Source organism: Centropristis striata, chromosome 5, assembly GCF_030273125.1.
Source record: "Centropristis striata isolate RG_2023a ecotype Rhode Island chromosome 5, C.striata_1.0, whole genome shotgun sequence".
In the NCBI taxonomy this organism is placed as follows: domain Eukaryota; kingdom Metazoa; phylum Chordata; class Actinopteri; order Perciformes; family Serranidae; genus Centropristis; species Centropristis striata.
The window spans coordinates 25,771,957-25,830,775 of record NC_081521.1 but is presented as its reverse complement, the minus strand read 5'-3'; the positions used below and the strand labels follow the sequence as shown (position 1 = coordinate 25,830,775).

The window sequence follows — 58,819 nt, the reverse complement described above, 5'->3', positions numbered from 1 at the left end:
GTTGCATATCTCCACATTGGTGTGTCTGAATGACATGAAACTCAAGATCCTACTTCCCCATGAGCCCCTGAGGCTCTGTGCAAAATTTGGCCAATGACCACTAGGTGGCGCTCTTTAAATTGAAGTATTTTATCTCCAAATCGGTTGGTCGGATTAACACCAAACTTGGTATACTTATTGTCAATGCCCTCCTGAGGATAACCCGTGAAGGTTTTATTGATCGGCCCCTAGGTGGCGCTCTGGCGGCAGTCTAATTTAATATTTGGCACTGTGCCCAGACCATAAGACTTAAGGCAATTAAATTCATTATCATTATCATGTTTTTTATTTTTTTATCTATGTTATTTACTTCATACTGCAAACAAAATCTACCTCTGGGTACAAATAGAGTCCTCATACACGCACACAAAAGAGGCACATATCACACATCATTCAACTTAAGACAGTGGGAGTTGAGAAATGGCAAGTTAAATAAAAAATTAAATTAAAAATTATTAAAAGTTCTTAGAGGTCCAGACTATATTTAGATATTGATGTGAACTAAATACGAATAGCAAAAAAAAAAGAAGACAGAAAAATAAACAAAATAAAACAGCAAAATAAAATAAAACTTGTTTTGGCTGTAAAAAACGTAGATAAAGGTTAAAATGTATATATAGAAATAGTAAAAGCATACATAAAAGCAACAATAAATAGACACCTGTGCAAAGATTAGCAGGGACAAAACTGTTTTTGTGTCTTTTTGTTCTACACCTAGGGATTGTAAACCTACGCCCAGAGGGGAGGAGCTGAAACTCTGAAACATTGTGTGCAATGGATGGGAACTGTCATTTAAAATTGAACCAGTAATGCGCTGTAATTGTTTTGTGTACAAGGTCTCCACGTTGAGCTGTGGCTCACCAATCAGTCTGCTAGACCACTTTACTATTTGGTTGACTGAGTTTTTATTTTTCAATGAGAGGTTGCCGTCGGGGTGTGTGCGTTACAGGGGCCAGTCTATACCACCCCTATGAATTTCATTGCCTTAAGTGTTATAGTGTGGCCACGGTACCAAATATGAAATTAGACTGCCACCACAGTGCCACCTAGGGGCCGATCAACAAAACCTTAAAGGGTTATCCTCAGGAGGGCATTGACAATAATTGTACAAAGTTTTGTATAATAATGCACAAACTATCCCTTTAATCCTCATAAAAAAGTAACTATGTACAATTACTCAAGTACTGGACTTAAAGTAAAATTTTGAGGTACTTTTATGTACATTTTATGTAACTTTATACTTCTACTCCACTACATTTTGAGACATATATTGTACTTCTTATTCCTCTACATTTAGCTGACAGCTTTAGTTACTTTTCAGGTCAAGATTTAAAATGAAAAACATGATACATTTAAAATGATTACCCATTTTATAAATTAAACCACTTAAAAGTTTATTAGGTAGTTAAAATGAGCTGAGTGGAGTCATTTCAGTGTGGTATTAGTACTTTTACTGAAGTAAAGGATCTGAACACTTCTTCCACCACTGTCTTTTTTACTTCTTTACTTTTTTTTTTTACATTTATTTTTCTTTCTTTCTTTCTTTCTTTCTTTCTTTCTTTCTTTCTTTCTTTCTTTCTTTCTTTCTTTCTTTCTTTCTTTCTTTTCTTTTCTTTTCTTTTCTTTTCTCTTTTAATTATTTTAATTTTTTAATTTTTTATTTTTTATTCTTTATTTATTTTTATTTTTTATTTTTTATTTTTTATTTTTTTTCTATTTATTTTATTAACCCACTATAACACTTAAGGCAACGAAATTCATAGGGGTTGTATAGACTGGCCCCTGTAACGCAGACACCCCGACGGCAGCATGCCCCGACACACGTGTACTGCGAGGGCCCGTTCAGTACTGCTTGCAGTCCTAGTTATTGTTGCATTTGTGCAAGCAGCGTTTTCATTTTGATAGATAGGGCTCATTTTACCTACTTAATATACTGTTAGGAAGTTTAATTTATATAATTTAAAAAAAGCTAATCATTTTAAATGTATCATGTTTTGTTATGTTAAATCTTGATGTGAAAGTAACTAAAGCTGTCATCTAAACGTAGTGGAGTAAAAGTATACATATTCTTAAAATGGAAATACTTAAGTAAAGTACAAGTACCTCAAAATTGTACTTAAGTACAGTACTTGAGTACATTTATTTAGTTACATTTCACCACTAAAAGTAACTAAAGCTAGTAGCTAAATAAAAAAAGTAAAACATTTGCCTCAAAATGTAGTGAAGTAAAAGTATAAAGTTATATTAAATGGATATACTCAAATAAAGTACCTCGAATTTGAACTTCAGTACAGTACTTGAGTAAATATACTTAGTTACATTCCACCACAGTATATGATTCAGTACTTTATTACTAATATAGTACCATCTAAAATTGTCTACAAGTTGATGAACTACAACATTTAAATATATTGGTGATAAAACAGAGTAACACAATATTCTATAAAAACATTCCATCTGGCATAATGACTCTTTTACTTTTGATACTTTCAGTATATTTTGCTAGCAACACTAGCAAAATACAGCAGCATTTAAATTTTCTCAAAACAGGGCTCATTTTAACTACTTAATATACTGTTAAGAGGTTACATTTATAAAAATAAAAGAAAGCTTATCACTTAAATGTATCAATGTTTTATGTTTAATCTTGAGTGAAAAGTAACTAAAGCTGTAAGCTAAATGTAGTGGAGTAAAAAGTACAATATTCGCCTCAAAATGTAGTAGAGTAGAAGTTTAAAGTTACTGAAAATGGAAATACTCAAGTATAGTACAACTACCTCAAACTTGTTCTTAAGTACAGTACTTGAGTAAATGTACTTAGTTACATTTCACCACTGGATCTCATTACTTACAATTTCTAATTTTAGTGTTCTTAGAATACAGAAAATTCATTGGAAATTATTGTATATTTTCAATCTTAAAGGCCACATATTTGATGGCTCCAGCTATGTGAAGATTTGCTGTTCTGTCATATTTGATAGTAGATTGAATATCTTGTGTTTTGGTCGGACATCACCTCGGGCTCTGGAACATTTCCAATTGATTATGATCTTCTGAGATTTTATAAATGACAAAACGACAATAAAAGAATTGAAAACCTTTAATGATTTTGCAAATAATATTCTCATCTGGATAAATAAAACATAGAAATGCAAACATGCTTGTCCATCCGTCCTTGTGTTATTTTTTTCCTATGTAAAAATTGTACATCATGACTTTGAAAAACTAAAATAATTAATTCTTTAAAACTCCAAAATGTTGTAGACTGACTATAATCTAATCTTTTACAAACCACCATCCTCTTCAAGATGCAGTTAATAAGGTGTGACAATAGTTTATTACTATTATTATTTTTTCAACATTATACAATTTGAAAGAAAAATGAGAAGGACGGAGACAGACAGAGCAGGGTGAAACTGTTAGGTTTAACATCTTTCTTTCTAGCCGTGCGTTGTGATCTGTATTGTGATTTCCCATTGTTGCATGCTTCACACAACCTTGACAGAACCTCTCAGTGATGGCGGAAATACAGTATATAAAAAGAGACACATTTGGGATATTTACACCAAATAACAAGAACCACTGGTGAGAACGCCTTTGAGGGAGGGAGTAGTCGCTAAAATGGCGACAGGCGGCGAAGAATAGGAGGAAAAGGGACAAAGCACGTGGCCTGAAACATAAAAGGAGGTTCGGATTCATAGCTTCGTCATCCAGCTCATGCTCAGCTGCGCTCCTATTTTCAACAGCATTAACAAAAAACAGAGAGCAAAGGACTGTTATTTTTGTCAAGAAGGAAAAACAAACAAACATCCAGCCAGTTTAAACGCCACAAACACAGGTAAATATGTGAGTCGGAAGCAGATCTTTGAGGACTACGCCTGCATGGAAATTCTCCAGTGACGTCAGCATCGCCACACTTTTAACACTTATCTGACTCCTTTCTCGCACCCCAGAGCTCATAGTGTTACACCTCACTATGAACTCTGCGGGCGCTGAAATAGCCCTGACCATAAAGTACTAGCATTGTATTGAAGTTGAGGGTAAAAATATTAGGTGACTTTGCCAAAGTACAGTGATAGAGCTTCAATATAAAAGCCCCCCCGACTGTGGAGCACCCAGGGGTCGGTATTTGTGAAGGGGAACGGGAAAACAAAGTCTACAGCATTTTTGCTTTTTCGTCGTGTTACATAAAGTCAACTCTCCTCAGACACACAAAAATATACTCATACACAACACCCTATCAGTCCATTCATTCCCTCTTGCTCCTTCCTCTTCCTTCTCTGATGCAGGTATGATGTGGCTGCGTTTACATGGCTTCCATCGCCCAGCGCTGCAGGTCCTCCATGTCGTCCTCGTCCTCCTCTTTGTTGGCTGGAGGGGTGAAAAGACAAAAGTGGAACTTGTGAGAGATGTGAATGAAAATGTACACTCATCCTGAACCAGGATCAACCTCGACCACAGACCTCTACTTTAACAGCTGAGCTTAAAGGTATCAGGAGGGTAAATCTCTAGTTTCATCACAACACGATATTATTCAGATTCATTGGACAACAATATGATATTTACTTTACTTCAATTCGGTTAGATTAAGCAGCCAGCAGTCAATATGAGATGATATCATATGACCATTTAACATTTATATCAACTCATAAAAAAACAACTAAAATATGATTTTACTATTTTACAAATAATAAAAATAGACCTTCAGTTCACTATAAAGTGCCACATTGCATTTTAGTGCAAATGTTTTTTATGGGTTAACTTAAAGAGCCTGTGATGATATTTTAATAATGAACAAACACCATTCCCAAGATAGTTTCTTTCTCTATTCAAGTTACTTCTAAAAAAAACAAAAACAGGGAGATTGTCAAAATAAAAGCAGCGATATGCATAGATGTTTGGGCATTGCATCGATTCAGTTGGATCTTTCACCAATTAATTGATATATCGATATACAGGTACATCTCAATAAATTAGAATGATGATGGAAAACTCCATTTCCAGTAGTTCAAGTCAAATAGCCCCAACCAAGTATTGAGTGCATATAGATGGACATACTTTTCAGAGGCCAACATTTTAATCCTAAACATACTTTTTAAAATTGGTCTTTTGTAATATTAATTATTTTTGAGACAATGAATTTTGTCTTCATTAAATGTAAGCTATAATCATTATAATTAGAAGAAATTAAATAAATTAAGAAAATAAATGTTTCATTCTGTGTGTAATGGATCTATATAATGTGTTATTTTCCATTTTTTTGAATTACTGACATAAATAAACTTTCTATGATACTCTAAGTTATTGAGATGCACCTGTATGTTGCACCACTATGTCTTTGTTTAATTATCCAAAAATGTATATAATTAATGACGCCAGTGGACTTTAAGTAAACGGCTGTCACCTCTTGTTGCTCACACTCTGCAAGTGCGCAGAGCATTCTTGCCATTGGCCAAAACAGTGACGCAACGTACACCAGACTGAACATTACTGACTGTCATAGTGTTGATAGAATGTTGCACATTAAATTACAATCATATTAATTAATTCATTCATTCATTATCCTTAACCGCTTATCCGCCCAGCTGACATTGGGTGAGAGGCGGAGTACTCCCTGGACAGGTCACCAGACTATCGCAGGGCTGACACATAGAGACAGACAATCACACTCTCATTCACACCTACGGACAATTTAGAGTCTCCAATTAAACCTAAAAGAATGTTTTTGGACTGTGGGATGAAGCCGATGAGAACCCACGCTGACACAGGGAGAACATGCAAACTCCACACAGAAGAGCCACAGGCCGGAGTCAAACCGGCGACCCTTGTGCTGTGAGGCCAGATTGTTGTTAAGTGTATCCATTCAGTTCTCCTGGTCGCAGAACATTTTCTAAGCATACCATTGTTTATTTATTTTATTGCCACAAACTCAGCAAAGTGAACTCTTTGTGTAGTCACATTCACAGCTTAATTTAGCACCCTTTATTAAGGTGTAGGGTATAAATATAGACGGAAGCTTCAGGACAAACTTCCCAGGCAGGGAAAGAGAGAGATTTTTAAAACTATGTACAGTGTAAATGTTTAAAATGAAAGACAGAGGCAGGAATGTGCAAAGATTTACATGAGCCTCATAGAAATAAAAAGTAAATGCAATTTACATAACAAATAGGGAAACTATTATGAAGACTAAATCAAACACCAGTTGTAGGGAAGGGTTGCGTCTAATTAGCTATGTGTCTGAGTGTATGTATCTGCTCAGAGCCCAGAAATAGTCTGGCACATAACCCCCTGAAAAACAGCAAAATCTTCTCATCTAACTCTCTGCCAGAAAGCGAATAACCATAATTCCAAAAAGTGTTGAACTATTTATTTAACTGTAGTCGAGCTAACAGAGTTGCCTTAGAGTTCTTCTTACCAGGTCTGGAAGGTAATGAAGTAGAAGGCACGTTGGGGAGGGGGACGTTCTCTGGTCCACCGATCTCCAGCAGGCTTTTGTCCAGCGCCTCCTGCTCCAGCTCACCCAGCTCCGCCAGCAGCTCATCCTGACAAAAACAGCAAAGGTGAGGATTTTTAATAATGGGTGTGGGGTGCTGTTATCCAGTCCTAAGCTTGTCAACCTGTACACTTGGTGAGTAAAACGGCGAGACTTTAATGAAATGACTTCAAACTTTAAAAAGAGCGTATTCAATCTTTCTGCCATATTGTCCCTGAATAACTGAATACTATCAATTGTGGTAAAGTTGGTCTATGAATAAGGCCATTCAAAAATAAAGCAGACCCAATGCCTGAGTAATTACTCAAGAGACACAACAAACCGTGTTTACCTGGTGGAGTCAAAGCAGCGTAGAGAAAGAGTTTGCTCTGCGCTGGTAAACACTGTGTTATCATTTATAACTGTATGTAAAACACTTAAGACAAACACAAACCTCATCAAACTCCTCTCCAAAGCCGACAGGTTTAGAAATGGCGTCAGAGATTTCCTGGGCCAGCTCTTGCTGCTCTGTAATGTCCTGCATCAGGTCGTCCACCTTGTCAATGTCCCTGAAACAACAACAATGAGACGCTTCATATGTGAAGAAAACAGAATGCACTATTACACCTTAAAAACAACCTAAACATACTGATAGGTTGGCAGACTTAGGGGTATTTTTTAGCCTTTTAGCAGTGACATTTCTCTGAATGCCTATTTAAATACAGCCTCGATTCCAAAAAGGTTGGGACGCTGTATAAAAGAAACGTTTTACACATTTTTGGAATCGTATATATTCTTCAAATTATTTTTTAGCCTGTCACCGATGACATAATGACATCTGGTGCTGATGGGTTTGGATTAGGGAGGTATTACTGCATATGGGTCACATTGTGCAAAGCATGTTCCTCATAATCTTTCTATTGATTCTGAACAAGCTGACTAATTTTTTTTACTTTCCCTGCATTCCCATGAGGCAATTAAAGAAATAGTTTGGATTTTTCCAAGTGGGGTTGTATGTACAGGTGCATATCAATAAATGAGAATATCATGGAAAAGTCAATTTCCAGTAGTTAAAGTCAAACAGCCCCAACAGAGTATTGATTCATATAGATGGACATACTTTTCAGAGGCCAACATTTCCATATTAAACACACTTTTAAAATTGGTCTTTTGTAATATTCAAATTTTTTGAGACACAGAATTATACGTCTTCATTAAATGTCAGCCATAATTATTATAATAAGAATAAATTAAATAAATTAAGACATGAAATGTTTTTGTGTTTCTGTGTGTAATGGATCTATATACTGTGTTATTTCCAATTTCTGATTTGAATTACTGACATAAATAAACTTCTATGATATTCTAATTTATTGAGATGCACCTGTATCTGCATGTTCCAATACCACATAATTACCATATTAAATGTGCCAGACTACGATAGATAGAGAGATATTTGGTATGTCCAGATACATAAGACAAATACACTCTGCCAAAAGCACCAGGATGTCCTACTGCATAAACACAGACTTCTAGTCAGGCGGCTTAGATAAATAAAAGGGACATGCTGGACAAAAGCAGCACATTTTTTCCACATGCTCTCCATCACCATTGGTTTAAATTTTTGGTAGGGGCCACTTCATCAAGATTGTGGATCGGAGATGGCATCCATATAAAATCTATGAGAACCAATTTATCTTCCAAGCCACTCAGAAGGTCAATCTTGGTGTCAAAATCTACATTTTCTGGGTCAGGGAATCAATTAAAGCTATTGAGAATATCACTAGATGATTATTATAATAGGTCATATACAGTGCATGTATTCTGAAAAATGTATAACATGTACTAAAGGTACAAGGTGCTCACGCATGAAGGCACACTGGAATTGCAAAGATATTTGTGGTTGTAAATGTAATAAATGATAAAAGTGAAGCTAATAAAGTTTAATTAAATGCATTCATTTTATCAACTTCTCAGAATACATGCACTGTATATGACCTATATCAATATATGTCAGACCGCTTAGGAACGGAGTTGGAAATTAAGTTAATACATGGCCAAAATTAACATACCTATTTGATCAAATAATCATCTAGTGATATTTTCACTTTAAATGATTCATTGACCCAGAAAATGTATATTTTGACACTAAAATTGACCTTCTGAGTGGAAAAAAAAGATAAGAAATTACACAAAATGTCCAAAAAAGACCCAAAATGACAGGAAAAAAACTAAATTACTTCAAAAAAGAAACAAAATTACCAAAAAAAAAGACACAGAATTACCAAAAAAAGACACAAAATTATTTAAAAAATAAAAATAATAATCAACAAAAAATTGACCTTTTGAGTGGTTTGGAAGATATATTGGTTCTCATAGATTTTATATGGCTGCCATCTCCGATCCACAATCTTAATCTTAAAGTGGCTCCTACCAAAAATTGAAGCCTATGGTGATAGAGAGCATGTGGAAAAAATTTGCTGCTTTTGTCCGGGGTGTCCCCTTTCTTCTAAAATCTGCTCCTAAGCCGCCTGACTATTCACTTTAGTCCAACGTATCAATCAATCGTTTTGTAATGGACCTAATCCTGGACTGGCTCTTACATGTTTTCGTGGGCAGACTTCATGGCTTTGGCAGCGAAGCCCATGTTCTTGAGCACTTCAGTGTTGGTGTTGGCGTTCTCCAGAGCCTCTCTCTGGAACTCGATGGTCGACAGCGTGCCGTCAATCTGGGCGAGCTGCTTCTCATACCGCTTCTTTCTTTTCAAAGCTTGCAGAGCCGCTGAGGAGAGGAAGACAGAAGGGAAGGAGTCGGGATGAAAAGATTGTCACAAAAATAGATCGACTGCAGAGAAATGACGTAGAAGTTCTGGCCCTGAATAGGAATAAAAAAGTGGTTAAACATTTGGAGTGTTAACCAGCATACAGTCTTCGAAAAAAAGATACGACCATTGTTTTCTTCAATTTCTTGTTAATTTTAATGTCATTTTCCTTGGTTTTCTTGATAAGAACCAAAATAATTATCAAGAAAACAACGTAAAATGTCTATATATCAGCTTTAGCTTTATTATTGTTGTTATCATTACATTTGTCCAAACAAATGTACCTTTGGTTGTACCAGGCATTAAAACGAACAAGATATTGAAGAAAACAAGGGTTGTCTAATATCTTTTTCCTTGAAGGTATCTGCTGCTCTGAGTAGATTCATAAATAAAATGCTTACACCCTAATCAATGAGGTCAGTGACTGTTAGGTGAACAAAGAGGACAATTAGATTTAGCTTGTGACTCACACCTGGATGATAAGAAAATGTCCAATGATAATGGAAAATGTGAAAAGTAGAAATGAATCAGCCACAGCAGTCACATGACTAAAACCTGAATCACACCTAGGTTAGGCTGAAGTGAAACTATCAGACAGGGTCAGGGGGTTGACTCATTCTGTCAACCTTTGTGGAGCTGAAGAAGGAAATAATTAGAGTCAGGTAAAGGACAGAAAGTAATCAACCAAGTGCAACTTTATCAGCCTTCTGTGATTCTTGTTCTGTGAGGCAGGGCCGTATCAATTCATATTCTATCCCTGCAATAACTAATGATTTTGTCCCATTTGAGGCAACATTATTCAGTTCATCAGTCTGTCTGTCAATCACTTTTTCTCTTTCTCCAACACTCTAAGAGCAACATATCTCAACCACATCTTTCCAGGTTGTCATGAGGCTTGTTCAGGATATTTGTGCTCCTCAGTGGGAGATTGTCTTTAATTTTGGTGACCCCTTGCCATATTACTTTGCACCACTATCAGGTCAAAGGTTTTACCCTTAAATCAACACTTGTTGTTTTTTCCGGTGTCCCAAAACTAGTGTACAGTTCTTCTTAATGTCATTTACATTTTAACGTTCTTCATCAAACAAGATACATTGCATCAAATGTGATATATCTGACAAGTACGCTGTGGTCTGCTGGAGAGGGGGCAGTACGGACAGAAAGAGACTAAATAAACTGATCAGGAGAGCGAACTTTGTCCTGGACTGTCCCCTGGACTCCATAGAGGAAGTGGATGAGAGGAGGATGTTAGTGAAGCTGACATCCATCATGGACAACACCTCTCACCCCCTACATGCCACTGTGGGGTCCCTGAGTATCTCCTTCAGCAGCAGACTGTTGCACCCACGGTGTAAGAAGGAGAGGATCCACTGGTCTTTTATCCGTTGTTCTGTCTAACTCTACAACACCTGCACCACCTGATCATGTTGTAGTTTGTGTTCAGATTACCAGCACACCTTTGTTAGCACCTATCATTACACTACACACCATAGCTTTTATATATTGATCTGTATTTATATTTTCCATTTTTCATTCAAACTACTACCCCCCTGTAAATTTACATTCACCTTTTGCTTCTGTTGTTGCTGCTGTGACAAGTGAATTTCCCCATAGTGGGATCAATAAAGTATAATCTATTGTAATCTAATCTAAATCTTTATGATATGTACCACACTAAGGACTACGATGCCTTCGATTCGACAATTGTAGATGAAAGCTCGAAAGCTTCGATTTTGACAACCCTAACTATTGATATGCATGCCCCCAGAGTATTTAATCCTACATTTTTGCTGATCTCTGTATTCTAGCAGTGTTACCAGGCCAAACTGGAGGTTTCTGTCGACTTCTGACCGCGGTGCAAACACGCCCACCTCTCTGACAGAGACAGCACGCCCTTTAAACATGTGCAGGTCCAATGCTCAACCCCTGTCCTGACACACTGAGCCAATATCTTTATTGCGAGTCTTTCTGCAGCAAGATATCTATCAGTTAACTGCAGCTATACCACTCGCCACACCTGTTTTTTTCTTCTTCTATTTTTAGATGGCCACTGATCAATCAGACGTAAAATGATCACCTCAGATATGCTGGGAAAATACATGGATAGCGTCACCTCAATGAAAAAGAGTTAGCAGTGATCAAGCATGATTTAATCAAAACTCACACACAATCGACTGGTCGTCAAGTTATCAGTGGTGACAGCCTTGGCCGTGATATCGACGGTAGGTGAGACTGCCAACAGTTCTGACAGCTGGGCAAAGTTAGCCAAGTTGGCTAACGTGCTAACATTTAGCTTGGGATTGTTTTCCATGCAATTTGGTGATAAGGCGTGGAAGCTGTTAGAAAATATACTCTGATGTCTCACCTCTTTTGTTTTTCGTGCCGTTTTTCTTGGCGATTTGCAATTCCTGTTCGATCTTTTTCTCTAGAAATTCCTGTTTCTTCGTTAGCATCTCCTCCGTCTCTCGGAGTTTCTGGATCGCCTCCTGTGGGCTCGGTCCCTTTCCTCCTTTCCCTCCTCCTCCTCCAAATATCTTAGCAAACAACGACATAACTGGGGTGCTACAATTACACTAATTCTAAAAAAATAAAAACAAATATGCGATGCACCCGGGAAAATGAAGCTGCGCTACCTTGATGCTAGGCTACACTGACACTTCGCCCTGAAACCTGGAGGATTGTTGATGTTTTTCTACTTCCTGGAAAAGGCCCGATGACGTCAGGACGTTGGATGACGGGTGGGCGGGGCTTGTATTTTGTTATTATTATTGTCAATCATCTATCAATCTATGAATATGAATTTACATATAAACAATAAAAAATATAATGCATTTGATGGAATACATTTGAAAACTTCATAATCTCAATGTTTTTGTCAAATTAGGCTCCAGCCCCCCGCGACCCGAGTGCGGATAAACGGTTCACGATAATGGATGGATGGATGGAGTTTTAGGTTTTCAGAGATATTTAAATACATATATTTTTTTTTACCCAAATAATTGTCAATATAATATTTAACTTTATTTTAATGTTATACTTACTTTACCATGTCTATTATTTCCTCTGTTCTTGTACTTTTTCACAGTAATTTGAAGAGATGCTGCAGACCGACTGAGCTTTTTTAAAATAATTATTTAGGCCAACTAAACAGATTGCACATGTCACACAATTGCATTTGACAACATAAAACACAGTGCAAAATCCATACATTTAAACACGCCAGGGGGCAAACACAGGTGAGAAAAATATATACATAAAGAAATACCAAATACAAATAAATCAACTACACTGGTATACTACTGGTATACTACAGGGAACACAAGCCCTTACAGGTTTCTATTACCTTTTTATTGTTTTTTATTTACTATTCATAAAGAATATAAACTGCAAAAGGGCCTTTGGCTTGTAAACTTACACATATGTTCATAGAATAAGCCTGGAATAATAGTCAATAGATGTGATATATTTTCCTCAATATTCTGTCATAGGTAAAGAATGCAAACATACTGATAAAAAAACGTTCCTCAGTTGTTGTTGTTGTTTTTTTTATTATTATTGTTGTACAAAATGTAAATAACAAGTTTGGGAGCAAATTACCATATTGTTTGTAATGTCATATCAGAAAACCTGGGATCATGGTTTCAGGTTGAGCTTTGCCAAAGGTAGAATTTATATATTATATAGGGTCATGAGCTGAGGGCACGGACTACCGCATGAAATATAGCTTCTTTCCCAGGGGCATAAGTGAGTTGCTCACAGGCTAAGCTAAGCTGGACTGAACTTTACTGAGTTGATATGCACTTTAATGACACTTTTTTATCTTCCTTTCTTATGCTGCTAAGTGAGTGATTTATGTCATCTTAATTTTGTTGTGTGGTGATAAGCAATGACAAATTCAGTCATGGAAAAAATATTAGACCACCCCTTGTTTTCTTCAATTTCTTGTACATTTTAATGCCTGGTACAACATAAGGTACAGTTGTTTGGACAGATATAACAAAAAGAGCTGAAGAAAACCATGGAAAATGACTAGAAAGCAGCTCTTAAATTAAACTCTTATGAGCTATTTTTGTTGTTATTATATTTGTCCAAACAAATGTACCAGACATTAAAATTAACAAGAAACTGAAGAAAAAAAGGGATAATATTTTTTTCCATGACTGTAATCAAATCAAATCTGCATGTTATCCTTAAATTTCTTGGTGAAAGGCCTTGCAGCAGGTTCACTGTCAAAACTGTGGCCTCAACCAAACCACTGACTGTCACGTCACCTCATAGGCCTTTATCTATAAGGTTTTAAAGGGGAATTCTAAGCACTTCAAATCTGCAAAACCAGCCAAACGTCAGAAGACATTATGTCATGAGTTTTACTCACTTGCATGGCTTATAGAATTCCAACAAGGAAACTGGTATCATCTTTTCTTTGGTCCTTCCCTGCCTGGTATATGGCCACATTGTAACCCCTCACTACCACTTGTAAAGGAGGCCCCTGAATATGATGATCCACTCTCTCTAGATCCCTCAAAGACATGTTTGCTGAAGACTGTTTTCACAGTAAGAGTTAACTGATTTTCATGTGTATGATTGACGGAGTGCTCTTTTAAGCCATTAAGAGAGCAGTTTGAATGATTTTTATGAATTCTTTTTTTTTTTATATAAGTCTCTCTCACACACATACAATCTCTTTTTCAAATTTAAATGATAAAAAAAAGAGTAAACTTTTCACAGAAGCAGACAGTTGGGGGTTTATGCATTTTAATTCATTATGATGCTACATGATCCATGGTGATTGTTTAATTATTTTCTTCCTTTACTACAGTATGTTAATAACTTTGCCAGTTATCTTTTTAAGTCTTTATTTTTATGTACATACAAAAGAGTATCCAATTACTGTGTGATTACATTGTTGTGTGACTGGTTCTTTGCATGTGTGGTCTGAAGCGCTGATGCCTTTTTTTTTTCTCTTTTCTTTAATGTAGTGTGTATTCACAGGTCAGTCCTCCTCCCAGCCACCCACATTCCCACTTCTCTGCTCCCCGAGCTCCCTCCGGCAACAAAAAAATACAGATATTTAATCTTTTTTTCCCTTCAACCACCTGCTTGGATGGTCATGTGACAGCCGAGATAATACAGCTGTGTTGTCTCAGTTATCACACGAACACCAGAGCCCAACACGGAACAAAAGGAAAAGATAATCGAAAAGAAACAAAACACACACAAACTGATAAACCAGACTCAAGATGGTCCCTTTTGAGAAGACAGATTTTTTTTTTTTGCCAATATAACTTCAACACTCAAAAAATAATAATAATCATAATAATAAATTCCAGGTCATTTCATGCAGACTGCAGAGTGGACACTTGAATATAGTGCATTTTTTGAATATTATAAACAACAGAAGCATTGTGACTACATGAGAATATAAGAACAAAAAAAAAAAGCAAACAACTGCTGTAATACACTAGAGGACGCAAATACAATACTCCATGGGCAAAATTAAACAAGGTGGCCAAAGCTATTGTTACATACTGTATGTTATATATTGAAAATGTTCAAGTTGGTTTTTGCATGACAAGTTCATTGCTTTAAGGAGGGGAGATTGTTGTTTTTGTCCAATGGAAGAAAATAATCAAGAAAATAAAATAGTTATCTGGGAAAATCTGATGTTATTTTTAAAAATAGATCACCATGCAGCAGATTTTTTTTTTAATCCTAATCTCAATTTTACCAGGTTATAATTGGACAAAAAAAATCGATTTGTTGGATTTCTACTAATTCCTTGGTCTGGTCAGCAACAAAAATGATCAAGTTCTAATCTGATTTTAAACAAAGACCCCCATTTTTCTGTTGTGCACAGGAAACCTGTTCAGATGACAGTTATGTTGTCAAACCACCCCTCTTCCTTCGCTCTGAAACAGCCTGTGATTTCACCATTTGTGGTCTCCTCACATAAAAACATCCACACACAATCATATCAGCCCTCCTGCAGGAGGCAAAATCAAGAAGACACACACACGCACGCAATCACACTTTAGAAGACAATACATTAAGTTTGAATCTAGAAAAAAGTCTTTCACTGATCAGTTGTGTTCACCTCTCCTTGCAGATTATCAGTAATAAGTGGAAGAGAGATTATCAGAAGAGGAGTGTTAGATCTTTCTTAGAGACAATGTGAGTGAGGAACTTGAAGACTTGATAAAGAATCAATGAAAGACTTTCGACATTCAGCCAGCATGAAGCCACTTCCACACACCACTAACTGTTACCTGTGCAAGTTGCGGAAGATCATTTAGGAAGAAGGGATGGACGGAAAGAACAGATCAGAGGTGGTGATTATTTCACAAACAAAGAAAAAGGCAAGACCTGTGGCAAGAACGCTCTCACACATGGTTTAACTTGGGATCGCCTTCCTTCGTTCTCTCTTTTTTTTTTTTTTTTTTACACGTTAAATTACTTTCCATCAAGATAAGCCATCGAGATATTGCCTTAAATGTTAAAAAAAAGAAAAGAAAAGAAAGAGAAACCAACATAAACCCAGAAGACATCCCCGTTGCCACGTGTCCTCCCGAGCACGCCTCCCGTCCGTCCGCCCGCCCGTCCGTCACTGTGCTCTGTCTGTCTGTGTCTCTACAGGGCCAGCTTGCCAATGATGACTCCAATGACAAAGAAGAGCACGCAGAGCGCCAGGATGCGGGTGCTTAGGCCTTCGTCCCTCATGGCTGAGGTCGCCATGGTGGAGGAGGAAGGAGAGTGAGGAGAGCCCATTGAGGTCACCTTTCTCTTTCGCAGCCCGTCGTCCTCCTGCGCTCGAGAGAGACAAGTCAGAGAAACATAGACAGTTATTGTTAGCAGAAAGATAACTTTTCACAGTACAGTTACATAAAAAGGTTCTACACACAAGAGCAACACTACAGACTTCAGACATCTCTGTGCGTTGGTGTGATGCAATGTAGACAAGCATATATTTAATCAAAAGAAATGACCGGTACAGCACAGCATGCAACTTCTAATCATGCCCGATTGCTTCATCGGTAACTTGACAGTGATGTACAGATAGACACGTTTACACATGACGTCATTTGGTGACACTTCTAACAGCCAATAGCTTCTCTGCCTGCAAAAATATGGCATCACTGTAGATACAGCAGACAGAGAGCAGACTTTGGACTTAAGCTCTGCTAAATGCAAGAAAAGGTTATTCATTTTTAATTTAATCATTTAGAGGCTGTTGGACTTATACCTGGAAGAGAGAACTCAATCCCTGGCAATAGTGCTAAATGTGTTAAGGGGGTATTAATGATATCACTAAAACATAAAAAACAGACTGAAAAGTTACATGTCACCTTATGTGTGCAGCTTTTAACTTCTACAGCTTCATTTGGAAAAAAATACCATTCACTCAACGTCTAAAATTCATTTACCCTGTTTGTTGTAGAAATGACATTCAAGAATGAGACTATTTCTGTGTATGAAAGAGTTACTGCAGCAGAAAATTTCAAGGTTGAAAGAAAGTGCAGACACAATGCTTCTTTGTTTTTGGTGGGTCTTACCCTGATCTGTTTGTTTTCTTCCCGTAGCCTCTGCACCTCCATCTGCAGCCGCTTGCACTCCTCCATGATCTTCTTCACCTCTCCGTCATCCAGCGAGGCGCTGGCTGACTTGGGCAGCGTGGAGTGCTCAGTCTTAACAGAGGAGGCAGAGGAATACACAGTTTGGTTGGTTTCACTCTCATGCTGTGGAGAGAGAGTGAGGGTGGGGGGTGGAGACGATGGGCACGGGAGGCAGGAAGGAGATAAAGAGACATGCAGAGACGTGGCAGGAAGTGAGATGAATGTACAAACATATAAATCAGAAATGAATAAATAAGCATATAATGGGTGATACAGTGATGTGTGGCTGATGGGTAGGAGACTGAGAAAACAAAAAATAAACTAAAAAACATGCAACGTGAATGTTTCTGCATTCATTTAGACATCGAAAGTACATGAAAAAATGTGTGCATCTACATGTGACAACAAATGGCCATTATGCAAAGAGACTTACAGTTTTGTCATTTTCTAGAGGCATCTCAAACGCACATCTCAACTTTGAATCCATCAGCTCTTCAGGCTTTGCCTCCTTCCACTGTGGGCAACAACATCAAGAGGGAAAGAGTGAGACAGAAGAAAAACACAGTGAATGTTCAAACTTGGATCCCTTAGCAAAAGATCAGTTCTGTTTATCTTTAATTAGAAGTCATTAGTTCACAGGAAATGCTCTAGAGGAATTATTTAGAAGAATTACATATTCAGGATTTGTGTTATAAATGTTTCACAACCGTTTCTGCACAACGAGATAGACAGATGTAAACTGTAATATTAAAGAGTTCACCTGGAGGTGACTTCTGAAAGATGTAGGAATGAATAAATATATCAAGAATATAATCTAATTATTGGTACTTACAACTCCTTCCATGTCAGTCATGTCGTATGGAGCCAGCATGGACTGCACCATGAATTTGTGTTTACTCTTTTCATTGGGGTCATAATCAAAGGGCTGAAGCATAACTGTGGACCAAAACAATGACAGAATGGAGAGCCGGAACATTAGGGAAAGAGTAACTTCCTGTATTGGATCATAAGAACTATTACGCAACCTGCAAAGAAAAAGATGTCAGTAGTGTTTATGATTTGGGTTTCACTTTGACCTACTCACCTCACTGGATCATCATTTACTCTCACTGAAGAGTACAATGATTCAGCTAATAAATTAATGTTTGAAGTTCAGTTTATCAGTTTGATTTCAATAATAGGACTGCAGACGATGGAGGCATATGATCAATTAAGTAATTTCACGATTAATTATTGGTCTATAAAATGTCATACAATTGTAAAAAAATATCCCTCTCAGTTTCTCAAAGTTCAAGGTGATGTCTTTAAATATCTTATTCTGCTAGTCCAAAATCCAAAGACATTCAGTTTAAGTAGTAAAATTCACTACCCAACCTTTTTTCTACAATTACCGGTCCTTTTATACTCCAATAATTTGGAGTAAAATCGCATATGCAGGTATTTTTCACATCTTTTTGTACAGACTGTAGGCACCAAGCACCTGCCAAGATTTTACAGATACACCTTCTGATGATCTCACAACAGTATTTGTAACCTCAAGAGGCCAGCTGCTGTATCAGTACAATGACTGGTAGAACTGGCTAGATGGTTTATTTTGGAGCTGAAACACAATACATGCAGGCTTCTCCACACCTCCTTGCATTCATGTAAAATAATAATATTTTCTAAACTTATTTTCGTGTTGCTGCTGGTTTATCAATAAATGCTTCATTCTGCTCAGCTATTAGATCCAGTAGTGTTTTTCCCTCAGATACAAATGCATATCCTTAATTAAGACATATTTTCTTGGGTTTGAACTTTTACATGGCTTTTCACCAGTGTTGCCAAAAGATAAAAAAACTTGTACAAACCAGAAACATTGATGGAGCTTCCAGCGTCAATGATGCCACTGTTTGGGCGCACACAGTATCTGCGAGGCGCGGTTGTCTTGACTTTGAAACACACATTTCTATCTGTGGGGTTGGTGAGCTTCAGAGTGGCAGTGACAACATCTGTAAAAGGGCCTGAGGAGGACACAGAGAAACATCACAGTGACTCAAGGGATCATGTGTGATTTTACACTTGTGTCTACTAGTCCGGGTGTTAGTTTGTCACTGGTGTGCGTGGCTCAGATTCCTTGTTAAGAATCAAAACTGAGTGGGCGAGCATGATAAGCTACATGCACATATTGTTACGGTGTGTCTGCAAGGATGAATATATTAGAAGTGTTTGTGAGGGGCTCCACAGAGTCTGCAGTAAACACTGCACATTAAACATTAAAACGGTGGAAAGAGCAGAGAAGTGTGCAGGCGTTCACTTTATTATTCATGCCCCGCCCTCAGCCAAAACCTGGATACTGTAGAAAACTTACAACTGTGTGTTCTTGTTTTCTTATTAGACCATCTGACCATGTTTAATTGATTAATTAACCTCTTTTGGCGGTGTGTGTTACCTCACTGTACTTTCTGATCTTATCAGATCCACTGTGCATCAATAACTGAGTGGGCGTATGTATCTTCTTGTGGGTTATCTTTGCATTTAAAGCTCTGCAAAAATCAATCAGTGAACAACCAGCCACTGCCCGATCCCATCACCTTGGGCCATCACTTGACCCATTTCTACAGCAATATCACACCCAAAGGCAATTATGTCAGAATGTAGCCATTATCCCTGGCACACCAGCTCAGCCTGTATTTTCACAATCTTCCTGCCTGGATATAGAAAAGCTGGAAAGGAATTTAGGTTGAACAGTGAGAGTGAACGGTAAATCTCCCAATCACAGCTTGCTAGCTTAGAAAATTGTGAAATAAGCATGGTAATAAGCCTAAGCAATGACAACCTGAGCGTAGAAACTGCTAGAATAATCAGTTATTGGCAGACGGGTGTTCGCAACAACATCAAGAGGACGGCAAAAGTCAAGTATTAGATCACATCAGTGTTTCACATGTTGTCAGAGGATAAAATACGAAGCTTATAGAGGAAATGAGCAAGAATGAATTAGAGAAATGGGACGGTGGGCCTGCCCTGACGCTGCAATGAAAGCTAACAGTTTGACTTGCTATCTAGGTTAGCTGAATGCTACCTAGCTAGCCAGTTAGCATCGTCGCACACAGTGTCGTTTCACCTGTCATCGCCACTGCTGTCGCCAACACAATGTAGACTACAGCTCGTTATATCCGTCTGATTCAATAACAGCGACAGCAAACAACCACACATTAGTAGAGTTGACTGGTTAGTACAGAAATAGACACAGTGGCTTTTTGGTGAGCTACCTAGCCCCCGGCCCTGCCCTCTGGTTCAGCGTACCTCTGAACTTCAGTTCGTGTTGTGGCTCTAGCACCAGGACTTGTTCTGCTCTGGCCATGTCCCAGGGCTTCTTCCTGTCGTCACGAGGACAACTATATGTTACCGCAGGTAGCCCGAGGAGGTGAGGCAGCTGGCTCCCGAAGAAACAACCCGGCCGTCCACAGGAGGGAAGGAGGAGGAGGAGGATGATTAGAAATGCACCACCACTCGGACTGACTGGTTGGCTGACTGACTGCCACCGACAGCTGCTGGAGGCTAACGGCTACTGCTAACTCTGCTAGCAGCGGAGGGAGAGACGGTAAGGAAGAAGGACGACGACGTCACCAGGGGGGCGGGGCCGGGCGGGAATCACGTGGTTTCTTGACCGTTTGCAAAAACAAGCGCTCACACCTTGAAGGTAAATCTTCACCCTGTTAAAATAATCGCCTAAGTCATTTTTTCAAGTTTTGCAGGAAACACAAAATACTTCACCAAAAGTGTAACATGACATTTAATCATCATTTCACTCAAAAAGGATGTAACAAAATGTGGCTATTGGCATAGCAATAACACTGTGTGTAAATTATGTAACTTAAGAGAAATAAATGACTTAGGCAATTTTTCGAACATGCCTTTTTGACGATATGTGCAAGATATGGTAACACTTTATTTTGAAGGTGTCTACATAAGAGACACACAAGCCTGTCAGAAACATGACATGACAAGTATCATGAGCATTAATGTTACTTCAAAGTGTCATTAATGTTCATGACACATCCCATGTCATGTTTATGACACGCTCATGTAACTCTTATGTAGACACCTTAGAGTAAAGTGTTACCAATATTAGTGCTAAACTGATAACTTAACAATCTCCATCTAGCTCTTATTTGCTGTGTTCTTATCTGATGCCTATGAATGTGGCAAATTGTCAAAGAAATGATGATTACTGATTAGAAATGATGACTTAAAGGGGTAAAATCACATGATCTGATCAACTGATGTAGGTGATTTTACCATAGGTGGCCGGCGTCATGAGGAGATGATTTAGGCAAAAAAAAAACCCAATTTTGACAAAAAATGACTTAAGCGATTATTTTAACAGTGACGAGATTATAAATGGGTACAAAATATCTACAGTCATGGAAAAAAATATTAGACCACCCCTTGTTTTCTTCAATGTCTTGTTCACTTCAATGCATGGTACAACTTAAGGTACATACGTTTGGACAAATATAATAACAACAAAAATAGCTAATAATAGTGTAATATAAGAGCTGATATCTAGCCATTACCATGGTTTTCTTGATAATGATTTTGGTTATGATCAAGAAAACATGGAAATGGCTAGATATTAGCTCATAAATTAAACTCTTATGAGCTAATTTTGTTGCCTTCATTATATTTGTCCAAACAAATGTACCTTTAGTTGTACCAGGCATTAAAATGAACAAGAAATTGAAGAAAACAAGGGTGGTCTAATATTTTTTTCCATGACTGTACAGAGCTGAGACAGGGCAGTACTTTGAGACACTACACAGATAAAACAGAATCAGAAAGAGTATGAATCAGGGCTATAGAAATGCTGAAGTAACAATAGTATGGAAACTGTCTCAATATTATGACTTACTATCTCATAATTGAGGATTTTTCTTGAAATAATGACTTAGTATCTTAAAATAATGATACAGGCCAGTTGTGGTTGTATAAACAATGCTGCCATTTCTTAAACAATGGCTGAAAGAACCATTACTGCTGCTTTGTTCCCATTGTTAAAGTCCCAGGTATAACTGAACAGTATCATGCCTTAATTCATAATCTGATAAGAAAATAACATTTAAAATGCTTGTTTTCTGGGTGGCGTTTAGATCTATCAGGGCTATGCTATGCAGTGGAATCTCATCGCTTAAGCAAGTCACTGCTTTGAGAACTTTTCTCATTAAATGGACTTAGATTTTTTTTTTAACGCAATGGCAAAGATGGGCTTCCATGTAATAGCCTCCTCCACAGGGTCAGGAATATACAACTATTACATAGGAGAAATGCTGAAGCTTTTGTTTATATATTATTTTGTTGGCCTAAAAGTGAATTTCAAGGTAATTGCGTCCAGCATACAGTAAAATTTCCTTGTAGAAACCAAAACCATATTTGTTTCTATGCATCAGCAGTAAATAGTTAGGATACGTTTACATTTATTTGCATTATATACACACACATATATGTCAGGTATGACTGGTTACCAAATTGTGCTTTTCCTTCAGCGCACAGTTCATCTTTATTTAAGTTAAACTTAGCTTCTTTTTCACCCTAGGGGAAAATACTGCTGCCTCTGATCCCATTTTTCATAGAAAATGAATGTAAGCAAGGCTTTTGGTTGCTACTTTTGTTGCATCTATTCCTGTACACTCGTACTACCAGATTTTCATGAAAAGCAAACTTCTGTCATTTCCACTTACCTCCATATCAACTGAAACATAACTATAGCTGGCAGGCCCACCAAACAGAGTGACTTAGCTCCTGTGGATCAAACTCATCTGCCCCACAATATATAATGATTAAAGAAATCATTGCACAGTTCCCAAAAGCATCAAATATAATATTTTAACAAGACAGAAATTGTATTTGTGCAGTTATAGAACACTTGGGCTTTAGGATAAAGATACTTGTGTTATCTACTATGTATATCAAGCATCTGGGGCACAAAACAGTAAGACAAGTCAAATTTAATACTTTGTGCGATTAATTTCCTGTGTGTGTTTAGTATGGCGTGAACACTTCACAGAGGCTAAATGAATAATTTCCAAAATTTTGGGGTAAAATTTTTCCTGTAAACGGTTTCATTTCTGACTGTGGTCATAATAACACAGCCAAAACATCAAAAACATGCATCAGGAGTTGTATTTTCCAGAGTGAGGTTTCACTTTTAGAGTGTATATTTTTTTTTACCTCCAGGAACTGACTGCAGGATGAAGGCCCACCAGTTATGAAGAGACCACTTTGTTATTTAACTTTCAACCCAAATTTTCCACATGGTTTAGCTTCAAAACCAGAGTGCTTTCTGTCAGAAAGTGACTTCATAGTTTTCATGGTTGTCCCGAAAAATACATGCTCTGCATATCTGAAGAGGAAATGACTGGTAAACGAACAGGAAACTTCACTTCCTCTGGCGTGGATTTACAACCCTTCCGACGGACAAAAAAATGTAAGGATAAGAATGCAAAAAATGCAGCTTTCTGTACGTGAGGAAGTATAGAGAAGTGTCTGTGAGTGTGTTTCTGGTACATGTGTAATCACAGACCTGTTGCTGTCTGCACCAAAAAAACCTTTATTTCTTAGAGCGTCTGTTCAGAAAGTAGAGACCCATATTTGATGTACACATTAAATGAAGACTAGGGCACTGAAAGGAGAGAGATGCTAATACTTTACAGGTCGCCTCTGCTGTGCAAGGCTAGGAAGGAGGACACCCCCCCTCATCAGAAAATAAAGTGAAATCAATTTTTTTTTTTTGGTCTTTTTTTTTGGCCTTTTTTTTTTTTTAGCAAAAGCATACGATTTGTGTAGAAACAAGCAATGTTTTGCATCTGTCATCTCCTCTTCAACCCTTCAAAATGTCCTTTTTTGCAGATGTCAATAAAAGAAAAAAAAAGAAACCTGAACACAACTTCAGTTGAAAGGATTTAAGTTATAGCAATGCGCACACTATCAAGTGTACAATTTGTCAAGGTTCATTTGATTCTAATAAAATACTTTTTTTTTTAAAACCCATATACATTTCATATATTTATCTTTTTGGGGTATATGGATTCAAAAATAGACATTTAAATCATAAAGAGAGAATGGGAGGATAGGGGAGAGAAATAATACTACAAAAGCTACGAATGATTGTCCTCCATCCCCGAGGAGAGAGAGAGAGGACAGAGGAGAGAGAGTGAGAGATGGGGGGGGGGGGGGGGGGGGGGGAGTTGTGAGGGAGAGAAAAGGAAGTTGTGAGGGAGGCTGGGAGTTAGGAGGGGATTGGCCAAGCTATACAGCGCAGTATGACACCCACTTTAGCTCATTACACACGTACAGTCGTGATCAAGGCACAGGGATCTTCTAAAAGTTATTTTTTTCAATAAAGTTGTACAAAATAATACATTTTACAGTCTGTACAAGAATAATAGTTCAGCAGTAATGTAGAGACAGACATACAGAGAGGAAAGAGGTTGGGAGGGGGGGGAGAGATGGAGGAATGGCAGAGAGAGGTGCAAGCAGGCTGTCTGACCACACAAGTAAAAAAAGGAAAAAAAAAAATAGTGTCCCATTTGTTGTTGTCATCTTTTTTTATATTCCAGGATTATTATATTTTATTTTCTCTTAAAAAAAGAAAAGAAAAAAAAAGAGCACTGCCAGGAAAGTAGAAGTGCAGATGGGAAGGTGATGGTGGCGTGAAGGAGAAAATGAGACAGAGAGGGGCAGAAATGTCAAGGTGGAGAGTGATGGAGAATAAAATCGGCAAAGGTTAAAGAACAGGGGTTGGGGGGAAAAAAGAGAGTGACAGATACAGAGTAAAGATAAAGAAAGAGAGCGCACAGGGCACAATGGCACAAAAGTCTACACAGTAAAACAGGGTCAATCATGATAAGATGAGAGTTCTCTTTAACTTATATGGTACTGTACTGTAGAAGGATGCTTTTTGCCCTCCGGTAGTTAAGTTCCATAAAAGTTGGCATTTTTTTTGTTTCTTTTTGTTTTAAACTCGATGTATTCTCCTTGTGTTTTGCTCCACTACCAGCAAGGCAAAGTCAGGTGGCAAAACAGTTCTATGGAGAAGTCGAGGGACTGTTGTCTCTGTCAAACATGTCTGGACTCCATCAGAGAAATTCACATAGGAGTCAGCTCCTGTTTCAGTGAACCCCGGCCTCCTGCGGCCTCGACTGATCACAACACACCCGGTTTAGTCTGTGGTAACGCTGCTCCTCGGGGCTCGGCTGCGCAGTGACTCTGTTTATTCTCAAAACACTGTGCCGGGAAAAACAAAAATAAGCCGACAGCTCGACCGACCTGGCGATCGTGGGCCGATCAGTACGTTCCCGGATGTCCCGGTTGTGCAGTCCGATAAAAAGCAGTTGTGATACGTTTCTGTGTGCAAGCAGATCCTGTGGTCATGGATGTGTGTAAGTGATAGGAAGGATTGGTGTACATGGTTTGCGTCAAGTCCTGAGCAAAGTGCTTTTTTGTTTTTTTTTGTTTAGATACAGTGTTCAGCTGATCTGTTGTGACATGTTTATTCTCCATTTTCAGTAATTCAACAGTTATCTCTTTTCCACATGAAGCAGTAGCTCGCTCAGTTTTCATCCCAGCCTCAACAAGAGGGAAATCTCACAATCTCAACGTGGATCTCCTCCAGGCTGGGCCTCTCTGGGTTTCTAGAAGGGTGAGGGTAATGTGTATGGGGCGATACATGATGTGGAGCTGGGAGTATGGCTGAGAGTCAAAGTCCGTTTATGTGTTAGCCCCTTAAACCCTTCCACCAAATAGCTTTGTCTACTGCAGGTGGGGAGTTTGCATCAGGGGGAAGTTCTGGGTTCAGGGTGTGTTTACTGTAAGTAAGTGTGTGTGTGTGTGTGTGTGTGTGTGTGTGTGTGGGTGCAATTTGGCCCCCGTTCCTTCACAAGAGCTCACACACTTCTGTGGAAGAGCGGAGTTCAGCGACTCAGCGTTTTTCATAGTCCGATGTGTATTTGGCCAAACACGTTTCTTCTCCCATCACAACAGCTCGTACTGCCGCAGGTGCATCCGCTGGATGATGTCTCGACAGTCGTTGAAGACGCGGCGGATGTTTTCTGTGTCGACGGCGCAGGTGAAGTGGGGGTAGCAGTAGTGCCTCCCGTCCCCGCTCGCTGTGCTGATCCTCTGTAGACGAAGAACGGAAAAAAGTGAGGAAGTAGCTCACTGATGGTTTACTGATGAGAGCCAATGTAAACCAAACACATTTAGCAACACAAACATATTCATGGTCATTCCATATTAAGCCAGCAAAATTATTTTATTCCTTTTAATAAATAGAACGATTTATTTGTAAACAAATCCCATGAGACTGACGCAACTTTTCCAACCACATTTGTGGCACTCAGACCCAAGCTAATTGGTTCTTACTGCAGATGCATTTTTAAAAAACTAGTCAAAAATACAGTAATGGAAAAAATTATTATTAGACCATCTTTGTTTTCTTCAGTTTATTGTTCACTTTAATGCCCGTTACAACTAAAGGTATATTTGTTTGGACAAATATAACGAAAACAAAAAAAATACCTCATAAGAGTCTATTTTAAGAGCTGATATCTAGCCATTATCCACAGTTTTCCTGATAACAACAAAAATCATTATCAAGAAAACCATGAGCTATTTATGAGCTTTTTTTTTTGTTTTCGTTGTATTTGTCCAAACAAATTTACCTTAAGTTGTACCAGGCATTTAAACGAACAAGACATTGAAGAAAACAAGGGTGGTCAAATATTTTTTTCCATGACTGTATATGGTTTCATTTAAGAAAAACATAATAAAAAGCTAATTTATTGAGGGACTACTTTTAGCTGTGGCTCCATATACATTTGGTCTTCCAGTGAGTATTTGAAGCAGCAGTTCTAAATGTGAATGTTGTACATTAAATGGGGTCACTATATTGTTGGTTTTTGGTTTTATATGGGATTTGTTAACTATAACAACAATCGGGGCCATTACGAGACTAACCCTTACCCAGTTTGCATTTTACAGAACACAAGAGCGAACCTGCAGCTATTACACTTACCAGGAATTCATCTCTTATGAAGTACTTTGCCCTTGTAACACGTGGATCTTCTCCAGGCTCTGGTGTGGCTGGAAGAGAAAAAGGCTAATGAAACTACATTTCTTTTGACATGCAGTCTTTAAAGTGGGAACTATTCAAATATAAATGGATCCTACAACAACCAGGACGACAACTGCAGGTGTACAGTAATTATGGAACAAGTTGAGTAAATAAGTTATTTTGTATGTCATTGTGTTCAACTGTGATTGAACAGAATGACCTCAGTGTGAATCAAGGATGACCTCTTGTGGTCCGTGACGCTAAATGCAGCATCCCTCACAGATCTATTTTTTTTGGATGAATAGCAAGTTAGGAGTTTGTGCCGGCTTTCCAATAGGTTTTTTAATGTGGAGACAAGAAAACAAGGATACACTAAAAGCTGAACTATCACTGTATGACTTAGTGTATCAGGGATATTTCTGCATGCTCAGGAAACTTTTATAGTGACAAGCAAAGGGATTTAAAAAAAAAACTGGGACAGATTTGGCACAGGTGGTGGAAAACTGGGACATCTTGGTATTTTTCAGTGACCAGTTTCCAGCTGGGACTGTCTGAGGCAGTTTGGGGAGTTTGGTCACCCTACTTTACAAACAATTATTATGATGAGTTTCTGCACTGAAGAAGCAGTTTTCAAAGGAGATATTTATGTTGCTGCATTTGTACAGCTACCAATACAACTGCATTCACAGTGTTAGAGATTAATACAATTAAACAATTATCTACAATATTACCATTAATAAATGCTGCTTAAAATGTATTTAACAGAGCATAAAACACAGATTGAATATAACAGAGCACACACGCATAGTTAACACTTTTTGCATATTCTTGAGGGAAAGCAGATGTAAGACAGAGGCTCATTCATGGAGAGACATTCAGAGACACATTTGTAGAGATATTTTCAAGGTTATGGGCTCGGAGGGAGTAAAGCACTGAGCACTAAGTACAGTTAGAGAGGGCCAGATGAGGTGAAATGTGGATAGAATGTCTTCCTTCAACAGATGCCGACCGGAAGCTGTAACACCAAGAGGCTAAGGACTAGGACTAGGGTGTCATCAAGGGCAGGCTGAGTCTAAACCAAGGTGCTGCCCCAACAGTTTTGACCAATTAGATAGTTGCACATTCACATTATAAAACTCTGTGTAAAAGTAAGATAGGCATCCCTTCTCTGACGGTGGTTTCTGATCTGATTAAGGTCCGGAATGCGCTTCATGGAGGAGCAGCAAAAGTTTGGTAGCTCTCTGTTTTTGCATAAATTTGCTAAGTTTTTATGTATTTTTTATAATATTTTTGATGGATATTTCTGTGGAGAGAAGAGTTTATTCAAGAGAGGAGCTTCTTTCACTGAAACGGAGCAAGTCTGGAGGACACCATCACCCTATTCCAGCTGAGTTGAAGAGGTGTTTTTGTGGTTGCTGTGCTGGTGCAAAAGTTAAGGCTCGGAAATGGAGATATAAGCCTTTTCTGCCGTCAGTCATCATGGGGAATGTCAACTCTCTGCCCAACAAGACTGATGAACTGGAGATACTGGTGAAGACTCAGAAAGTATACCGTGAGTGTAGTCTCTTGTATTTTACTGAAACATGGTTGAATCAAAACATCTCAGACTCCAATGTGGATTTACCTGGCTTCACTCTCATAAGATCAGACAGAGATGCTAAAGCTAGTGGCAAGAAGAAAGGTGGGGGCTTGGCTTTATTTGTGAACCAGAGATGGTGCAGTCCTGCACATGTTACTGTCAAGGAGAAGATGTGCTGTCCAGACATTGAATTATTGGCAGTTAGTATGAGAGTGTACATTCCACCCAAGGCAACTGCTGAAGTTCCATGTGAAGTTCTACATGACCTCGTTGCTAGGATACAGACTAAACACCCAGAAGCGTTCTTGATCATATCAGGGGACTTCAATCATGTTTCCCTCACCTCTCACCTGACTGGATTTACACAGTTTGTTAATTGTCCCACCAGAGAAAATAAAACCCTTGATCTGCTGTATACTAATGTCAAACAAGCTTACAGAGCTACTGCCATGCCCCCAATAGGAAGATCGGCCCACAACTTAGTTCTTCTGGAGACTTGTTGCAAATCCTGTGTGTGGAGGCAGCCTCCAACTAAACTCACAGTTAGGAAATGGACACCAGAGGCAACTGAGGCTCTAAAGGACTGCTTTGAATGTACAGACTGGAATGTGTTGCTGGAAACAGAGGAGAACAGTATGGACAATGACAGACAGGTTGACTGCTTTACTGATTACATCAACTTCTGTAGAGACACGGTCATACCCACTAGGACTGTACGCCGTTTCCACAATAACAAACCTTGGATTACTAGTGATTGAAAGGCAATCCTCAATGAGAAGAAGGCAGCTTTTAGAGATGGTGACAAAGCACAGCTCAAACTAGTACAATATAAGTTGAAGAAGAGAATAAAGATGGCAAAGGTGGAATACAAGAAGAAACTGTAGAGAAATCTATAGAACAGCAACATCCGTGAAATGTGCAGAGGAATCAACACCATCTCTGGCTACAACAACAAGAAAAGACAGCCAGTGGCGGGTGATGTAGAAAGAGCTGATGAACTCAACCAGTTCTTCAACAGATTCAATACAGCGGCCTCACCCAATGCCAATGCCAATGCCAATGCCAATCCTCCTCCTCCTCCTCCTCCTCCTCCTCCTCCTCCTCCTCCTCCTCCTCCTCCTCCTCCTCCTCCTCCTCCTCCTCCTCCTCCTCCTCCTCCTCCTCCTCCTCCTCCTCCTCCTCCTCCTCCTCCTCCTCCTCCTCCTCCTCCTCCTCCTCCTCCTCCTCCTCCTCCTCCTCCTCCTGTATACATCTCCAGAGCAGCATCCACCCCCCCTCTTACACCTGAACCTCCACCCTTGTTTAGAGATGGGAGTCAATCAAAATCAAAATCACTTTATTCATCCCCGAGGGGAAATTCAGTTCAGGTTGGAACTGGGAAGACTTTGATCTGGGAAGGCTGCTGGCCCAGATGGTGTGTGTCCAAGGCTGCTCAAGGACTGTGCTGTCCAACTGTGTCAACCTCTCCACAAGATCTTCAACCTCAGTCTACAGTTGGGGTGGGTGCCAGCACTGTGGAAGATTTCCTGTGTTGTGCCGGTACCAAAAATAAAATGTCCAGCTGAACTTAATGACTACAGACCAATAGCCCTCACTTCTCACATCATGAAGACCTTGGAGCAGCTGATTCTACGCCTACTGAGAGCTGAAGTCAAAGACAAACTGGACCCCCTGTAGTTTGCATACAAACAACACACTGGAGTGAACGATGCTGTCCTCTACATGCTTCACCGTGCCCTTGCTCATCTGGAGGAAACTGGTGCTTATGTGAGAATCATGTTCTTTGATTTTTCAAGTGCATTCAACACCATCCAACCCAACATACTTAAAAACAAGCTCACAGAGATGGGAGTGGATCTTTCCCTCATCTCCTGGATCACAGATTACCTGACAGGGAGACCACAGTATGTCAGGTTGGGGAACTGTGTTTCTGGGACATTAATGAGCAGCACAGGGGCTCCACAAGGGACTGTTCTGGCTCCATTCCTGTTCACACTGTACACAGTGGACTTCAAATACAACTCTGAGTCCTGCCACATCCAGAAGTTCTCCGACGACACTGCTATTGTGGTGTGTATCAGGAATGGACAGGAATCTGAATATAGGGATCTGATAAAAGCCTTCAGTGACTGGAGTCACAAGAACAATCTCCTACTGAACACCTCAAAGACTAAGGAAATGATCATAGATTTCCACAGGCTCAAGTCCCCTCTTCAGCCAGTGAATACCTGTGGGGTGGACATCGAGGTGATACCAAGTTCCTGTAAGTCGCTTTGGATAAAATCGTCTGCTAAATGACTAAATGTAAATGTAAATGTAAGTTATAAGTATCTAGGTGTTTACCTGGATAAGAAGTTGGACTGGTCCCTTAACACTGACGCTCTCTACAAAAAGGGGCAGAGCCGCCTCTTTTTCTTAAGGAAGCTCAGATTTTTTGACATCTGTAGTAAAATGCTGCAGATGTTTTATCAGTCTGTGGTGGTAGTGTGTTGTTTAATGGTGCAGTCTGCTGGGGAGGCAGCATCGGACACAGATATGCAAGGCGGTTGGACAGACTGGTCTAAAGAGCTGGTTCTGTGGTTGGAGCCAGGTTGGACACACTGGAGGAGGTGGTGGAGAGATGACCTGTCAAGATGTTCGAGGCAATCCTGGAATACCCTGATCATCCGCTAAACGAAACCTTTATGGACCAAAAAAAACAGCAGTGGACGGCTCCTCTCTCTCCGTTACAGGACGGAGAGATACAAAAGATCCTTCGCTCCTACAGCCATCAGGCTGTCTCATTCTTCAAGAGATTCTAACAGACTAACTGAATTTCCCCTTGGGGATGAATAAAGTAATTTTGATTTGATTTGATTTGAAGTACATGCTAACTCTTTCGTTATTGTCTTAATAAATAGTTAAAATGATATAACTCTCCTCTCTTCTGTTCTGCAAAAAAACAAACTAACAACTGCTTCCTGTGTAAGTTAATGGCAGTATATGAGGTCAACAGTGTCTGGAAGTGGATGTAACTGTGGTACAACTGCTCACCATCGTCAGGTGTGGTGTAGCGAGCAAATTCAGGAAAGTATTCCTCGATTTTGGACTTCCCTGCCAGCACCTTCTCTGCTAGCAGGTCCTGTTTATTTAGGAACAAGATGACAGAAATGGTCCGAAGCCACCTGAATAGGAAAAAAAACACAGAGTCACAAGAAGAAATCTCTGCTTGGAGATGATCAAATAATTACAAACAGGCTAAAGTGTGTCCGCATCGATTCACAACTGCACAAAACCTTTTTTTTCCTGAATGGTTTATCAACACAGAGGGGAACATGTCAGATTATTAAAGACATTTCAATTAATTTTAACAAATTATTTTTTGGTTTTCGTTGGACAGGATGCAGATGAATAAACTGATATCTTAAAAGTAACTTAAGCTGCCAAAGAAATGTACCACAGACATATAAAGTTCAATGTCATGGTATAAAGTACAAGTAGCACAAATTTGTACTTTAATACAGTACTTGAGTAAATTTACTTAGTTACCTTCCCACACTGGGAACACATTTTGACTGTCTGGATTCAGTACTCAGTAGATGTTGGAAATTTTCCACCATTCTCCAACTTTCATTTGCTTACACAGGACTGGAACTTGTAAATGAAATGCGTGATCTACCCGTAATTAGTGTTTTGCTGTGCTTGTTGCTTGGGAACCCCAAGACTTTGTTATACAATCCTTTAAGAGAAAAGCAGGCCGGTCTCTCAGCCTTGACACTGGGCTTAATCTATTACTATTATTTGTCTGCAGTTACAAAACAAAATTGATGATTGATTGAAGAATCAAAATTGATTCTTTGTCATTGTGGAGCCAGGAATCTGTGCAAATACACTTTTCGAAAGGCACTTTTCCTTCCTTACAGAGTGACAGAAAACAAAATGCAGACAGATCTGGGATTTGTGTATCTCCACCTGTTGTTCCAGATGTTCTTGAAGAGGTTGAGGGCCTCCTGTAAACGGTTGGTCTGATTGTCCTCTCTGATCACCATGTTGTAACTGCTACTGGCCACCACGAAGATGATGGCTGTTACATCTGAGGACAAGTGAGGGACGGAGAATATTCAGACACAATGAGACAATAAGACACGAGCTGACCGAAGCGCGAGGAAGCAAAAAAAATAAACACAAGTTACCGTTAAAGCACTGAATCCATTTCCGGCGTTCGTCTCTTTGACCGCCGACATCAAACATACTGTGTAAATGGACAGGAGACGATGGTGTTAACAGGTGAAATACTGCCATCATGTGAAGAAACTGCACAGCTTTGATCCCCATTTGTTTATATCCATAGTCATTGTACATGTTTAATACTGATGCTCTGAATCAGTTTATTAAGAAATTGTAGTACATGATATAATAATACACGTGTTGAGAAATGTCTTTATGGTTATACTCACTGGAAATTAACTTTGTCCACTTGAAATCTTGTCTCAAAGATTCCTGAAGTCAGAACTCTGCACCGCAGCAAATCCTGGAATAAAAACATAAACAAAAAAATGTAAAACAAAACGATCCAAGCCTGACCCTGAAATCATAAAGCCGTCCCACAGGATTTTGAAAGATTACACTGCAGATCTGGAGCAAGCTTTACACTCTTAAAATTGCTTCTGTGTCCTGGACTTATTTTCTAGATCAGTGTGAAGAACTTGGAGAAACTGGGACACAAGATGTTTTTATTTTCTGTCCCCATTTCTAGGCGTGCATAGGGCAACATGGGTAAAAAAAAAAAAAAAAAAAAAAAAGTCTGGTCAAGCTTTGATGGTTTGGATAATTATGTCAAACTTCATTCATTTTATTGTTACAGTTAAAGTTAACAAAAATCCAGCACGATGCAAATACAGTCATGAAAATAATTATTAGAACACCCTTGTTTTCTGCAATTTCTTGTTCATTTTAATGCCTGATATTTAGCCATTTTCCACGGTTTTCTTGACAATAACCAAAATCATTATCAAGAAAACCATGGAAAATGGCTAGATATCAGCTCTTACATTAAACTGTTATGAGCTATTTTTTGTTGTTATCCTTGGATTTGTCCAAACAAATGTACCTTTAGTTGTACCAGGCATTAAAATGAACAAGAAATTGAAGAAAACAAGGGTGTTCTAATAATTATTTTCATGACTGTATTTGCATCGTGCTGGATTTTTGTTAACTTTAACTGTAAAATGAACAAGACATTGAAGAAATGGTGTAATAATTTTTCCATCACTGTATATGCAATTGTTGCACCTGTTCCACTTCCACCACTAAAAATAGGTGTGCAAAGAAAACATTTCAACACTAAACAAATGCACAAGTGAGTTAAAGCTCTAACTCTCAAGCATGGGTGTATACTACTAGTTTGATTAAGAGTTATTAAGGATGCAAAACAGTAATAGACTGCTTATGAATGATTAATATAGACAACGCCTTCAAAACCACTTTCTCTGGAAACACCTCTGGGGAAAAGAAGATATATAAACTGGTGATGGAGTGTAGGTAATAATTGAGTAAACGTCGTGGTTTCACCCACCTGATCTGTTGGAGTGTAGTCGCTCTGTTTCACAATGTCGATCTTATCTAGAAAGCTGAAGAGAGAGAGAGAAAGAAACAAGGACAAGTAAGGTCACTGTTATGAGGATAATATTACTTGTCAGATTGTAGTTTCATTGTTAAAAGAAAAAAACAGTTTCCAAACATGACTGCAGTGAGCTTCACCTCTTGACCGGTCTGACCCGTTCAAACATTTAAAAAGTGTCATGCGTGTTTAAATAAAAAGGTTCACTGTAATTAAAACTTCCATTGAAACTAATTCATTGGTTACAAAGGGATCCTTGCTGCCCATTCAGTAATCAAAGAAACACTGAAGCACCTGTCCAGAATGTGAAAACGCATCACCATGTGCGAGTGAACAAAGTGATTGGAATGACAATAAAAGGAGAAGACGAAGGTGTTCAAAGCCCCCAGATTTGTGCAACTTTTTGTTAATTTGTCAAGTATCAAAACAAAAAGTTAATTTGTCAAGTATTGAGGAATGGTATTATACGTGTAGCACACCAGACATCCACAAATTCATATTGGAGAGAATTTAATTGGAAAAATCTTTTTTGGTTTCTTTATCATACAGAATATAAAAAGTAAACAACCCTCAAGACAGCAAACATGATGGAGGAAATGTGGGCATATGGATGCAAACCATTCACATATCTTCTGGAGCTACCCAAAAATAGAGCCATTCTGGGAAAGAGTGAATGCAGTGTTGAATGAGGTATTAGGGTATGTAGTTCCCAAAAAATGTTTAGTTTTATACCTAGAGAATATAACTGATGTGCTGTTAAAGGAAGATAATTACTTAGCCAAAGTGTTGCTCACAGCTAGCAGAAAAGCTATCACAAGAGATTGGTTTGAGGTGGACCCACCCAGACACAGTCAGTGTTAAGATATAGTAAAGGAATTATTTATAATGGGAAAAATTACCTATTCTCTAAAATTGAAGGAAGAAGAGTTTAACAGAAAATGGGGAAATGGATTATGTTCCAACATGAAGACATCAGTGATGTATAATCTACAAGTAAAGAAAACAGTGCAATGAAATGCAATACTGGATGTATACTGTAAATAACCCGGAGTTGTTATTAGTTGTGTTTCATTTATATATGCAAAAATCAATAAAAAGTGGAAAAAAAATATTTTGTCAAGTATCACTTATTTCAGGTCTCAGGTCTGTGTGCAAGAAGAACCCGGGCTCTCCTACACAAACAAAGCAAACTGTGCAAAGTTAGTGACCATTGCATGCTGAGCTAATAATCGTGCTAATTGTGGGCAGTGCAGGATATGACACACATGGAAATTTGTTTGCTGGTTTATTCCCTGTTTAAGTTGTTGTGGTTGTTGGTTTTGCAATAGCAAAATGTAAACTACAGGAGAAAGACTGTGGCATTGTTGTTGTTGGCAAGGAAGGAGATTGAGAGTTTTCATGGCCAATACCAGACAATACTGCATGGTTAGATACAGCATCTTGGCTCACAAAGAAAACTACAGCCAATGAGAGCCGATGTGACTTCGCTGGTCAAAGTTCACCAAAGTTGAACTTCAGCTTGCCATCAGAAGTGAATGTTTTATTTGCTCCTACACTAACATAAAATGGAAATGAACAAGATGTGAATATTCGCCAATGCATGTGTGACTGTGCCCTAAGAGGGAATCAGTGCATTCCTGAAAAACAATGAGACTAAAGGGATAAGAGAGAGAGAGAGGTGGACAGTGCATGTGAAAATGAGAGATGAGGGTGCACGTGAGAGTGAACATGAAAGGGGAGGAAGACGACGAAGGAGCGAGAGGAGGACAGAGAATGAAAGCGTAGTGGCGTTTGTCTGACATTACAGAGCAGATTTCAAAAATAGCTCCCCAGCGCCCTGGCCTCCAGCACGGTTACCATGGAGACCCAACCACAGGCGCTATTAATAGTCTATCAGCTCCCAATCTAGTGCGGCTGGACTGGCTCCAGAAAAAAGACAGACAGACAGATGGAGACGGAGAAAAGGAAGACAGAAGAGAAAAAGAAAGTAGGAGCAGGATGAGCTTGTGTTTTTATTCTGGATGTGAGCGCAAGAGGAGGGAGGGAACAAACGACTGGACTGAACCATCGCAACCACCTGAGGGAGAAATAGGGGGGAGAGTTTCTTCTTGTGTAAAGTTTGAAAAACACCAAACCAATCTTAAGTGCTAAAATAAATGCACGTAATACTCACTAAGAGTGAGTTAATAGTGAAACATAGTTCAGGCTGCAGGCTGATAGTTAAGGCTGAGCAGCTACTGTTTCCTCCTCACGCATCACCCCTTCTCCTCCTTTAAACATCCTCTGATCTGTAGATGACTCAGCCTCGGCCATGTTTGCTCCCAAACACTGGAAACTGCAGCTCTTACATGAAAACTATTCCATTCCATATTCCAATTTTGCTCTTCTCTGTGTATTTACCTGCATTTACTGTGAAAATAATAACCAGATTCTGACATTTAAGATGCCCCAATGCAATCTTAAAACAACTACATATATATCATTCACATATGACAATGAAAAGGTGATGTTTTGGAGATTATACAGGGTGAAAGATGCTGAGGGAAGAAGTGAGGCAGAGCTGACTGTAGAACAGAAATCTTTAGGGCAGGTGGCAGTTTTTGAGATAATCCGAGATAATCATTGTCAACTGTACATATTTGAAACTGTATCTTTATCTTTAGCCATTATTTTTTCTGAGTAATTATGGCTCTTGCGCCCAAGACTCACCCAACAGCTGCTTGAGATTTATAAATGTTTGTGGTAAGGTTGTCACAATAGCAAACTTCAATAAGAGTATTAAATAATTAAGCTTGATACCTTTTTTGATACCACTCCAAAAAGAAAAAAAGCCATCCTAGACTCACTACAATAAATTGCTTTCTCTCTTTTTTTGTTATTACAAATCTGCACACAGTGCTGGTACAGAAAAAGCCACTGAACACTGTGAGACACCAGGAGGCAATTAACAAATATGACGATGGGATCCAGTCATTTCAAAGATTCAAGTTTTTGGTTTACATGAGTAGTATTTTGTGTGGATGATTGTGTAGATGAAACATCAAATAATGTCATAAATAGGCATTTTTCCAAGTAGTCTATTACAATATAAGCATATTCCTAATCTGGAATATAATGGTAAAAATTAAGCAATTTCCAAACTATCAAGACTTTGTACAACCCCTGTAAAAAGTGACAGCATGCAAGCATCCGCATGTGACTAGTCGCGAATCATAGCGAGAGCTGTGTGGAGGCATTCCCAGCTCAGACTCTGAACCATAGATCTTCTCTGAATGTCATTTAATGCACCTTTAATATCCATCTGCCAGTATATACAGGAAGGAAATACAAAGAGGAACTTTTCCAGTCAACATTCTGACCTGAATAGATGTTATGAAATAACATTAATCAACACAGATTCCAAAAGAGAGAGGGACACTGTATAAAATGTGAGTACAAGCAGAGTGTATATTTACAAAAACATCAATTTATCAGTTTGAACATAAAATATATTGTGTTTATACAGTTCTCAATTCAATATATATCAAAAAGGACTGGCCAATTATTGTATTCTGTTTTATTTACGCTTTAAACGACATCACGTTTTTAGAATCAGGGTTGTAATAACATTTGCTTTGTACACAACACATGGAGGCTCGAGTCAAATCTCTGAAGTTACCTAATGGGCACAAAGTTTGTTGCGGTGACCAACAGCTGCCACTAGATGTTACCACAGAGCCAAATCCTATAGCACCTTTATGACTCTACATGAGCTGTGAACATCTAAGAATATATCTTGTATATCTTGTAAGATACACAACAACACAAAGCCATCCAAAAGTAACCATCGTCGCACGTTTGTGGTATTTCACTCATGTTATTCTATTTATGGACTCTTCCTTTGATTGAGTTGTGTAGACAAGAGAGAAGAATGACACTGCAATAAACAAGTAACAGCAAAAACATATAGCACAGATATTGTCAAATCCAGTTTCCAGTAGTTTTTTATACTGGAGGCACACCATCTCACCTTAAATACATTAAATCTGTCTGACTGAGAGATTACATCATACAGTCGCTTTATAATAATTAACCAGAGCACACATTGCAATGTCGGGACAGAAGAAAACCACCGTGTCTACAATAGGGATGGGCATTTGGAAGAAACCTGCCAACTCAATTATCTTTAAAGTTAACGATTGATTAATCGCTGCATGCATACATGGGCAAAATAAAATTGCATATATATATATATATATATATATATATACACACATACAGTACTATGCAAAAGCCTGTTTTGATAACGGACACTTTTATTTTGAAAGGACGAAAAGAGACTTCCTATCGATGATAAAAGTAAATAAACTAAGATTATACTGTAAAGATAACGTCAAGGAGTTCAATGTTTTATGTGTTAGCCCCCGAAGAGGCGTGAGGTTAGTTTCCACAGTAATCTTGCATATTTAAGTGTGTTTTGTGTTTAAATAAGTTTTGTATAAACTTAAACCTACTTATTCATGCTAGCAAGGTTTGATACAGTAAGCTAGTTTTGCTCAAATTAATACTCTTGTGTTTCTGCATGTTTTATAATTGTTATTCCAACTTTCAGTTTTCAAACTTTAGCTTTATCCAATTTAATTCTCAGCTAATTGGCTTATTGACGTATGGCAGCACAACTGAACACTCGGCTGTGTTCCAGTTCAGTGAGTACTGATACGCAGTCATTGATAAAATAAAAATAAAAAAAATACACAGATCGACTAAAAAATTCCATGTGATCGACCAAATTCTTAACGACCATTAATCGATCATCAATTAGTTATTCCCATAGTCTATAAACAGCCAATCAGGTGCTGATTTGTGAGCTGCTCTGCAGGTCAGACCAATTTCCTCAGTTTTGATCTTTTTAACCACAGGGCATTATCCAAAAATGTTTAAATGCACTTAAATAACCATAAAATGCATAACTGTATGGATGTATGGACACAATATAATGCTGACATGTGACAGCCAGACAATCCTTGTGAATAGATTGTGTTTCCTTATAACTGTACAGGAAGGTCTGTGTTGAGTTCACATGCAGGCCAGTCGAGTGTCTTATCTAAACTGCTAAAGTCAGTTGAACAGGTGATGAACGCCACATTTCCCATCTGCCTGCTGGACAGGGATTCAACACTCTTCCCCCTTTACTCACCCACTGAGTGGGAAGTATCCTGGTTAGTTTATTTTCCTCCACTTAGTAATATACAACGGTAACATCGCAACATCATGAAGCTTGCCATTAACGAATACAAGGTCGTCAGTGGCTTACCAGTTACAAAACGGGCTGTGTAATGTTCTGACCGATTTAGTGTTTTTAGCTGAACTGGACCAGAGAATATTTTGGTAAAAACGAGTCGGTGATGCTGTTTTTGCAGGTGACTTAATGTAGCTGAGGTGCATTTTATGTGGAGCAAGCATAAGGAAAACAAACGTGAGTAAAAGGCGAAGCAGCTTTAAAAGTGATTTATAAAAGTAACTCAAATATTTGGGAAATTCATTGTTAAATAATTTGATTTATTTAGTGTATTTAGTGTTAGATTTCAGAACCCAATTTGGAGGTTCCATTATTGTGAACCAAGAAAAAAAAAACAACTAAAAATAAAAGCAACAGTGTATAGACGTATAGACAACACAATAAATCCATGATTGAAAAAGTGATCATTAATTGCAAGCCTTAATTCAATATTATGTCACCACCAACAACCTTTCTGACATCTTGTATTGCATTGACTTTACAGGTGCACTTAATTAACCGGCACCTTAGTATACAGATTGTGTTGGACCTGCAGATGGTTACTTACTATTGTGCACAGTCGATTAGCTGGTATTCATTGGATCTCTCGTAGCACGCTCTGACCCCCTCATCTTGCCACAGTGTCTTTGCATGGTCGTAAAACTCCTGAGGAAGAAGCAGAAATAAATAAATGACAAGAAACATAAATGACAAGATAAAAAAACAACTCAGAAGTGTAACACAGTAATTACTGCTGCTTTAAAAGGACATCTAGAGTAAAGTAATGCTACAGTCATGGAAAAAAAGTATTAGACCACCCTTGTTTTCTTCAATTTCTTGTTCATTTTAATGTTTATTATATTTTACCAAACAAATGAACCTTTAGTTGTACCAGGCATTAAAATGAACATGAAATTGAAGAAAACAATGGTCTAATCATTTTTTCCATCACTGTATTTGTACATGTTTGCAAAGCTTCATCTCATGGCATGGTTCGATTACATACTGTACTTTCTGTACAAATTCTGCAACTAATCGTTCTTTACAGTGCATTTTACACCAAATATGACAGTGAGCAGAGAGAAAGGCAGACAGGGTTTAGTGTGTGTCTGAGGGCACCAGGTGCTCATCATTTTTGTTGACACCACATGCAGTGTACGTTGTGCCTGTGTACATGTCTGTAAAGGTAAATAGGGGCGGAGGGAGAGAGAGACACCTCACTACACACAGGGACTACAGATGGACTGGTTCACATGCTGGGGCACAGTTTGGATTAACCACTTCACTTTCTCTGGCAGTCTTTGTACCGACTGAATCGACAGGTGTCCTCTGTACATTTCTTTTCTGTGCAGCACATGAGCTGGTAACTTGCACAAGAACTTTATTTGAAGGGATAAACATTCATGAAGACTCCTTCTTGTCCATAGCAGGTGTCTTTTGCACAGTCCTTTGAATAAACTGGTAAAAGCACCCTGGTGTAAATAAATGCGTCAAAGCAGAATGTTATAAACGCTCCAAACTCCTCCGAAATAAAAGGAAGTTATTGTGCATACAGTTATCCATTGTTTATACTTTAAGCATGTTTTAAGGGCTCTTTTAAATTTAATCAATTGTGGTGTCAAGAAAATGTAAGAGTTTTGGTTTCTTTCTGTTAAAAAAGTTTTTTTTCCATTCATGTAGAGATCAGTGTTTGGTCTTAACATAAGCAGCCTTTTAGGAACTGGATCTTAACAAAATACAGTGCAAAAATATCTGATGATAGAATACAAGAAATACAATGCGTTTGATGGGTGCTTCAGATTTATGACAGTATTTGATACTTGCAAAAGATAAATGCAAAGGGTATGTTAGGCTAGGCATCAAAACCTAAAAGGAACCAAACCAGAGTTATCTCTTGAAGCCGTATGTCTGGCGCAGTTATACAGGGGCCAAAATGATATTAACCTTTAATCAATACCCAAACCCAAACTGACTAGTGACATGCCAATGTCAAAAAAGGTGACTATTTGACAGGTGAGTATCATTAAAACAGAAATTTACAACCTACAGTAACACAATACCACACAGGCTAGAAATATCACTGAATGTGAAATTTATATTTTGATTATGTCTAAGCATGTCCAGACTGGGTTTGGCTGGTGCTTGAGGAAGTGTTTGAGGCTCAGTGTGTATCAACCAAGGAAATAATCAAGCGAGTGACTCAGCAGTGTGTTTTGTATGTGTACGGCTGTTTAAATGAATTAACAGGAACCTTGTGGTCCATGAACTGGCCTAATTCAGGTCAAACACTGGCTACTTCCTTGTTCCAGAGTGGGAATACACGGTTGGCTGTCTCTCACACACTCACACACTCACACACACACACACACACACACACACACACACACACTATGAGGGGCATTTTATGCCAGCACACTATACTAAAACGCGTGTACAGCGCCTATGCGATGACATCAAACGTCTAACGTGCGCGTGTAAATTCCATTCACTTTCAATGGACAGACAGGCGTCACGTAGGCGTCACGCAGACGCTGTACACGCGTTGTTGCACATACGCCTACGTGACGGCTGCGTGACGGGTGAACTACGCCTCAAATACGTGACATGAAGACCCGCGTGACTGTTAAGTACAATTCTACATAGGCGTACAGACACGCGTATTGCGAGTACACCAGATAACATGGGTGACGGGTGAAAAGTGCCACTAGCGAACGTAGTGGACGCCTGTGTGTGTGTGTAACGCGTGTAAGCCTATAACAGTTCAGCTGTTATACAGAGTCTCATCTTCATATGGTATTGTTTATAAGAAAGCACAACTTATAGATGAAGAGAAAGACTATCTCGTACGTACCAGATAAACTTAACGTTTTTCTGGCCAAAACCGGAGGCTTAATTAGCCTGTTTTAGGAGTGAAAGTCAGCAAAATGCAGCTTAAACAAAATGTTTTACCTCATTAGTTAACTACGAATGTCTGTAAAACATAATGGGACTGTGCATAAGTGCCGAATTGGGTTAAACAGTGTAGATATAAGGTCCGATGGAATCATATTGTGAACGGACTGCTGTCCACATGGCTACTGAATATTCATTAGATAGGTCCGCATGGCTACTTAATATTCAGGGGTGACAGCGATTACGGCTTCTGCAGGCAGGTAAACCTACCTAATTACAGCTGGTGCGTAATGAACTGTGTGTCCGCGCGCGAAGCTGGGAACTGGCTGTGAGCGTTGCACTTTACTATTAGCCTACTATTTTTAAGTAGCTGAAATTATTTTAATTATCCCTTTCACCCTTGCTATCATTAAATATCAATTCGATATCATTCAAACCTAGAGAGAGAGAGAGAGAGAGAGAGAGAGAGAGAGAGAGAGAGAGAGAGAGAGAGAGAGAGAGAGAGAGAGATTTCGTTAACAAGAAAATAAAAACTGGCCTGAAAATAATAGAAATATCCTGACAGCTCTGTGGGGGCTTGGAGTTCATCTGTAAGTTGTGCTTTCTTATAAACAATACCATATGAAGCTGAGACTCTGTGTAACAGCTGAACTGTTACACAGAGTAACACACTGTTAACGTACACGCGTTACACACACACACAGGCGTCCACTACGTTCGCTGGTGGCACTTTTCACCCGTCACCCATGTCATCTGGTGTACTCGCAATACGCGTGTCTGTAAGCACACCTATTAATCAGACTTTATGCTGGCACAGGCGACGCATTCTAGGCGTTTAAGTATAGTGTGCTGGCATAAAATACCCCTCATACATACACACACACACACACACACACACACACACACACACACACACACACACACACACACACACACACACACACACACACACACACACACACACACACACACACACACACACACACACACACACACACTCTCTATCAGTACTGTAAATTTATAATGGAATAGATCAATTAGCTATGTGTAATGATTTGTAGAGAAATATTGAATGCTTAGTAAAGCATAAAAGACAAGATAAATAACAATAACAATCACAGACACAGACACACACTGTCTGTCTCTCATGCAGATTAAAAAGCAGAATACACTTTCGCCATCCTGTTTTATAACTTGGAAACTATGCCGTGCTCTTCATAAACAAGTCAACCAACCAAACAAGTGAAGCCAAACAGCAACCGTAAACAAATAATTGCTTCCCAACAGCTCAGCATGAGTGGAATTCCTGGGGCAGCAGGGTGAGTTAGTGGTTAGAGAGCATCCCGCAGAGGAAAACTCAGATTTGATTCCTGAAACAGCTGATGTGTCTTAATGAAGTGTTTCTGAGTAAGACCTTCATTTAGTGTCTGCTCACTTAATGTAAATCACTCAGGATAAGAACGTTAGTGCCACCATGTAAATAAAAAGATAAATTAATAAATAAATGTATCTGGTGAAGATGCTCACGCATTTATCATACTGGCACTGCCCTTTAATTTCTATTTATTTATTATATATCCACATGGATTGGATATAAAATGGAACATTATCTTCCATAAATTACATTCTAAACAGTTTTCTTGAAGGATTTTTTCGCATGTTTTGATTCATTTAAACAACTGTATGTAGCATTAAATTCTCATATTTCAGAAGCTGAAACCACTGAAAAAAAATGTATTGATTACTCAGCCATTAAATATGGGGTGCACGCTCCAACAGGTGAGCTACAGGATGCCAAATATTCTTATTTGAATAGATAGGCTACATGGTATCCAGTGCAATAAAACTTGTATTTACTTATACAGTCATATTTTTTGGGACTGAACCTCACAAAGGCTTGTCACAGTGACTTGTCAATCCTGCTTTTGATTTCAATAGTCAACAATTGAAAGCTTATTTTGGATCAATTTTCGATTTAGAATCAAAATCCAAAGACACTATTCTGTGTGAACTCGGTATGGGACAGGGTAGAAGGCCATGGATAAAAGAAAGGCAGTGGAAGCCATAGGGTTGGTAAAAAGGGAGAACTGACGGAACGGGTGTATTTGTTTGTGTGTTAAGTTTAACTATTAACAATCTTTCTCCAGAATGGCTGACTCCATCCTTGTTTGCCTCAGTTGTTTTAAACTACTACTTCACCTTAAATGTGTCTTTAATTGCAACTTCAATGGCGTGATAGTGGTGTAGAAATCTTTTCAGCTGCATCATCACTTACATGTATTTTAAAAAATAAAATAAAAATCCTTTCATGGTGCAGTTTTCCATGACAGCAAACTCATCATGTGTTTACAAACAGAGCACTCTTTTATAATCAGTCATGTGATTTATTCCCTCTTCCTCTCTTGATGTAATGCTTTCCCTCCTTGCTTCTTCTCCCTCCATCACAGTCTCCCTTTCTTCTCTCTCTCCAGCAACTGTTACATACCAACAACAAACCTCAAACTGGGTGACCAGGAAAACCTGAACCCTCAGATATGAGATGCGACACCATCAACCAGCTTAAAAAAACAGAATCCCCATCAACGACTGTATGGAAAGAAACAAGAGATGCTTTAGCTGCCTGATGTCCCTCCATAATCACAATCATACATTAAACACAAGCAGTTACAATAATTAGGTTGTTACCCCAATTAATGCATTAATTATCATATACTCATCTTTCCAGACAAGGGTGCTATTTACATGAACTCTTTGCCCCGAAGGGTTTTTATGTGTTTTAGTTAATTTACTACAAATCATAATAACATTAGTTGTGACGTTTTTCAGACATATGGGACATTTTAGGCGGGCATTGCTTCCATTCCTTCTCGATTGATTTAAAAATAAGTTCCTGTCAATGGTGTGTGCAAAAAAAGAAAGAAAAAGAAAGGCCACAGTGTGAAAAGGGAGTTCAAGCACAGATTAAAGTGTTCTTAAAAAACAAACAAACAGGTTGTAAAAGCATTACTGCGCTTCTGCTCAACTCTCTAGTTTCCCACAAGCAGGAGCCAGACGGCCGGCTGTGCAAATGAATCCATCCTTCTAACACCTTTTTAAGTTTTAACAATGTCCTATTAGATTTATTTTGGTCAAAGTCATCGATCATCCATTTCTAGTATGTTCCAAGACTTGGCATATTACATTTAAATCAGAGATTGCCGGAAGTATAGTATAAATAAATAAAATAAACGGACAGTAGATCTACTACTTGCTGTAGATTGAAACAAGTTCTGTTGTTTTCTGTTTATAACTAGATACAAATCAGAAAAATATGGATCACAATGCCAATTATCATAATGGTGATACCTGTGTAATGTGCTATTGAAATGCAATTCCAAATAAAGACAAAATGTAAAAAATAAAAAAAATAAAAGAAATTTTGTCAGTAGAAGTGCATATTTGGTTCATGCTAAATGGGCTTAAGATTCAAAAACACACATACAGTCATGGAAAAAAATATTAGACCACCCTTTTTCTTCAATTTCTTGTACATTTTATGCCTGGTACATTTGTTTGGACAAATATAATGATAACAACAAAAATAGCTTATAAGAGTTTTATATAAGAGCTGCTATCTAGCCATTTTCCATGGTTTTCTTGATAATAACCAAAATCATTATCAAGAAAACCATTTTCAGGCAAAGGTGTTTTATCTCTCTCTAATTAATAAGCAAAAGTCAAGTTGATCCAAAATCCAATTGTGTACTGTATATAAGAGGGCTGTGGTGTAATTGTGAAGTTTTTTTTTATCATGTCCTGTGATTTGGTAAGGAGGGACAGACATGACAACATGAACTGTTCCCATTACTAGAAAATGAACTGCAGCTTCTATTCACATGTGAGACTTAGTGAACTGAAAAGTGAATTAAGCTTGGCCCCGCAGGTGGCTGTGGATAAACAGTGAGACTTTGAGGTTTAGTCTCTAGACAATTAGTAATGTCCCACTGAGAATACTACACTAACACAGACCTTACCCATCAGGTCATTAGTAAACCTCATTGTTTGGTACCTGTGTCAAGGGATTATCACCTGGGATGTTGGGTCTATTACCTGCTATCATCGGCTGAAACACACACAGCTGAGGATACCTGCACCTGTTGCTCATGTATCATGTGTGCCACAGCTTTACAGCTTTACTAGCCCACTCATAAGTAAACACTGAAAGTGCAGGCCATGTTGTAAAACTACAAACATAAGAATAAGGCATAGAAACCTTTTTTTTTTTTTAAAGCTGGTGTGAATGGAGAGTATGTGTGATATTGTTCTACTCACGGATGGAAACTCAAAGTCCTTCTGGTTGACGAGGTTGAGGACATACTCGATCCGGTACTGGTTCTGTGGGCACGCCAACTGCACCGGCGGTGCCAGGGTGCTCATAGCTGTTACTATGGTCTGTCACAAACACACAAAACAAAACAAAATACTTTTAAGTGTGGATAAAATACAGACAGGAGAATGACAGGATTTTTAAAATGAAGTACCTGGAACTATTTTGGTGTTTTTCCTTCTTACCTCAATGGCCTCTTTAATATTATTCTTGATGTCCTGAATTTTCTGCTTCTTCTCTCTGAAACAGATGTACAGATTCTTTGACAATCATGTTCAGGATTATTAATAATAATAATAATAATAATAATAATAATAATAATAATAATAACAGCAGTTACACAGACTAGAGTGTCTATTCAACAAGAGTTAGAAATAAAGAGAAAAAAGATAAATGGTACATTGACCCATCACAGAAAGACCCACTGAGGTTCTTCATACACATTTTTTTTTTAAAGATTTTTTTTTTTTTTGGCATTTTTGTGCTTTATTGATAGTGACAGATAGAAAGGGGGTGATAGAGGGGAAGACATGCGGCAAAGGGAGCTCAGGCTGGATTCGAACCCGGCTCCGCCGCAGCAAGGACTCAGCCTTAATGGTAAACGCTCTACCAGTGTGAGCCACCGGGATGCCCCTTCATACACATTTTTAGTTTAAATCCAATTAAGCAGAAAAACTATACATTAAAAAGGTAAATTATGCAGGAAATTAAAAAAAACATTGAATATAAAAAATCAATCCCTCTCAATAACAATTTCACGTGTATGGCGTCTTTATCTCTGCCTGAATTTTCTCTCTTTTTCCTCCCAATTTTGCTGTGTTAAGGATGTTTACGGGCATCAACCTTTTTGCATAAAGCTGTAAAAAAAAAGCCGACCGAGCACTGAAAATAAGAACTGATAGGAAGTCGAAATGCCAAGCAAACTAAGAGACCAGCTTTATTTCCACTTTTGTTATTCCATGGACGACAAGCCGAGTTTGATGTTGTGTGTATGAAGAGACAGCAACAATTCCTGCATAGTATGCCGTTAAAGAAGTATAAAAAGAGCGCTATGGAGATTTATTACTTCACTTACATGAAGTTGGGTGAGGTCGCCTTTAACCTATTAATTATACACGCTTATGCGATTTTCTTTGTAGGCAGTATTAGCACTTATGCAGACATTTTCATGGAAAGTGTTCACACAAAATATCATTATAATGTATAATATTTTATATTATATTAAGCCCATATTATAATAAAGAAAATATACAATGTAGATAATGGTAAATAAATCAATACAAGTTTAAAGGGCAGGACACCAGCCATAAAGACCTCATGCTCTTCTTTTGAACACAAGTTGTGTTAGTAAAGTTTTGCGCACGAAAGAAGTTTCATGTTACTGTGACATGGTACACTACAGTGAGCTGCATTGAGTTTGTTTTTGATCCGAGGAAGGTAAACAGACCTTCATTGGCACGCGTGGTGAAGAAATTATGTCTGTCTGCTGTGAAAGTTGGTTGTTTGTACAAGACATTTGGACTCTACGTGACAGAAATGTTTCTATTAAAGGCAACCGGAGAGCCAGTTAGCCTATCTTTCACCTTGAGCCTGCCTCCCAGGACAACAGCGCATTGTGTTTACAATAGTTCTATGTCAGTGACAAAGGGCGAGGTGGGCCTCTTCGTTCTGTGCCAGTTTCTACTTTTTCCCAAGGGACCCTGCTGCACTCAACCAAATTTATGCAAATGTTCATCCATTTCTTTTGGGCAGTTAATGTTCTAAAGTTTGACTTATCAATTATGTTAACAAGAACAGAAGCTGCTGGTGTATAACACCCTCGAAAAGGCATTCACTTATATTTAGAAGGTTGCAAATTAGGGTTTGGGGTGCAATGATTTAGAGCAATGCACTTGCAGTTTGGACATGCAGATGCAATATTGCCAACTACAGTCAAAGACAGTACACACTCAAGTAAGACAGACTCTTTGTCAAGCTTGCAAGAACTGCTAACATGTAAGCTGAGGTCTTGATGGGCTTAAATGCAGATAAAGAGCAAGAAAGATAACAGAGGATTTTAAATTCACACCCAATCGAACACAAAGAGGTCAATATTGAAGAAATAATCTTTCACACCACACTCCAACTTAAAACACACACATTATAATATAAAATGAATACACATATGCCAGTACACACACACCTTCCTGGGTCAAGCTACTGTGTCACTGCAATGCTTTCATAGGTATCTAACACCACAATTTCCCTCTAGCAGATGCATCAACATTCACAAGAGAGTTATTGCAATAACTAGAAAACCATACCTTCTCAAGAAAGAAATGCCTCCACAAGTAACATGCATTTCTCCTACAAATCCATTTAAAAAAATGGAACAGAGAGGCTTGAACTAAACCACTATGAGTGGTTACAGTCACACTTTGACCAAAACATATAAAACACAATTACTACAAACTCTACAATTGATGTAATACTCATTGATAAATGGTAACAGAAAGAGAAGAGGGCGAGAAGAGGGAGTTTATTGGGTTAGGAGGGAAATTGACGAGGCCTTGTTTACATTTTCAACCTGATAGTCATTAAAAAAAAATCACATGGTCATGTGTGTGTGCACCCTCCAATCGTAAGAGTTCGACTGCATGCCTGTGTGTGGTTAGAGAGAGGGGAGGAAGACGTGACACAACCTGCTTTAGGGACGATGTCTGGTGATACAAAGAGGTGGATAAATTCAGATGACATGGATTGGTGCTAAAATTAAAATAATTACTTTTTAAAATTGTAATTCAACGTGCCGTTAGGTGGCTTTGTTGCTAAATATGTTCATTGTATTGAGGCGTACAGCATAAGGGCTGCCACTGAAAACACATGTATAGCTGAAACCAGTCCCCTCTAAAATACACAAATAATGGCAGAGAAACTTTTCGTATTGTTGGTTAATAAATTCTTGATTTGAGTTGCAATTTTAGGACTAGCAACTAAATGACCATTTATACTTTTCAGTTAACTAATAAATTATTTAGTCTATAAAATGTAAAGAAATAGTGAGAAAGGGCTCATCGCAAGATTCAAGAGGAAAAGAAAAGAAAAGGCAATTTACAATGACATTAAAATGAATCAGCCGGAATCAGCATATTGAAATAAAGGCAAATCAGAAAAAGATGCATCTTTAAGCTAACTCAAAGCTTGAAATTTAAAGCATCGATATGGATTAAGTGACTACTTGAAGGGATGCAACAGTTAGTCAACACATTGAGTAGATAAATAATCGCCAAATACTACTAATTAATTGCTGAAGTAATTAATTAATTTAATTAAACTGTCCTAGACATTCACAGTCCTCAGCTCTTGACCACTTCACAGCTCCAGTGATGAGGCTGGCAGTTACATGTCTTGTCTAAAGGCAGCTCAGTCGTAGTTGAGAAGAATAGAGCGAGCTGAGTTAGTCATTCATTCATTCATTCATTTTTCAAATCAGGTCAACAATTGGAACCAGCAGTCTTCCAGTCACAAGCCAATTACTCTGACCTTTAGGTTACCACAACACACTATCCATTCACCAAAATCCTTTACCACAGTAAATTTATGTCCTGGCTGAGGATCCAGGCTTGTTAAAACATATTACTATGCTTGTCATGTGGAGACCAGGCGGCAACCTCCGGGTCGGAGCAGTGAGGCAAACCAGGAAGTGCCTTAAGCTCCATTCTACCAAAAATTCCAGTAGGGGGTGCTGACAAAGGTTGCAGAAGCATTTGTGTCCATTAATTTCAATACAAAATGAGAAAACTTCTCACTTGATTTATTACCTCAGAAACTTTTTTTAGGACAACACTATGGTCTCAATCGCTAGTAAAAAATCTTGTTCAGGACAATTTTTAATGTTAATAGTGTAAATAATGGTCCCATTTAGAAGAAAATAGAAGATAAAGAATCGTATGATTTGGGGCGTGGCTACCTTTGATTGACAGTTCACAAACAAGGCGAGCCGTCATCAGAAGAAAAGAAAAGCAATGCGTTTCCATGGCAACGTGTCAATAACATTATATATGTATATAAAAAAGACGTTTACCGGTTTGGTCTCATAACTTTGACCCTTTCACTGTATTTCCACTTAATGACAGCTTATTTGAATGTTTTGTTCATTAAAAATGTCTTGTTCAGCATTTGGTTGGACTAATAGGAAACTCCACAGAGTTGTTGTTAATTTTTCTGAGACAAGTAACTTTTTTTTTTCAGATCCCTCTCACTTCTCCACAGTCCAAATATGGTCTGCTCCCCGTTTTTGGAAACAAGATGGCGACACAAGATGGTGACGAGTGAAACGCTGAACTCAATGCCTCAAACGGGCAGTCCACAAACCAACAGGTGATGTCATGGTCACTACGTTCATTATCTATACAGTCTATGGTGGAGAGCCACAAGCAACTGGCCTGTGAGACTGTTTCTTTGGATTTAGCAGATCGTCAAAAACAAAAGGTGATTAATGGTCAATGGACTTAAAAGATGACATCTGACCGCACATTCTAAGTAAAACAGTCGGACACGTAACTTATGCAACGTATACTGAGATTTACTACACACAAGAAAAGAAAGGAGCCATACATGGCTTAGTAAACAAAAATAATTAACCAGATAATCCAAGCAATGTCACACATCTAACTGCAAATAATGATGCTCTTTGTGTGTCTTGTTATGGAAGATCTGTATACATACATCTACCTGAACACACACACACACACACACACACACACACACACACACACACACACACACACACACACACACACACACACACACACACACACACACACACACACACACACACACACACACACACACACACACACACACACACACACCAGTGTTGTGGAGTCACGCGCTGGGTCATACGCTCTTGTCTGCCTTAGGTGCCGATTTTCTTGTCAAACCTTGCAAACATCCTTCACCATCACAACCAGCAGACCAATACATGCCAAGTCTCGCTCACACACACATTTACTAATGTCACTTTTTGGGACATTACATATACTTTCCTGGAGAGTTACCCTTCACCTAACCTTAACCATTACCCTGGTCTGACTCGCCAGATGTAGACTATGGGTGTGAGCTTGCCTTTGGGTGCATCTCTGCTGCAAAATTTATTTTCTAGGGGCGCTGTCACTGCACCCTGTGCTTAGCCTCGCCTGGTTTAAAGACATTAAAATAATGTTCTTTCCCCTATAGCAGAACGATAATGGGTGCAGCCAGACCATTCGCCAGAGCTGACACAGTGCTGTGGAAATGGGTCTGGTTATGCAAGACTACCACACAAAAGTGAAGCCAAAATATCCCAGATATGGGAGCTGCCATCTTGCACTGGTGACATAATTTGGAACCAGTGTCTATAGAGCAGTGGGCCATGGTATTGAGTTCTTGCCCAAAACACTCGCTAGACCAAATCATGATGTCACCATGTTGTATTGATTGACATAAGCAATTGAAACCAAACTTCAGGCAGTAAAATGGTAAATTGACCATAAATCACCATGACAGCAACTACCTTAAATGACAGAAATCCTCTTTGGGAAAAATCTATTCGACTTGTACTTGTACTGAGATTTTGCAGTGTTGAGTGTGAAGTTGTTTGGATGAGTAGTTCTCGAGAAAACTGCAAGCAGCCAAACCGATTCACAAATGGCATGTTTTGAACAGAAACTGCACTAGTGATATTAAATACATAACTTCAAAGCCCCAGTCTTTTGTTTTAGCACTGTTTTATCAAAAAAAAAAAAAAAGCAGCCATATAAACTTGAAGACTGCCTCCTATTTCAGATTCCTATAAAGTCCACACTTCATAAACCAAATTCAACATGATGATGAGATGACAAAGTGTCTCATTTTAAAAGGCTCTTACAAAAGTAGATGGTAGTATCTTGCAACACATTGCATATTGGCCAGATGTTTAACATTGCACCTGACTGTGGACACATGCTCATGTTAATCATATCATACGTACTCTGCATTGAAGCCGTTGACATGTAGGATCCTCATCTGTTTCACTATGGTGCTCTTTCCTGACTCCCCAGCTCCTGAAAGTGAGACAGAGAGAGAGAGAGAGAAGGAAATATTAAGAAACTGTTGACATGTGAAACAAGACACACACAAACACAGAGAAATGCTACTTTAAAGGTTTTTGGAAGATTATAAGCCGTTTCAGCTGTTACTTACTATCTCCTAATGGAAACATTCAATGAACAAACAGCAAATTTCATACATGACTGCGACACTATTTGGGGAAAAACTGAGAGCAGAGGCAAGGACAGTGCTGCATGGTCATGGCTGAAATAATAAACTGGATTATCCCACTAGATACTGTGATCACAATCACAAGATAACATTTTTAGACCTGATGATGACTGCCTTTAGACTTTTCCACAAAAAACACATCTAGACCTCCCCTCAAAAGAAGGTGTCATAGTGTTAAATTAAAAATACCATATTGTTTTTATGTCCCATGAGGAAAATGAACCACAGTTCTTGTCTGTGGTATTTGACTGTCAACAAATAGTATTTTGCCAAAACTACTGAACTGCTGCTGCTAAAAGGCATTTACAGAGACTAGTTCAGCGTTGTTAGCATGTTAGCTGTATGCTGCAGGTCTGTGGATGGCCTGTGTGTGACATATCTGCTGTGAGAATGAAACTCACATCTCTTGCTCTGTAATGCCACGCCTGCAGTATATTCAGCTGCAGGAAGGGCGAGCAGCTCAATGCTCAACAAGTTGTAGCTCTTTCACACGGCCCGATGTCTTTCCTGCCTCAGACCACCAACATTTTTTCCTTGCATTTTAAGATTTGAACAAGGGATACTAATACTTTGTACAGTTTATGTAGGGAAAAAAGTAGTATGGAGAAGCTTAAACATGCAGCAATCTGCCAAAATATCAATGTTGCACTTTTACTATGCGTGAAGCACGTGATGATTTTTCTGGTCTCTGCTAGTATTGCAAGTAAAGTTACTATGGCCGAATAAACAGAGAAAGATAACTACTGAAACTCAAATTTTAGAACATGTGGAAGTGAGGAAATGCCTCACTTATCACCATAGGTGCTGCTAAAGAGAACAAAACAGAGATCCTTGAAATTGTAACTTCAAAAGCTGGCATGGTTATAGGTAGACCAGGTCTGCTCTGAAGGATCTATAACCTTCAAGACATATTTCCTGATAACATCAGTGGCAAATTATTCTATTAAGAATCCAAGACATGGAAATACATGAGGTATGAAGTTACCAATGAAAAGCAGACAAGGATATAATGTGGTGTGATGTAAAAGATCACTAAAGAAGACCGCAACATTTACAGCAGTTAAATAACAGATTACTGTGTACATTACTCTATAACAAACATTCACAGCGCTTTGTGCAAAGAGCATAGTGCCTAATTTGCAAATATTGTGGTGATATTGCATTAGGGTTGCACTATTAATTCAAATACGTACAACAACTTCAGCTCCATTGTGGACAGTCACCAAATTGTGTGGCTTATAAAAAGTTTAAATGAATATTGGGTCAGATAAGGTTAAAAAAAAAGTTAATAAACAGTCTGATTAAAAGATGGAAACCATTAGATTTTGGTAAGAAGGTCATCATATCTTCAGTCATTATTAACATGGGACCTTAAATAACTCCCAATGAAACATATTTTGTGCCATCACTCTTTTTGTCAGTGCTAACATGAGCCAAAAACCCCTGAACACTTTAACTGGGTTATCGGTTTAATCCAATGACCAGTGTAGATCGAGTTGCAGGTTAAGATTATACCGAGCAACATAATCCAATGATCAACAACTTGTCTGGTGGATGGACTAGCATTAATGTGTCACCTACAATTAACGAACACAACGGTTAACAATTGACCAAGTTTTGGATCCTGGTTGTCACTTTCACTGGTAGATTCTCAAGGGTAAGAATATGCAGGGTAAGCACAACTTTTAAGGTGTAAGATTCAACACTGTCAGGGTACCTAAACCAAAAATGTCCAAACTCTCAAACTCTTTATCACTACATCTAACTTTACATCAATCAATGTGTATTTGTTTATTTTGGCAGTGGTTTATATTGACATTAATTGTAAGTTTTGATCATGATTTATGATTTATTTAATTCTTGGTGATATCCAAAGTAGGGATGAACAGAGGATTAATCTACCTATTAGCTAGTTTAGCTCGTCAGGTGTGAGACACCAAACAAATATGATGACGGGATTGTTTAATTTCAAATATTAAAAGATTTGTGGTTTACATGGGTAGTTGCGTAAATTAAGCACCAGATTATGTTGAAAATCCAGCATTTGTAAAGGAGTATATTCAAATTCAACCACCATCCAAACCTCAAAACCATGATGGCTAAAATTAAACATTTTCCAACCCTGAATATAGACTGTTCTACTTCAGATGTATACAAACCAAGGAGAATCCTAGCATATCTTTTTTCAACTGTATCATGTTTGAATTTTACTCTAACTTTTTATGCTTCATTTGGCTTTTTTTACCATTTAAACATAGCATCCGAAAATAAGCTGAATTACAAATAACCGCCTGCAGGTCAACAGGTCTGCATTAAAGCCAAACTAGTAAATTATATAATTGAAAAAGGCGACCAACTTTATGGCAGACATCTTTGTTTTGGTTTTCATGTGGGTCCTGTCCTTCTACTTTCCTAAAGTCACCACAACTTCCTTCTCAACATAAATACAGGCGTGTCATACAATACGCACCCTCACTGGCATCTCTGTAATCAAATATTATCATTCTGACAAAGAACACCACAGCTTCTTAGAAGTGGTAAGCCTGTGAATGGACATATGAGGAGGGTACAGAAGAGAGTGCAGTGGGGAAAGTTAGACACTCTTATTTGTCTCTTATGTAATGTGGAGACCCAGCCCACCTCCAGTTCACTCTCTGACACACACACAACCACATGTTGAGCCGTACACATGTTCACTTCTACATTACTAGGTCTCAGTGTCTTTTTCTTACAGTCACATTACCTCAGGACAACCACAAAATAGTGGTAGCTTAACTTTTTAGGCATACATGCATAAATCATGACTCAAATAAATACTGCACAGGATGCTAAGTATACTGACAAACTAATAGAGCTGAAAAGGGATTAAAAATACCTAGTTTTTATTTATACGAGTGGCTGTTCCTCTTATGATGACCACTGGCAGCAGCTTACCCTCCTTATATATTTACCTCTACATCACTGTATACACTCAAACCAACCTATGGACTGCGCTACAGCATGCTTTGGTGTTGGTAGTGGTAGACTGTCAGTTTGACAGCAACATGCTGAAAACCCAGCACAGTGCTGCATTTTTAGCCTTATGCAATGGCAAAGTCACACTGTTGACAATGTTTCCCAAAACAACATCCCAGAAGGTTATGCAGGGAGGAAGCAGAGCCTCAACTGTGCAAACTAGGGACTTGCCTGTAAAGCAGCAGGCATAGAATAAATAAATAAGTAATTAAACAAATAAAACTCACCTAAAAGTAGTAGTCTGTGTGTTGCTCTGTATATCTGTTTGTCTTTTTGGAGCTGCTTCTCTATCTTTTTGTTTGCTTCTCTTTGTGCCTTCTCCTCATTTCTCTGGTCTTCGGTCTTACTGTTGCCCAAACAACCCATCTTCCCGCAAGAAAAAAGAAAAAAGGGGGTCCAGGGGAGGAGGAGGAGGAGGAGGAGGTAGAAGAAGAAGAAGTGGAGGTGGAGGGGGTATATAGAAAGCAAAAATAAATAAATTAACTAAACTAGTCTAGATCCCTCGTTTGGCATGCGGATTTGGCAGCAATGTCACCCACATTTACACAGTTTAACGTCCCCGGCCTGCTCCAAAAACTGTCCGTGGTGCAGCCCTGTAGAAATTATGTGTCCATAACGCGTATTTTGCTGTCAGAGAAAGGGCAGGATACTGTTGCTGACGACACCGAGGCCGCCTTCTCCGTTTGCTGAATCCTGCTCGGGCTTTTCCTCCTTCACATGCAGTACAGTTTTTGTTTTGTTTTTCCCTCTCTCTCCCCCGTCAACTGTGTAACGTTAACAATTGTAATCCACAACGTGTGTTAAGACACCAAAAATCGGGGTTTCACCTCAAACGGAGGCAGAATAAACAGCCTAATTTGCATCTCCAAAAGCCCGGGTCTTGCGTCTCACTACTGCCCGTGACAAGAAGCCGAACTCGGCGTGTCCGAAAACCTCGCCCGTGCTGTGGCGCGGCTCGTTTCCACGTCTCCTTTTATGCTAAACATTTCCATAGGTGGACACTTTAACTCTTTAGCTATTTCTCTGTCTCTCCGACGGCTGTCTTCGTCGGGGGGCCCAGCAGGACAGGAGGAAGCAAAATAATATTTACACCCAAACGAGCTACATGTGTGATATTCTCATTGCTTCCGTCGTCATCCGGCTCCTTTTCATTCGCTGCATCAAATCAACCCAAAACAGCTCCAAACTCACTGCGGTTGTCTTTTCGGCTAGATCCCCCACCACCTCCAACTCCGAAACGATCTAATACCCCCTCGATTTGTCCTCCTTATTTGTGATGGCTGTTCCTTGCTGTGTTTTCTCCTCCAAAGGGCCTTCTCTCTCTCCCTGCCCCTCGCTTTTGTTGCTGAAATGTGTTATCAGCCCCTCACATCACCACCGAGCCTCCAAAACTGCGCACCGATACTTTTTTTAAATTCCCGGCTCGGCTGCGATGAATCCCTTCAAGAAAAAAAAAATCCTTCAAAAAAAAAAAAGGAGAAAAGGGAAAGAAAAAAAGAAAACGTGACCAAGATGTGAAAATCCCTCGAAATGTATCCACGTTTCTTGCAGGTGAAAAAGCAACCCCCGCTGTCAGGCTCAGTTTTTATAGTCTACATAAGGCCTATAGGAGTACACACACTCTCATACAAACATACATATATGTATAGATATAGATATTAACTCCTCTTGAATCCGAGGTGGGTTAAATAGGCTACAGGCTTGAGACTGCATGTGCATTTACATTCACAAAAAAATAGGACGCGGGGTTGTTGTAGCAGCACATTCCCACCGCGAAGGCCGCTCCCCTCCTGGCCGCTGGTCGTGGAAGGTGAAAGACAGGAATAACCAATTCTTGGAGGTTATTATTTTCTCCTTTTCTCTCTCTCGCTTTCTCTCTCTCCGAGAATAGTAGCCTACATTGAGGAGATAGACAGCGCTGAAGAGAGACGGGGTGGGGCCACACGGCGCTCATTGAACCCTGGGAAGGAAGGACCGAGGGAGGAGGAGAGAAGAGGCCGCTTCGCCTCGTCACGTGGCCGGGCGCGCAGCAGCGTCAGCGGCGCGGCTCTGCGGAGAAAACGGCGCCCTCTTCAAAGAAAACCACCGCACACTGTTTGATGGGTGGGAGTCATGAACAGCAGCAAAACAAAAAACATTACATTAAAAAATCTGTAATAATTAATTCATATGATAAGGGTGGTCTTAACTTCTTAGACTTTCACACTCTGAATAATACGTCCAAAATTAACTGGCTAAAACAATTCATTAAGAACCCCTCTTCAATATTGAACTTCATACCAAACTTTATTTTCTCTAAATTAGGAGGCCTAAATTTCCTTTTATTTTGTAATTACAATATTGAAAAAATCCCCATAAAACTATCCAACTTTCACAAACAGATGCTTCTTTCCTGGTCATTAATCTACAAACATAATTTTTCCCCACATAGATGGAACAATAAAGACATTATATATTGAAACAAATCCTTATTTTACCCCTATTGGTTTATTCACAATATAGTCTTAGTTCATCAGTTATTTAACTCAAAAGGATCATTACCTACATATCAAGAATTTATCATAAAATATAGAATTAGCTAAATTAATATTATCATAAATGCAATCCCTCTGGGTGTAATTATGTTATTTAAAAGTACATTAATACAAAATCCATCATTATTGCCCTTTGATCCAACCAAACTTGAAATCGGCCAAATTTGTTTCTCCTCTACACTAATTAATTAACAAATATATACATGTACTTAGGAGACAATAGGTCCAAATAAAACACTGCCAAATTAAGCTTGTTTAGTGAA

The 58,819-nt window shown here is 38.7% G+C and overlaps 3 protein-coding genes across 4 annotated transcripts; all 3 read right to left on the bottom strand.

The window, feature by feature from the left end:
• Nucleotides 1–3,123: 3,123 nt before the first annotated feature.
• LOC131972357 (charged multivesicular body protein 4b-like) lies at nt 3,124–12,036 on the bottom strand. Its single transcript, XM_059334183.1, has 5 exons — nt 11,698–12,036; nt 9,115–9,292; nt 6,966–7,080; nt 6,455–6,581; nt 3,124–4,410 (listed from the first exon to the last, which is right to left on the bottom strand). Exons 1-5 carry the CDS (start codon nt 11,882–11,884, stop codon nt 4,346–4,348), a joined length of 672 nt encoding a protein of 223 aa, XP_059190166.1. The 5' UTR covers nt 11,885–12,036; the 3' UTR covers nt 3,124–4,345.
• Nucleotides 12,037–12,859: 823 nt separating this feature from the next.
• LOC131971054 (vesicle-associated membrane protein-associated protein B-like) lies at nt 12,860–20,519 on the bottom strand. Of its 2 annotated transcripts, none has more exons than XM_059332330.1 (6): nt 20,228–20,519; nt 18,793–18,945; nt 17,775–17,878; nt 17,376–17,456; nt 16,883–17,014; nt 12,860–16,133 (listed from the first exon to the last, which is right to left on the bottom strand). In XM_059332330.1, the coding sequence occupies exons 1-6, from the start codon at nt 20,283–20,285 to the stop codon at nt 15,960–15,962; spliced, it is 702 nt and encodes a 233-aa protein (XP_059188313.1). In that variant the 5' UTR covers nt 20,286–20,519; the 3' UTR covers nt 12,860–15,959. The 2 variants fall into 2 exon arrangements, with proteins under 2 accessions (XP_059188313.1, XP_059188312.1); XM_059332329.1 differs by having other exon boundaries at nt 16,883–17,065; nt 20,228–20,515.
• Nucleotides 20,520–25,656: 5,137 nt separating this feature from the next.
• On the bottom strand, nt 25,657–57,916 carry gnas (GNAS complex locus). The gene is made up of 12 exons (XM_059332328.1): nt 56,250–57,916; nt 52,718–52,790; nt 46,914–46,968; nt 46,674–46,793; nt 40,039–40,136; nt 34,169–34,223; nt 33,051–33,124; nt 32,787–32,845; nt 32,566–32,686; nt 31,648–31,778; nt 26,997–27,064; nt 25,657–26,101 (listed from the first exon to the last, which is right to left on the bottom strand). Exons 1-12 carry the CDS (start codon nt 56,386–56,388, stop codon nt 25,955–25,957), a joined length of 1,140 nt encoding a protein of 379 aa, XP_059188311.1. The 5' UTR covers nt 56,389–57,916; the 3' UTR covers nt 25,657–25,954.
• Nucleotides 57,917–58,819: the final 903 nt, after the last annotated feature.

Excerpts from the sequence above, each read along its gene's own strand:
- LOC131972357 (XM_059334183.1), bottom strand. The coding sequence starts at position 11,884 with ATGTCGTTGTTTGCTAAGATATTTGGAGGAGGAGGAGGGAAAGGAGGA. Across the intron at positions 7,081-9,114 it reads AAGTCTGCCCACGAAAACAT|GGACATTGACAAGGTGGACG; the intron begins GTAAGAGCCAGT and ends TTGTTGTTTCAG. Across the intron at positions 4,411-6,454 it reads TTCATTACCTTCCAGACCTG|CCAACAAAGAGGAGGACGAG; the intron begins GTAAGAAGAACT and ends TCACCCCTCCAG.
- gnas (XM_059332328.1), bottom strand. The coding sequence starts at position 56,388 with ATGGGTTGTTTGGGCAACAGTAAGACCGAAGACCAGAGAAATGAGGAG. Across the intron at positions 52,791-56,249 it reads ACACAGACTACTACTTTTAG|GAGCTGGGGAGTCAGGAAAG; the intron begins GTGAGTTTTATT and ends TCTCACTTTCAG. Across the intron at positions 32,846-33,050 it reads GTGGACAAAGTTAATTTCCA|TATGTTTGATGTCGGCGGTC; the intron begins GTGAGTATAACC and ends CCATTTACACAG.
- LOC131971054 (XM_059332329.1), bottom strand. The coding sequence starts at position 20,285 with ATGGCCAGAGCAGAACAAGTCCTGGTGCTAGAGCCACAACACGAACTG. Across the intron at positions 18,946-20,227 it reads ACACGAACTGAAGTTCAGAG|GCCCTTTTACAGATGTTGTC; the intron begins GTACGCTGAACC and ends TGTCCTCCTCAG. Across the intron at positions 16,134-16,882 it reads AAGAAAACAAACAGATCAGG|GAGGACGACGGGCTGCGAAA; the intron begins GTAAGACCCACC and ends TCTCGAGCGCAG.